The 70,865-nt window shown below is 49.2% G+C and overlaps 1 protein-coding gene across 3 annotated transcripts; it reads right to left on the bottom strand.

Annotated features, from left to right (window-relative positions):
- Positions 1 to 11,393: 11,393 nt before the first annotated feature.
- Positions 11,394 to 48,266, bottom strand: CSF2RA (colony stimulating factor 2 receptor subunit alpha). 3 transcript variants are annotated; one of them, XM_063721370.1, is made up of 13 exons: positions 48,165 to 48,261; positions 39,323 to 39,386; positions 32,471 to 32,572; positions 29,159 to 29,301; positions 26,341 to 26,464; positions 26,091 to 26,220; positions 24,297 to 24,469; positions 22,799 to 22,932; positions 20,854 to 20,883; positions 16,519 to 16,654; positions 13,825 to 13,921; positions 11,637 to 11,718; positions 11,394 to 11,536 (listed from the first exon to the last, which is right to left on the bottom strand). In XM_063721370.1, exons 1-13 carry the CDS (start codon positions 48,255 to 48,257, stop codon positions 11,453 to 11,455), a joined length of 1,392 nt encoding a protein of 463 aa, XP_063577440.1. In that variant the 5' UTR covers positions 48,258 to 48,261; the 3' UTR covers positions 11,394 to 11,452. The 3 variants fall into 3 exon arrangements, with proteins under 3 accessions (XP_063577440.1, XP_054400245.1, XP_054400246.1); XM_054544270.1 differs by lacking the exons at positions 11,394 to 11,536; positions 11,637 to 11,718; positions 13,825 to 13,921; positions 39,323 to 39,386 and having other exon boundaries at positions 16,282 to 16,654; positions 48,165 to 48,266; XM_054544271.2 differs by lacking the exons at positions 11,394 to 11,536; positions 11,637 to 11,718; positions 13,825 to 13,921; positions 16,519 to 16,654; positions 20,854 to 20,883 and adding an exon at positions 21,574 to 22,394.
- Between the last annotated feature and the right edge of the window lie 22,599 nt (positions 48,267 to 70,865).

Here is a 70,865-nt window from a genome sequence, read left to right as displayed (position 1 = left end):
CAGTGCAAAGGTGCCATCTCAGCTCACTGCAAGCTCCACCTCCTGGGTTCAAGCGATTCTCCTGCGTCAGCCTCCCAAGTAGCTGGGATTACAGGTACCTGCCACAACACCTGTCTTTTTTTTTTTTTTTTTTTTTTTTTTTGTATTTTTAGTAGAGACGAGGTTTTGCCGTGTTAGCCAGGCTGGTTTTGAACTTCTGACCTCAAGTGATCTGCCTGGTTGGCCTTGCAAAGTGCTGGGATTACAGGCATGAGCTACCGTGCCTGGCCACAGCTCCTCTCTGTCACCCAGATTGGAGTGCAATGGCGTGATCTTGGCTCACTGCAACCTCTGCCTTCCGGGTTCAAGCGATTCTCCTGCCTCAGCCTCTGGAGTAGCTGGGACTACAGGCGCCCACTACCACACCCAGCGTTTTGTTTTGTTTTTTTTTTTTTTTTGTATTTGTAGTAGAGACGGGATTTCACCACGTTGGCCAGGCTGGTTTTGAACTCCTAAACTCAAGTGATCCACCTGCCTTGGCCAGGCCAAGTGCTGGGATTATAGGCATGGCCACCGCGCCTGGCCTCTGCTGTCTCTTTGACACTGGAGGCCTCTGCTTCTGAGCTAAGTGGGGCCCGAGGTCTCTGAAACCCACAGGTTCCTACCCAGTAATGTGGTGCTCCCTTGGGGAGGTGGACCTGCTTCCTGGGGCGCCCTGTGGGGGTCTCCTGCTCTCACTTCTTGTGGGCCCAGGGCATTCCACGCTTCTTCCTTGCTGTGTTTTAGACGCTTCTCCCCGCCAAGAGCCTGGCCCCATCTCTTCCCCAAGCTTTGACTTGTGAATCGAAAGGTCAGGTGTAGAAGGTTCTGTAAGTCTGCCTCTGCACCATCGTCAAATCTCCCCTGACACTCGGAAGCCAGGGGCTGGCTGGGGTTTGCAGGAGGGACGTGGAACGCCCATGAGGGAGGAAAGAGCTGCCATCTCATCGTCAGATCCATCCCAAGCTCAGCTCTCTCTCGGCTCCAAGCCCTGAAGTCCCCTGTAGGCCCTAGACCACCTGTCAGCCACCATCTCAGTTGATGTTTAAGCATCTGTGGCGATTGAATTACTCACTGCTAGTGGGAGGCAAAATAATGTCCCATAAATATGTCCACATCCTAATCCCGTGTGGCAGACAGAATAATGGCCCCAAAGATGTCCACGTCCTAATTCCCTATGTGGGAGACAGTATAATGGCCCCAAAGATGTCCACATCCTAATCCCCCATATGATACACAGAATAATGGCCCAAAGATGTCCACGTCCTAATCCCTATGTAGGAGACAGAATAATGGCCCCAAAGATGTCCACGTCGTAATTCCCATGTGTTACACAGAATAACAGCCCCCAGCATGTTCTCACCTGGATGAGCATCCTGTCGACACATTACAGAATGCTCTCTATGGAAGGAGGACTTTTATTCCAGGGATATTGCCATGGAGAGATGATTCTGGAGTGTCCCTGTGGGCCTGACATGTAATTATAATTGTCCTTATATAAGGAACAGGTGCGGTGGTTCACACCGGTAATCCCAGCACTTTGAGAGGTTGAGGCAGGTGGATCACCTGTGGTCAGGTCAACATGGTGAAACCCCACCTCTACTAAAAATACAAAAATTAGCCAGGGGTGGTGGCAGGTGCCTGTCATCCCAGCTACTCGAGAGGCTGAGGCATGAGAATTGCCTGAACCTGGGAGGCAGAGGTTGCAGTGAGCTGAGATCGTGCCACTGCATTCCAGCCTGAGTGACAGAGCGAGACTCCATCTCAAATAATAATAATAATAATTGTCCTTATAAGAGAGAGGCAAGAGAGTTACAGTCCAGTGAGATATGAAGAGGCAAGAGCAGGCCTGAGTGACAGCAACCACCAATGAAGACAGTCAGCCTTTTCTAGACGTGGGAAATGGAGGGAAATGAATTTCCGTCTTGTCTTAGTCTGTTTTGTGTTGCTACAAAGGAATTCCCCAGGCTGGGTAATATATTTTAAAAAGAGGTTTATTTGGTTGGAGGCGGTGGCTCACGCCTGTCATCCCATCACGTTGAGAGGCCGAGGGGGGTGGATCACGAGGTCAGGAGTTGGAGACCAGCCTGACCAACATGGTGAAACCCTGTCTCTACTAAAATACAAAACAAAACAAAAAAAATTAGCTGGGCGTGGTGGCTGGTGCCTGTATTCCCAGCCACTTGGGAGGTTGAGGCAGGGAAATTGCTTGAACCGGGGAGGCGGAGGTTGCAGTGAGCCAAGATTGCACCACTGCACTCCAGCCTGGGTGACAGAGCAAGACTCTGCCTCAAAAAAAAAAAAAAAAAAAAGGTTTATTTGGCTGATGATTCTGCAGACTGTACGGGAGTCATGCCTTCAGCATCTGCTGCTGGTGAGAACCTCAGCAACTTCCCCTCCTGGTGGCAGAGGAAGGGGAGCTGGTGTTACATATTGAGAGAGGTGGCAAGAGGAAGGGAAGGAGGTACCAGCCTCTTTTTCTTTTTACTTTTTTTTTTTGGAGACAGAGTCTAACTCTGTTGCCCAGGCTGGAGTGCAATGGCGTGATCTTGGCTGACTGCAACCTCCGCCTCCTGGGTTCAAGCAATTCTGCTGCCTCAGCCTCCTGAGTAGCTGGGACCACAGGTGCACCTGCCGCCACACCCGGCTAATTTTTTGTATTTTAGTAGAAACGGGGTTTCACCATGTTGCCCAGGCTGGTCTTGAACTCATGAGCTTAGGCAATCCGCCCGCCTCGGCCTCCCAAAGTGCTAGGATTACAGGCGTGAGCCACCGCGCCCGGCCACCAGCCTCTTTTTCACAACCAGCTCTTTCAGGAACAAATAGAGAAAGAACTCACTCATTACTACAAGAAAGGCACTGCCCCGCTTGATTCAAACACCTCCTGCGAGGTCCCACCTCCAACCTGGAGAACCAAATTTCAAACTGAGATTTGCAAGGGACAAACAACCAAACTATATCATCACTTTGTCCTCCAGAAGAAACCAGACCTGCTAAAAACTGGATTTTTAACCCAGGGAGGCCTGGCACTGTACAATAAGAAATTAATTTTTTTTTTTTGGGATGGAGTCTCGCTATGTCATCCAGGCTGGAGTGCGGTGGTGTGATCTCGGTTCACTGCAACCTCCGCCTCCTGGGTTCACGCCATTCTCCTGCCTCAGCCTCCCGAGTAGCTGGGACTACAGGCACAAGCCACCATTCCCCAGCTAATTTTTGCCTTTTTTGTAGAGATAAGGTCTCGCTATGATGCCCAGACTACTCTCAAACTCCTGTCTCAAGCAATCCTCCTACTTTGGCCTCCCAAAGTGTTAGGATTACAGGCATGAGCCACGGCGCCCAGACAAATATTATGCTTTTAGTATTATTTTATTTATTATTATTATTTGTTTTGAGATGCAATCTTGCTCTGTTACCCAGGTTGGCGTGCAATGGCGCGATCTTGGCTCACTGCAACCTCTGCCTCCTGGGTTCAAGCGATTCTCCTGTCTCAGCCTCCCGAGTAGCTGGGATGACAGGAGTCCACCACCATGCCTGGGTGTAAATTTCTGCATTTTTAGTAGAGATGGGGTTTCACCATGTTGGCCAGGCTGGTCTTGAACTCCTGACCTCAGGTGATCTGCCCGCCTTGGCCTCCCAAAGTGCTGGGATTACAGGCATGAGCCACCGCGCCTGGCCCCAAATATCATGTTTTTAAATAAAAACATAAAAAATGATATAAAGGCTCACAGCATCATCAACAAGAAAACAGTTCCCCAGTGTCGTGGAGGCGGAGATGTCCATGCCCTTCCTACACCCTCTGGGTCTCAGGTAATTTCCTTCACAGTCAAGACCTCTTCTCGGTAGCCTTTCCCTTCCTCTGGGGTGAATTCCTCCCAGATGATCTGAGAAAAAGAAGGAGGATTCAGGCGGTCAGATCTTCACAAGCTCAGCCTGGGACTCAGTGGGCTGTATTTATTTTCTTTTTCTCCCTCGAGACGGAGTCTCACTCTGTTGTCCAGGCTGGAGTGCTCTGGTGTGATCTCAGCTCACTGCAACTTCGGCCTCCCAGGTTCAAGCGATTCTCCTGCCTCAGCCTCTGGAGTAGCTGGGATTACAGGTGCCCGCCACCACAAATTTGACTGATTAGATGAGGCCCACCCTTCTCCTTTAGATCTTCAACTGATTAGAGGAGGCCCACTCTTCCCCATTTAGACCTTCGACTGATTAGATGAGGCCCACCTTTCCCCTATATACCTTTGACTGACTAGATGAGGCCCACCGTTCCCCCTTTAGACCTTCGACTGATTAGATGAGGCCCACCCTTCCCCCTTTAGACTTTTGACTGATTAGATGAGGCCCACCCTTCCCTCTTTAGACCTTTGACTGACTAGATGAGGCCCACCGTTCCCCCTTTAGACCTTCGACTGATTAGATGAGGCCCACCCTTCCCCCTTTAGACTTTTGACTGATTCCCGTATATACCTTCGACTGATTAGATGAGGCCCACTCTTCCCCCTTTAGACTTTTGAATGATTAGATGAGGTCTACCCTTCCCCTTTAGACCTTCGACTGATTAGACGAGACCCACCCTTCCCCCTTTAGACTTTTGACTGATTAGGTGAGGCCCACTTTTCCCCTATATACCTTCGACTGATTAGATGAGGCCCACCCTTCCCCTATATACCTTCGACTGATTAAATGAGGCCCACCCTTCCCCCTTTAGACTTTTGACTGATTAGATGAGGCCCACCCTTCCCCCTATATACCGACTGATTAGATGAGGTCCACCCTTCCCCCTTTAGACCTTCGACTGATTAGACGAGGCCCACTTTTTCCCCTTTAGACTTTTGACTGATTAGATGAGGCCCACCCTTCCCCCTATATACCTTCGACTGATTAGACGAGGCCCACCCTTCCCGTATATACCTTCAACTGATTAGATGAGGCCCACCCTTCCCCCTTTAGACTTTTGACTGATTAGATGAGGCCCACTCTTCCTCCTTTAGACCTTCGACTGATTAGAGGAGACCCACCCTTCCCCCTTTAGACTTTTGACTGATTAGATGAGGCCCACCTTTCCCCTATATACCTTCGACTGATTAGATGAGGCCCAGCCTCCCCCCTTTAGACTTTTGACTGATTAGATGAGGCCCACTCTTCCTCCTTTAGACCTTCGACTGATTAGAGGAGACCCACCCTTCCCCCTTTAGACTTTTGACTGATTAGATGAGGCCCACCTTTCCCCTATATACCTTCGACTGATTAGATGAGGCCCAGCCTCCCCCCTTTAGACCTTCGACTGATTAGATGAGGCCCACCCTTCCCCCTTTAGACTTTCGACTGATTAGATGAGGCCCACCCTTCCCCCTTTAGACTTTTGACTGATTCCCGTATATACCTTCGACTGATTAGATGAGGCCCACCTTTCCCGTATATACCTTCAACTGATTAGATGAGGCCCACCCTTCTTCCTTTAGACCTTCGACTGATTAGATGAGGCCCATCCTTCCCCCTTTAGACCTTCGACTGATTAGATGAGGCCCATCCTTCCCCCTTTAGACTTTTGACTGATTAGATGAGGCCCACCTTTCCCCTATGTACCTTCAACTGATTAGACAAAGCCCACCCTTCCCGTATATACCTTCAACTGATTAGACGAGGCCCACCCTTCCCCCTTTAGACCTTCGACTGATTAGAGGAGACCCACCCTTCCCCCTTTAGACTTTTGACTGATTAAATGAGGCCCACCTTTCCCCTATATACCTTCGACTGATTAGATGAGGCCCACCCTTCCCCCTTTAGACTTTTGACTGATTAAATGAGGCCCACCTTTCCCCTATATACCTTCGACTGATTAGATGAGGCCCACCCTCCCCCCTTTAGACCTTCGACTGATTAAATGAGGCCCACCCTTCCCCTTTAGACCTTCGACTGATTAGATGAGGCCCACCCTTCCCTCTTTAGACCTTTGACTGACTAGATGAGGCCCACCGTTCCCCCTTTAGACCTTCGACTGATTAGATGAGGCCCACCCTTCCCCCTTTAGACTTTTGACTGATTCCCGTATATACCTTCTACTGATTAGACGAGGCCCTCCCTTCCCGTATATACCTTCAACTGATTAGCTGAGGCCCACCCTTCCCCCTTTAGACCTTCGACTGATTAGATGAGGCCCACCCTTCCCTCTTTAGACCTTTGACTGACTAGATGAGGCCCACCCTTCCTCCTATATACCTTCGACTGATTAGATGAGGCCCACCCTTCCCCCTTTAGCCATCAGCGGCTACATTTTGTATTTTCAGTAGAGATGGGGTTTCACCATGTTGGCCAGGCTGGTCTCAAACTCTTGACTTTGAGGTGATCCACTCGCTTTGGCCTCACAAACTGCTGGGATGACAGGCGTGAGCCACTGCGCCTGGCCAGGGGTTTTTCCTGGGGTAAAGATCTGAGACAGATCCACCCATGCGGCCTCATAGTTGACGATGAACAGGGTGGCTTTTGGAAGAGCTTGTGAGCGTGAAACCCGGGCAGGGTACAGCAGGTGCTAAGCCCCTGGGGCCAACGGAGCTCGGAGAAGGGAAGGTTGAAGCCTGAAGCCATCATCCTGGCACCTCGATGTGGGGGACCCCTGGGGGTCAGTGGAAAGCAGGGGCCAAGGAGGAGGCTGGCGTGGGGGTAGAAGGTAACGGAATGACAGATGGCCGGGTCTAGGACGGGGGTGTGCAAGTGGCAACCGGGAGGATGTTACCTATGTGGCAGGGAAGAGGGCACTCGGGGCAACCCTGGGCTGGAACTGGAGTTCCCCATGGGAGGAATACACAGCCCCTGAGCTGGAGAGAGGTGGGTGGGAGAAGGCCACCCACGGGGTCTTGGGATGTGGGTCATGCAGATCTCTCACTCTTAGTCACCCTCTCTGGGGTCTTGCTGTTGAGCCTCTCTCTCGGTCTCTCTGCCTCTTTTCTCTGTCTCCCTCTCTGTCTCTCTTTCCTCCCCCTCTCACCTTCCTTCCACCCCCATCTCTGGGTCTCTATCTCCGTCTTCCTGCGTGTCTACCTCTTTCGGGTTGAGTCTCTCTGTTTCTCTTTCATCTCTTGGTCCCTGTCTCAGATACCTGGCACCAATGATGTCTCGGATACCCAGCACCAATGACGTGTCCCTGTGACTAGGCTACAGTCCCCAGTTATTGAATCAAACCATGACTCGGGCTGCTACAAAGGTGCTTTGTAGATGTCAAGTTCACAATCAGCTGATTTCCAGGAAAAGAGATTGGACTGGAGAATGTGGGTGGGTCTTATGTAATCAGTCGAAGGGTCTAAAGGGGGTGGGCCTCATCTAATCAGTTGAAGGTCTAAAGGGGAAGGGGGGAAGGCTGGGCTTCATCTAATGAATTGAAGGTCTAAACGGGAAGGGTGGGTCTCATCTAATCAGTCAAAGGTCTAAAGGGAGAAGGGTAGGCCTCATCTAATCAGTCAAAGGTCTAAAAAGGGAAAGGTGGGCTTCATCTAATCAGTCAAAGGTCTAAACGGAGAAGGGTAGGCCTCATCTAATCAGTCAAAGGTCTAAAAAGGGAAAGGTGGGCTTCATCTAATCAGTCAAAGGACTAAACGGAGAAGGGTAGGCCTCATCTAATCAGTCAAAGGTCTAAAAAGGGAAAGGTGGGCTTCATCTAATCAGTTGAAGGTCTAAAGGGGAAGGATGGGCCCCATCTAATCAGTCGAAGGTATAAAAGGGAGGGTGGGCCTCATCTAATCAGTTGAAGGTCCAAAGGAGAACCGTGGGCCTCATCTAATCAGTCGAAGGCATAAAGGAGAATGGTGGGCTTCATCTAATCAGTCAAAGGTCTAAACGGGGAGAGTGAGCCTCATTTAATCAGTTGAAAGTCTAAAGGGTAAGGGTGGGCCTTATCTAATTAATCACCTGAAGGTCTAAAGGGGAATGGTGGGCTTCATCTAATCAGTCGAAGGTGTAAATGGGGAGAGTGGAAAGTCTAAAGAGGAAGAGTGGGCCTTATCTAATTAATAAGTTGAAGGTCTAAAGGGGAAGGCTGGACTTCATCTAATCAGTTGAAGATCTAAAGGGGAGGGTGGGCCTCATCTAATCAGTCAAAGGTATAAAGGGGAATGGTGGGCTTCATCTAATCAGTCGAAGGTGTAAATGGGGAGAGTGGGCCTCATCTAATCAGTTGAAAGTCTAAAGAGGAAGAGTGGGCCTTATCTAATTAATAAGTTGAAGGTCTAAAGGGGAAGGCTGGACTTCATCTAATCAGTTGAAGATCTAAAGGGGAGGGTGGGCCTCATCTAATCAGTCAAAGGTATAAAGGGGAATGGTGGGCTTCATCTAATCAGTCGAAGGTGTAAATGGGGAGAGTGGGCCTCATCTAATCAGTTGAAAGTCTAAAGAGGAAGAGTGGGCCTTATCTAATTAATAAGTTGAAGGTCTAAAGGGGAAGGCTGGACTTCATCTAATCAGTTGAAGATCTAAAGGGGAGGGTGGGCCTCATCTAATCAGTCAAAGGTATAAAGGGGAATGGTGGGCTTCATCTAATCAGTCAAACGTCTAAACGGGGAGAGTGGGCCTCATCTAATCAGTTGAAAGTCTAAAGGATAAGGGTGAGCCTAATAAGTTGAAGCTATAAAGGGGAAGGCTGGGCTTCATCTAATCAGTTGAAGGTCTAAAGGGGAAGGATGGGTCTCATCTAATCAGTCAAAGGTCTAAAGGGGGAAGGGTGGACGTTAGCTAATCAGTCAAAGGTTTAAAGGGGAATGGTGGGCTTCATCTAATCAGTCGAAGGTCTAAACTAGGAGAGTGGGCCTCATCTAATGAGTTAAAAGTCTAAAGGGTAAGGGTAGGCCTTATCTAATTAATAAGCTGATGGTCTAAAGGGGAAGGGTGGGCCTCATATAATCAGTCAAAGGTGTAAAGGGGGAAAAGGGGGAAGAGCGGGCCTCATCTAATCAGTTGAAAGTATAAAGGGGAATGGTGGGCTTCATCTAATTAGTCGAAGGTCTAAACGGGGAGAGTGGGCGTCATCTAATCAGTTGAAAGTCTAATGGGTAAGGGTGGGCCTTATCTAGTTAATAAGTTGAAGGTGTAAAGGGGAAGGCTGGGCTTCATCTAATCAGTTGAAGATCTAAAGGGGAATGGTGGGTCTCATCTAATTAGTTGAAGGTCTAAAGGGGAAGGCTGGGCTTCATCTAATAAGTTGAAGGTGTAAAGGGGAAGGCTGGGCTTCATCTAATCAGTTGAAGATCTAAAGGGGAATGGTGGGTCTCATCTAATTAGTTGAAGGTCTAAAGGGGAAGGCTGGGCTTCATCTAATAAGTTGAAGGTGTAAAGGGGAAGGCTGGGCTTCATCTAATCAGTTGAAGGTCTAAAGGGGAAGGCTGCGCTTCATCTAATCAGTCAAAGGTCTAAAGGGGGAAGGGTGGGCCTCATCTAATCATTGAAAAGCCTAAAAGTGGCTGGGTGCAGTGGCTCACGCATGTAATCCCAGCACTCTGGGAGGCCAAGGTGGGTGGAGCACCTGAGGTCAGAAGTTCAAGACCAGCCTGGCCATGGCGAAACCCCGTCTCTAGTAAAAATACAAAAAATTAGCTGGGCGTGGTGGTGTGTGCCTGTAATCCCAGCTACTCCGGAGGCTGAGACAGGAGAATCACTCGAACCTGGGAGGTGGAGGTTGCAGTGAGCCAAGATTGCGCCATTGCACTCCAGCCTGGGCAACAAGAGTGAAACTCCATCTCAAAAAAAAAAAATTATAAAGGGGAAGGGTGGGCCTCATCTAATCAGTCGAAGGTCTAACATGGGAAGGGTGGGCCTCATCTAATCAGTCGAAGGTCTAACGTGGGAAGGGTGGGCCTCATCTAATCAGTCAAAGGTCTAAAGGATAAAAGCTGAGGTTCCCCGGACAAGAGTTTTATTTCCTTTTTAAAAATTTCATCTCCTACTCTGAGAATGCAGGACGGTTCTGCCTCTGGGATGCAGCATCAGCCCTGGCCTGACTTTGCAGCCTGCCAGCCTACTGCAACATAAGACATAGTCCCTGAGCTGGAGAGAGGTGGGTGGGAGAGGAGCGCCAATGGGGTCTCGGGGTGCAGGTCAATGATTCCTCGCCCTTGTTCACCGTCTCTGGGCTCTCGCTGAGACTAAATCCCACTCCTGTGTCTTCCCTGTCTCTCTTGGCGTCTCTGTGTCTCTCTTCTCTGCCTCCCTCTCTGTCTCTTTCCTCCCTCTCTGTCTCTTTCCTCCCTCTCTCTCTCTCTCCCCTCTCCGTGTCCACCTATGTCTCTCTCTCTCTCTGTTTCTCCCTCTGTCTCTCTGTCTTTTTCTCTTTGTCCCTGTCTCTATCTCTCCTTCTCCGTCTCTCTCTCTTTTTCTGTCTCTGTCTTTCTCTGTGTCTCTGTCTTTGTCTCTCTCCCCTCTCTGTGCCTCTGTTCTTCTCTGTCTCTCTCTTCTCCCTGCTGCGGTGTTTACTTTTGTTTTGTTTTTGATATATAGAGTTTTGCTCTTGTTGCCCAGGCTGGAGTGCAATGGCGCGATCTCGGCTCACCACAACCTCCGCCTCCTGGGTTCAAGTGATTCTCCTGCCTCAGCCTCCAGAGTAGGTGGGATTACAGGCGAGTGCCACCACGCCCGGCTAATTTTTGTAATTTTAGTAGAGACAAGGTTTCTCCATGTTGGTCAGGCTGGTCTCGAACTCCCAACCTCAAGTGATCCACCCGCCTCAGCCTCCCAAAGTGCTAGGATGACAGGTGTGAGCCACTGCGCCCGGCCCCCGCCTGGGTCTTTGTGTTTGTTGTTTGTCTCTGTTTCTCCATCTCTGTCTCTCTGATTGTCTTTTTCTCTTCGTATGTCTCTGTCTTCCTCTCTGTGTGTCTCTCTCTCTCTTTCCCTCTCCCTTTTCTCCCTCCCTCTCTCTGTTTCTCTGTCTGTGTGTCTGCCTTTGTTTCTCTGTCAGTCTGTCTGCCTCTGTTTCCCTCTCTCTGGTGTCTTCTTCTCATTCTCTTCTATGTTCCTCTCTCTCTCCTCCTTCTCCTCCATCTTTCTCCACCTCTGTCTCTTGTCTCTTGTCTCTTTATTTCTGCCTCTCCTCTCTACCTTCTTTTTCCTTTTGAGGTGGAATCTCACTCTGTCACCCAGGCTGGAGTGCGGTGGCACGATCTCGGCTCACTGCAACCTCCGCCCCCTGGGTTCAAGCCATTCTCCTGTCCCAGCCTCCCGAGTAACTGGGATTACAGGTGCCTGCCACCACGCCCGGCTAATTTTTTGTATTTTTAGCAGAGATGGGGTTACACCATGTTGGTCAGGCTAGTCTCGAACTTCTGACCTCAGGTGATCCGCCTGCCTCGAACTCCCAAAGTGCTGGGATGACAGGCGTGAGCCACCGTGCCTGGCCCTCTCTACCATCTTCTCCTCCTTTTTTTGACCACCACCCTGCCTCAGTTTCTCCTAATGGAGCTTACAGAGACGACCCCGACCCGGGAGAAGGCCCAGGAGTGGGATACAGATTCCAGCCACACCCGTGGCGACGCTGCGGTCGCAGCTTGTGGGGAAGCAAGACGGTCGACACTCAGAGGCCGTGTCCCACGCTCCCCACTCCCCACTTTCCATCCCAGGTCACTGCTCCGCCAACCCCTACCTACCTCGTCTTCCACCTCATGATTATCATTCAGTTTGTCTTTGATCTGTGGAACTGGCGGGAACAGTCGCTGTATCCTAAGGAACCTGAGACACAGAGAAAAAGTGTGAGGAGAACGAACCCCAGGTCACCAGAGTTCCTTCTATCAGCGCCCTGTGCTGAGGGATGCTGCGTGCGGGGTGTCTGTGCTCAACTACACAAAACAACTTCACTAAGAATCACCAAGTGACAAAAACCTTAAGGAACTAGGCCGGGCGCAGTGGCTCACGCCTGTCATCCCAGCACTTTTGGAGGATGAGGTGGGCAGATCACTTGATGTCTGGAGTTCGAGACCAGCCTGGCCAACGTGGTGTAACCCCATCTCTACTAAAAATACAAAAATTAGCTGAGTATCGTGGTGCATGCTTGTAATCCCAGCTATTCAGGAGGCTGAGGCAGGAGAATTGCTTGAACCCGGGAGGTGGAGGTTGCAGTGAGCCGAGATTGCATCATTGCACTCCAGCCTGGGCGACAGAGCAAGACTCCATCTCAAAAAAAAAAAAAAAAAAAAATCACCAAATGACGAAAATCTTAAACTAGGCCAGTCGTGGCAGCTGACGCCTGTAATCCCAGCACTTTGGGAGGCTGAGGCGGGTGGATCACTTGAGGTCAAGAGTTCGAGACCAGCCTGGCCAACATGGTGAAACCCCGTCTCTACTAAAAATACAAAAATTAGCTGAGTATCGTGGTGCATGCTTATAATCCCAGCTATTCGGGAGGCTGAGGCAGGAGAATTGCTTGAACCCAGGAGGTGGAGGTTGCAGTGAGCCGAGATTGCACCACTGCACTCCATCCTGGGCGACAGAGTGAGACTCCATCTCAAAAAATAAAAGAATCACCAAATGATGAAAATCTGAAGGAACTAGGCCAGTCTTGGTGGCTCACGCCTGTAATCCCAACACTTTGGGAGGCCGAGGTGGGTGGATCACTTGAGGTCAAGAGTTTGAGACCAGCCTGGCCAACATGGAGAAACCCCAACTCTCCTAAAAATACAAAAATTAGGTGAGCATCGTGGTGCATGCCTGTCATCCCAGCTACTCAGGAGGCTGAGGCAGGAGAATTGCTTGAACCCGGGAGGTGGAGGTTGCAGTGAGCCGAGATTGCACCACTGCACTCCAGCCTGGGAGACAGAGTGAGACTCCATCTCAAAAAAACAAAAAACAAAAAACAAAACAAAAAAAAAACGGAGAAAACAGGAGATCCTACAGGAATACACAGTGATGCTCACAGGGAATCTTTCTAGACTCTTCCCTTAGCCCCTCAGGCACAGGGATGGGAATGGAACAGGCAGTCAGCTGTGGGCAGCTTCAGGGAGTCTGAGGTCACTGGTGTTGAAGGGCTGAGCTCCAGAAGGGGAAACGCCTGCCTTGATCCCAGCAGCCTTGAAGAGCGTGGTTTCTGGGTTGGAGGTGTTTTTTGTTTGTTTGTTTTGAGATGGAGTCTCGCCCTGTCGCCCAGGCTGGAGTGCAGTGGTGCAATCTCAGCTCGCTGCAAGCTCTGCCTCCTGAGTTCAAGCCATTCTCCTACTTCAGCCTGATGAGTAGCTGGGATTACAGGAACGCGCCACCACGCCCGGCTAATTTTGCAGTTTTAGTAGAGACAGGGTTTCCCCATGTTGGTCAGGCTGGTCTCAAACTCCAGACCTCAGGTGATCCTCCCACCTCAGCCTCCCAAAGTGCTGGGATTACAGGCATGAGCCACCGCGCCCGGCCGGGGTCTGTTTTTAAAGTAAAATTTATTTATGTATTTACTTACTTACTTTGAGACAGAGTTTCGCTCTTGGTGCCCAGGCTGGAGTGCGACAGCCTGATCTCGGCTCACCACAACCTCCGCCTCCCAGGTTCAAGCGATTCTCCTGCCTCAGCCTCCCGAGTAGCTGGGATGACAAGTGCACGCCACCACACCCGGCTAATTTTGTATTTTTAATAGAGACGAGGTTTCTCCACGTTGGCCAGGCTGGTCTCGAACTCCCGACCTCAGGTGATCCTCCCGCCTCGGCCTCCCAAAGTGCTGGGATGACAGGCATGAGCCACCATGCCCGGCCAAGGCTGTGTTTCTCTTTCTCAGAGACAGAGACAGAGACTTTGGAGAAAGCGCTTTCCTCCCGGCCTGCCCTGTTTGCCTGGGGGAGGCTGAGGTGTTTCACAGATTACCTTTTAAAGAGGAAGCCGAGGACGATGCCACAGACAAGGGTTCCCACGATCAGGAGCACATAAATGTACACAGAGCTGAGGTTTCGGTTGTCAGAGCCTAGAGAGACACACAGGTTTGCGTCTGCGGTGAATCGTTGATGGACATGTGAAAGGAAATTAAATCTCTTTGGGTGTCCAAACGCATTTAGCCAAAGGGAACAGTCAAGCTGAAAACTGGGTCCAGCAAACCTGCCTCCCTCTTTTTGGTTCCTAAGTAAGATGGCTCTGAGATGAAAGGCGACCTGCCTGCTCCATGTTTTACCAACAAGGAAATTTGTGGTGAGCTGTTAAAACTAATCCACCACGGGCCGGACGCGGTGGCTCACGCCTGTCATCCCAGCACTTTGGGAGGCTGAGGAAGACAGATCACTTGAGGTCAGGAGTTCGAGACCAGCCTGGGCAACATGGTGAAACCCCGTCTCTACTAAAAATACAAAAATTGGGCCAGGCACGGTGGCACACTCCTGTTATCCCAGCACTTTGCGAAGCTGAGGCAGGTGCATCATCTGAGGTCAGGAGTTAGAGACCAGCCTCACTAACATGGTGAAACCCCGTCTCTACTAAAAAAAATACAAAATTAGCCAGGCGTGGTGGCGTGCACCTGTAATCCTATCTACTTGGGAGTCTGAGGCAGGAGAATCACTTGAACCCGAGAGGCGGAGGTTGCAGTGAGCCGAGATCGTGCCGTTGCACTCCAGCCTGGGTGACAGAGCGAAACTCCATCTCAAAATAAATAAATAAATAAAAATACAAATACAAAAACTGGCCAAACGTGATGCATGCCTGTAATCCCATCTACTCGGGAGGCTGAGGCAGGAGAATCGCTTGAGCCCGGGAGGCGGAGGTTGCAGTGAGCCGAGATCGTGCCGTTGCACTCCAGCCTGGTGACAGAGCGAGACTCCGTCTCAAAAAACAAAAAATAAACAAACAAAAAAAAATTTCTTACAGGTGCAGTCACCCTGACCCACCGGACACAAATGCACCTCTAATCATCCCTGTACCCCATTTTGTCTGTGTGATCTGGGAGGTGGAGGTGCACCACTGCACTCCAGCTCACATTTTTTCCTCTGTCCCCTTTGTTTAGGTGAAAACCGCGTATTCTCAATGTCCTGCCCCTTCCCCTTTTCAATTTGGAGCCCTCAAAATCATCTTCAGAGAAAAGCATAGACCTGTCTCCTGGGGGGCCCAGACCTGGCTTTGAAGAGAGCTTCCCCGGCCAGGCACGGCGGCTCACGCCTGTCATCCCAGCACCTTCAGAGGGCGACGCGGGCGGATCACCTGAGGTTGGGAGTTCGAGACCAGCCTGACCAACATGGAGAAACCCCGTCTCTACTAAAATACAAAATTAGCCGGGTGTGGTGGCAGGTGCCTGTAATCGCAGCTACTCGGGAGACTGAGGCAGGAGAATCACTTGAACCTGGGAGGCGGAGGTTGTGGTGAGCAGAGATGGCGCCATTGCACTCCAGCCTGGGCAACAAGAGCGAAACGCCATCTCAAAAAAAAAAGAGGGAGAGAGCTTCCCCTTGGCCAGGGAGCCGGAATGGTGATGGTTTGACTGGACGAAGACTGACTAATTATTTCCCAGTGGAGCAGAGGGAGGTGGGGCTTTAGGAGGGCTATCAGTGGGGTCCTTCTCTGGCTATTAAGGGATTCTAGCTCATCCATCCTGAAAAAAACACCAGCAAAGCAATGTTGCATGACCCCGTATGAGTATGAGACCACCTCCTTCTACTTTTTTTTTTTTTTTTTTTTTTTTTTTGAGACAGAGTCTCGCTCTGTTGCCCGGGCTGGAGTGCAGTGGTGCGATCTCAGCTCACTGCAACCTCCGCCTCCCGGGTTCAAAAGATTCTCCTGCCCTCAGCCTCCTGAGTAGCTGAGATTACACCTGGATTACCAGGTGTATGTGCCACCACACCTGGCTAGTTTTTTTTTTTTATTATTATTTTTGAGACGGAATCTTGTTCTGTCACCCAGGCTGGAGTGCAGTGGTGTGATCCCAGCTCACTGCAACCTCCGCCTCCCGGGTTCAAGTCATTCTCCTGCCCTCAACCTCCTGAGTAGCTGGGATTACAGGCATGTGCCACCACACCTGGATAGTTTTTGCTTTTGTTTTTGTTTTTTTTTTTTTGAAATGGAGTCTTGCTCTGTCACCCAGGCTGGAGTGCAGTGGTGTGATCCCAGCTCACTGCAACCTCCGCCTCCCGGGTTCAAGTGATTCTCCTGCCTCAGCCTCCCGAGTAGCTGGGATTACGGGCACCTGCCACCACGCTGGGCTAATTTTGTATTTTTAGTAGAGATGGGGTTTCACCATGTTGGCCAGGCTAGTCTCAAACTCCTGACCTCAGGTGATCCGCCTGCCTCGGCCTCCCAAATTGCTGGGATTACAGGCCTGAACCGCCGCGCCCGGCCCTTCTCTGGTTATTAACGGAAACTAGCTCATCCGTCCTGAAAAAACATCAGCAAAGCAATGTTGCGTGACCAAGTACGAGACCACCTCCTTCTTTTGAGCCTCAGCAATAAACTCAGAGCCTGATACTGCTCCCAGCAACGTTCTCAACTCAATCTCAGCGCCCAGGACAGAGCACCTGACCTCTGTGCCTGCTCCAAGGTGGCAGCAGATGGCACAAACATCCCTTACCTCCGCCCAACGCTTACCAAATTCAGCAGCTTCACTCCACGAACTCCAATTCAGGATGCGGACGTCTGCAGCTCTGATCTTCACACTATGTTTTGCTCTGGGCTCAGCGCTTGGAAAGCTGTATCTATTTTCCAAATCACCAGAAACATCAATCTTTGGAGGAAAAAAGAAAAGTTAGAGATAGACGTCCTCTGCATGGAGGAAAAGGTTGTCTTTTTTCATTCTTTTGTCTTTTAATTTTTTTTCTCCTTTTTTTTTTTTTCTTTTTTTTCTACCACTCTGAATGCACTTGGTCTGATCGGGTCTTGGAAGCTAAGCAGAGTCAAGCCTCGTTAGTATTTGGATGGGAGACAAATTGAGAAAATTTGGGTGATGTAGGCTTTAAATTATTTTATTTTATTTATTTATTTATTTATTTATTTATTTATTATTGAGACAGAGTCTTGCTCTGTCGCCCAGGCTGGAGTGCAGTGGTGCAATCTCGGCTCACTGCAAGCTCCGCCTCCCGGGTTCACACCGTTCTCCTGCATCAGCCTCCCGAGTAGCTGGGACTACAGTCACCCGCCACCACGCCCAGATAATTTTTTTTGTATTTTTAGTGGAGACGGGTTTCACCCGTGTTAGCCAGGATGGTCTCGAACTCCTGACCTCGTGATCCGCCCACCTCAGCCTCCGAAAGTGCTGGGATTACAGGCATGAGCCACCACGCCCGGCCTCTTTTATTTTATTTTATTTTATTTTATTTTATTTGAGACACATTCACTCTGTCTCCCAGGCTGGAGTGCACTGGCATGATCTGGGCTCACCGCAACCTCCGCCTGCTGGGTTCAAGCGATTCTCCTGCCTCAGCCTCCCGCGTAGCTGGGATTACACGTGCCCGCCAGCGTGCATGGGTAATTTTTGTATTTTTAGTAGAGACAGGGTTTCTGCACGTTGGCCAGGCTGGTCTTGAACTCCTGACCTCAAGTGATTTGCCCACCTCAGCCTCTCAAGGTGCTGGGATGACAGGTGTAAGCCATCGTGCCTGGCTAAAATTTTATTTTTTGAAACAGAAATTGTTGGCCATGTGTGGTGGCGGGCGCCTGTAGTCCCAGCTACCAGGGAGGCTGAGGCAGGAGAATCGCTTGAACTTGGGAGGTGGAGGTTGCAGTGAGCTGAGATCGCACCACTGCGCTCCAGCCTGGGGGACAGAGCGAGACTCCATCTAAAAATAAATACATACATAAATAAATGATTCAGGAGTAACAACTGATATTAACAGAGCTTCAGACGGATAGTTTAGCAAGGGATATTAAGATCCCCAAGTCTAGCATACGCGTCGGACAGAGGAGGCTACTGAGGGTCAGAGTCGCCAGGAGACTTGGTAAATATCCGGCAACAGTACTGACTCTAAAAGCATTTTAGAGGGAGACATAATCTCCTTAGACAGTCACTGGGATATATTTTTAACCCACTCAGAGGAAAGAGGAATAAAATGGGAAAATCAGTAGAACAGGCTGAGCGTAAATATTCCAACCATTGGGACATGAAGGTTGAGGCCAAGAGCAGACCCTGCCCAGTGAGAACTATGAGGGGGCCCTCATCTGTGTGAGATCTGCATCCTCCGGTTCAGGATCACACCCCACCGTGTCCAACCCTGGGCCACACTGGCACTAACAGTCCCGTAAACCAAGACTGTAGGGTTACACTGGGTTTGTGGAGACTGTAGGATGACGCCAGGGTTGTGTTCCACCAGGGGTCACGGGTACGGGACTGTACAGTTACACTAGGGGTCATGAGTAGGGGACTGTAGGGTTCCACCAGGGGTCACGGGTACGGGACTGTACAGTTACACTAGGGGTCATGAGTAGGGGACTGTAGGGTTCCACCAGGGGTCACGGGTACGGGACTGTACAGTTACACTAGGGGTCATGAGTAGGGGACTGTAGGGTTCCACCAGGGGTCACGGGTACGGGACTGTACAGTTACACTAGGAGTCGTGAGTAGGGGACTGTAGGGTTCCACCAGGGGTCACGGGTACGGGACTGTACAGTTACACTAGGGGTCGTGAGTAGGGGACTGTAGGGTTCCACCAGGGGTCACGGGTACGGGACTGTACAGTTACACTAGGGGTCGTGAGTAGGGGACTGTAGGGTTCCACCAGGGGTCACGGGTACGGGACTGTACAGTTACACTAGGGGTCGTGAGTAGGGGACTGTAGGGTTCCACCAGGGGTCACGGGTACAGGACTGTACAGTTACACTAGGGGTCATGAGTAGGGGACTGTAGGGTTCCACCAGAGGTCATGGGTAGGGGACTGTAGGGTTCCACTGGGGGTTGTGAATAGGGCACTGTAGGGTCACACTATGGCTCGTGAATAGGGGACTGTAGTGTTACTCCAGGGGTCATGAGTAGGAGACTGTAGAGGTCATGAGTAGGCGACTGTAGGGTTATGCTAGGGTTGTGAATAGGGAACTGTAGGGTTCTGCTAGGGGTCATGGGTAGGAGACTGTAGGCATCGTGAGTAGGGGACTGTAGGGTTCCGCCAAAGGTCATGAGTAGGGCACTGTAGGGTTATGCCGGGGATTACGAGTAGGGGACTGTAGGGTCATGCTAGGGCTCGTGAATAGGGGACTGTAGGATTACTCCAGGGGTCACGAGTAGAGGACTTTAGGGTTCTGCCAGGGTTGTGAATAGGGAATTGTAGGGTTCTGCCAGGGGTCATGGGTAGGGAACCGTACGGTTACGCTCGGTTTGGTGAGTAGGAGACTGTAGGGTCATGAGTAGGGGACTGTAGGGTTCCGCCAGGGTGGTGAATAGGGAACTGTAGGGTTCCGCCAGGGGTCATGGGTAGGGGACTGTAAGGGTCGTGAGTAGGGGACTATAGAGTTATGCCAGGGGTCATGGGTAAGGAACTGTACGGTTACACTAGGTGTGGTGAGTAGGGGACTGTAGGGTTACGCCAGGGGTCATGAGTAGGGGACTGTACGGTTATGCTAGGGGTCATGAGTAGGGGACTGTAGAGGTCGTGAGTAGGAGACTGTAGGGTTACTCCAGGGGTCATGACGAGGGGACTGTAGGGTTACACTAGGTGTGGTGAGTAGGGGACTGTAGGGTGACACTAGGTCTGGTGAATAGGGGACTGTAGGGTTATGCTGGAGGTCATCAGTAGGGGACTGTAGGGTGACACAAGGTGTGGTGAGTAGCAGACTGTAGGGTTATGCTGAGAGTCGTCAGTAGGGGACTGTAGGGGTCGTGAGTAGGGGACTGTAGGGTGACACTAGGGGTGGTGAGTAGCAGACGGTAGGGTTATGCTGAGGGTCGTCAGTAGGGGACTGTAGGTGTGGTGAGTAGGGGACTGTAGGGTGACACTAGGTGTGGTGAGTAGGGGACTGTAGGGTTATGCTGAGGGTCGTCAGTAGGGGACTGTAGGTGTGGTGAGTAGGGGACTGTAGGGTTACACTAGGGGTGGTGAGTAGGGGACTGTAGGGTGACACTAGGTGTGGTGAGTAGGGGACTGTAGGGTTATGCTGAGGGTCGTCAGTAGGGGACTGTAGGTGTGGTGAGTAGGGGACTGTAGGGTTACACTAGGGGTGGTGAGTAGGGGACTGTAGGGTGACACTAGGTGTGGTGAGTAGGGGACTGTAGGGTTATGCTGAGAGTCGTCAGTAGGGGACTGTAGGTGTGGTGAGTAGGGGACTGTAGGGTTACACTAGGTGTGGTGAGTAGGGGACTGTAGGGTGACACTAGGGGTGGTGAGTAGGGGACTGTAGGTGTGGTGAGTAGGGGACTGTAGGGTTACACTAGGGGTGGTGAGTAGGGGACTGTAGGGTGACACTAGGGGTGGTGAGTAGGGGACTGTAGGTGTGGTGAGTAGGGGACTGTAGGGTTACACTAGGGGTGGTGAGTAGGGGACTGTAGGTGTGGTGAGTAGGGGACTGTAGGGTTACACTAGGGGTGGTGAGTAGGGGACTGTAGGGTTACACTAGGGGTGGTGAGTAGGGGACTGTAGGGTTACACTAGGGGTGGTGAGTAGGGGACTGTAGGTGTGGTGAGTAGGGGACTGTAGGGTTACACTAGGGGTGGTGAGTAGGGGACTGTAGGGTTACACTAGGGGTGGTGAGTAGGGGACTGTAGGGTTACACTAGGGGTGGTGAGTAGGGGACTGTAGGTGTGGTGAGTAGGGGACTGTAGGGTTACACTAGGGGTGGTGAGTAGGGGACTGTAGGGTTACACTAGGGGTGGTGAGTAGGGGACTGTAGGGTTACACTAGGGGTGGTGAGTAGGGGACTGTAGGGTTATGCTAGATGTGGTGAGTACGGCACTGCAGGGTTATGCTGAGGGTCGTCAGTGGGGTCTGTGGTTTCACTTACCAGTAGGTTTTCCGTGCCAGGCTGGGTATTCTAGAAACAAAACAAAACACAATACAAGGCTCACTGTTTCCATTTCTAAAACACTTTAGATGGTTCACACAGTGTCTCCCCTGGTGTGGGCACCGAATGGGAAAGAGTCCCTGAGGAGTGGCGGGCAGGTCTCCCTCCACAAACCCCGAATCTACAAGACAGGTGGGATGAGGAGCTGCAAACACAGAAGTCTTCCTGGCCAGATATCTTCCTGTAACCCATCCAGAAAGCTCCCACTGGCCTTGGGGCAGGGTATTCTCCTGTCTCCGGGTAGACCTGGGGCAGGCTCTCGTTGTCTACACTGGGTCCAGGTGGTTGTGGGACAAGATCTCCTCTTGTCTACACCGGATCGAGGTGGACGTGAGGCAGTCTCTCATCACGTCTACACTGGGTCCAGGTGGTTGTGGGACAAGATCTCCTCTTGTCTACACCGGATCGAGGTGGAAGTGAGGCAGTCTCTCATCACGTCTACACTGGGTCCAGGTGGTTGTGGGACAAGATCTCCTCTTGTCTACACCGGATCGAGGTGGACGTGAGGCAGTCTCTCATCACGTCTACACTGGGTCCAGGTGGTTGTGGGACAAGATCTCCTCTTGTCTACACCGGATCGAGGTGGACGTGAGGCAGTCTCTCATCACGTCTACACTGGGTCCAGGTGGTTGTGGGACAAGATCTCCTCCTGTCTACACCGGATCGAGGTGGACGTGAGGCAGTCTCTCATCACGTCTACACTGGGTCCAGGTGGTTGTGGGACAAGAGCTCCTCCTGTCTACACCGGATCGAGGTGGACGTGAGGCCGTCTCTCATCACGTCTACACTGGGTCCAGGTGGTTGTGGGACAAGATCTCCTCTTGTCTACACCGGATCGAGGTGGACGTGAGGCAGTCTCTCATCACGTCTACACTGGGTCCAGGTGGTTGTGGGACAAGATCTCCTCTTGTCTACACCGGATCGAGGTGGACGTGAGGCAGTCTCTCATCACGTCTACACTGGGTCCAGGTGGTTGTGGGACAAGATCTCCTCTTGTCTACACCGGATCGAGGTGGACGTGAGGCAGTCTCTCATCACGTCTACACTGGGTCCAGGTGGTTGTGGGACAAGATCTCCTCTTGTCTACACCGGATCGAGGTGGACGTGAGGCAGTCTCTCATCACGTCTACACTGGGTCCAGGTGGTTGTGGGACAAGATCTCCTCTTGTCTACACCGGATCGAGGTGGACGTGAGGCAGTCTCTCATCACGTCTACACTGGGTCCAGGTGGTTGTGGGACAAGATCTCCTCTTGTCTACACCGGATCGAGGTGGACGTGAGGCAGTCTCTCATCACGTCTACACTGGGTCCAGGTGGTTGTGGGACAAGAGCTCCTCCTGTCTACACCGGATCGAGGTGGACGTGAGGCCGTCTCTCATCACGTCTACACTGGGTCCAGGTGGTTGTGGGACAAGAGCTCCTCCTGTGTACATTGGGTCTCCGTGCAGGTGGGGCAGGGTCTCCGTCTCCTCCTGTCCACACTGGGTGTAGATGGAGGTGGGGTCGGGTCTCCTCCTAGCTACACTGGGTCCAGGTAGACATGGGGCAGGCTCTCCTTCTTGTCTACACTGCGTCCAGCTGGAGGTGGAGCGGACGCTTTCCCTTGCTTGTGGCATCGTCCCCCACACCTCCCGGTCCACTTCCTGGTCCCATGGGTGCAGGATCGTCCTTGTCCATCCTCCCTGCAACCTCATTCAAGGTGGCTTCACAGGCCACAGACCCTTCACCTCTTCCTCCGCTACCCAAAGTGCGTTCACCCCAGAGTCACCGCTCACCACCCAGCCATCCTTCCCCCAGGCCACTTCCCCGGGATCCCCAGGCTCCTGTGTGGGCGTGTCCCGTTCGCCTCCCTCCTGGTGCCCAACCCTGGGGAGCTCTCACCGACCTTTCTGTGGACGTCCAGCTGGTACTGAAAGTCCAGGTACGACAGCTTCTGGTAGGTCCTGGGTTGTTTCCACCGTACGATGCAGTGCGTCGTGTTGCAATGTACGGTGACATTGCCCGGAGGGTTGAATTGTTCTGTAATGAGGGCGCAGGACACACCCCTGAACCAGAAAGGTCCTGTCTACACTGCGTCCAGGTGGAGGTGGGGCAGGGTCTCCTGTCTACACTGGGTCCAGGTGGAGGTGGGGCAGTTACCATGTACAGGAGAGATACCCACTGGGGCAGGGGGTCCAGGGTGGGAGGTGGGGATGGGCTCGGTGGGCAGGAGTCACACTTCTGTGAGAGTCCTGAGCCTGAAGAGGCTGAGAACGTCCAACAGGATGAGGGAGTCCACTGGTGGGATGTGGTGGGCTTGGGAAGAGGAGAGCGTGTGGGCATATGGGACTGGCTCCAAAAGGCCAGCCAGGAGCGGGGCACTGGGACACAAAGAGGTGCTGGTGAGGAAGAAATGAAGAAAAAGAGGAAGGAAGGAGGAAAGGAGTGAAGAAAGAAGGAGAGGAAGAAGGAAGGAAGGAAGAAGGGAGGGAGAGAGGGAGGGAGGGAAGGAAGGAGGGAGGGAAGGAGGAAGGAAGGAAAGAAGGGAGGGAAGGAGTAAGGAAGGAAGGAAAGAAGGGAGGGAGGGAGGGAAGGAAGGAAGGAAGGAATAAAGGAAGAGAAGAAGAAAGAAGAAAGGCAGAAAGGCAGGGAGGAAGGAAACAGGGAAGGAGAGAAAGAGGGAGGTCAGGTGCGGTGGCTGATGCCTGTAATCCCAGCACTTTGGGAGGCTGAGGCAGGCGGATCATCTGAGGTCAGGAGTTCGAGACCAGCCCGGCCAAGATGGTGAAACCCCGTCTCTACTAAAAATACAAAAATCAGCCGAGCGTGGTGGGTGGCGGGCACCTATAATCCAAACTACTAAGGAGGCTGAGACAGGAGAATTGCTTGAAACTGGGACGCACAGGTTGCAGTGAGCTGAGATTGCACCACTGCACTCCAGCCTGGGCAACAGAGTGAGACTGTATCTCAAAAAAAGGAAAGTTAAATCGACTCAGTTCTAATTTGTTACAGCACCAAAGTTACACAGTTTTTTTGTTTGTTTGTTTGTTTTTGAGACACAGTCTTGCTCTGTCACTCAAGCTGGAGTGCAGTGGCACAATCTCACCTCACTGCAACGTCTACCTCCTGGGTTCAAGTGATTCTCCTCAGCCTCCCGAGTAGCTGGGATTACAGGCATGTGCCACCACGCCTGGCTAATTTTTGTATTTTTAGTAGAGATGGGGTTTCTCTATGTTGGCCAGGCTGGTCTTGAACACCCGATCTCAGGTGATCGGCCTGCCTCGGCCTCCCAAAGTGCTGAGATTACAGGTGTGAGTCACCACACCTGGCCTCAGTTACACAGATTTTAAGGCAAATTCCATTTCACCTATAAACAATAGGAAAATCATATGTGTTATTCTCACCTATTTTCTTTGTGTCCAAAAGTGAATCGAAGAATTGGATGCCAATTTCTCGGCTGGTTCCATTAACCAGGAAGTAATTGCGAGACGTTAATCCTGACAGGTTATCCAGGTGACATCCCACATGGGTTCCCGAGTCTTGCATGTAATAAGGACACCGGATCTCCCTCCTTCTCCTGAAAGATTAGAAAGTGCTCAGAGAGCAATCAGGAAAACAAAACAAAACACAAAAACACAAAAGAAAACAAAAACAAACACAAAACAAAACACAAAAACACAAAACAAAACAAAACAAAAACACAAAAACGCAAAACAAAACAAAAACAAACACAAAACAGAACAACAAAACAAAACAAAAACACAAAACAAAAACAAACACAAAACAAAACACAAAACACAAAAACACAAAACAAAAACGCCAAAACACGAAACAAAAAAACACAAAAACATATACCTAACGCTAGATGACGAGTTGGTGGGTGCAGCGCACCAGCATGGCACATGTATACATATGTAACTTACCTGCACATTGTGCACATGTACCCTAAAACCTAAAGTATAATAATAATAATAATAATACTAATAAAAGAAAAAAAAATAAAAATAAAAAAAATAAAAAAAAACACAAAAACACAAAACGAAACAAAAACACAAAACAAAGCAAAAAGAAACACAAAACAAAACACAAAAACACAAGACAAAACAAAAACAAACAAAACAAAACACAAAAACACAAAACAAAACAAAAACACAAAAACGCAAAACAAAAAAACAAACACAAAAGAGAACAACAAAACAAAACAAAAACAAACACAAAACAAAAACAAACACAAAACAAAACACAAAACACAAAAACACAAAACAAAAACACCAAAACACGAAACAAAAAAACACAAAAACACAAAATGAAACAAAAACAAACACAAAACGAAGCAAAAAGAAACACAAAACAAAACACAAAAACACAAAGCAAAACAAAAACACAAAAAGACAAAACAACACAAAAACATGAAACAAAAAAACAAAAGCACAAAAGAAAAACACAAAAACACAAAACAAAAAGAAACACACAAAACAAAAAGAAACATACAAAACAACAGAAAACAAAACAACAAAAAAACAAAACATGCCCGGTGCAGTGGCTCACGCCTGTAATCCCAGCACTTTGGGAGGCCGAGGTGGGCGGATCACTTGAGGTCAGGAGTTCGAGACCAGCCTGGCCAGCATGGTGAAACCCCGTCTCTACCAAAAACACAAAAATTAGACGAGTGTGATGGTGCGCATCTGTCGTCCCAGCTACTCGGGAGGCTGAGGCAGGAGAATCACTTGAACCCGGGAGGGAGGCGCAGGTTGCAGGGAGCTGAGATCACATCACTACACTCCAGCCTGGGTGACAGAGCAAGACTCTGTCTCTAAATACATATATGGGACGTGGTGTGGTGTCTCACGCCTGTCATTCCAGCACTTTGGGAGGCCAAGGAAGGCAGATCACTTCAGGTCAGGAGTTCGAGACCAACCTGGGCAACATGACAAAACCCCGTCTCTACTAAAAATACAAAATTTAGCTGGATGTGGTGGCGGGCGCCTGTAATCCCAGCTACCTGGGAAGCTGAGGCAGAAAAATTGCTTGAACCCAGGAGGTTGAGGTTGCAATGAGCCGAGATGGCACTGTTGCACTCCAGCCTGGGCAACAGAGCAAGACCATGTCTTAAAAAAAGAAAAAGAAAAAAAAAACAAGCATGATTTTTCTCCCATCCCTGCATTGCTCACAATTCTTCACATGAGGTGAACACTTACTTTGAGTTTTGTATGTACAAAAAATACTGGACGTCACGGGGGGCCGTCGGACCCCTCGCCCAGGTACAGTTCATGAAATCCACATTGTAGATGAAACAGGAGAAATTCTGAGCAGCGGTACCCTCCCTTCCTGGGAAGAGGCAGAAACAAAATAATTTTCACTCCGAAGCTCAACGGGATGTACTTTGATGCTGGCGGGATGGTGGTGGGGCTAGTGCTGTAAACGGATCCCTGAGCTGCTCTTGCTTACCTGAATTTAGATAAAGCAGTTTTTGTTGAAATCCTCTTTGGCTAGTATTCACGTGAACCTCAAAAGTGACTCCTCCATGCAGACAAATTTCACGAAATGTGCACGAACATTCATTGTTATTGAGCTGAAGAGTTGCAACCAGACAGAGCCGATTAGGAAACAACCTTCTGTCTCCTACACTCTTCAGGCTGGAGTGCGGTGGCGCGATCTCGGCTCACTGCAACCTCCGCCTTCCAGGTTCAAGCAATTCTCCTGCCTCAGCCTCCCGAGTAGCTCGCATTACAGACACCTGCCACCACACCCAGCTAATTTGTGTATTTGTAGTAGAGACAGGGTTTCACCATGTTGGCCAGGCTGGTCTCAAACTCCTGACCTCAGGTGATCCACCCGCCTCGCCCTCCCAAAGTGCTGGGATTACAGGCGTGAGCCACCACGCCCGGCCATGGTATTGGTTTTTACCTGGATTTGGCGACACCCACCTGCCTCCCTTTGTGAAATCATCCCCCTATGCTTCCTCCAAGGACTCTGAGTGGATACGCCGAATACCAGCTTACAGGTGAAAACTCAATCTTATACTCTAGCAGTGCTGAAAGTATCAGACTAGAGGCCAGGTGTAGTGACTCACGCCTGTAATCCTAGCACTTTGGGAGGCTGAGGCGGGTGGATCAGTTGAGGTCAGGAGTTCGAGACCAGCCTGACCAACATGGTGAAACCCCATCTCTACTAAAATACAAAATTAGCCAGGTGTGGTGGCGGGCGCCTGTAATCCCAGCTACTCAGGAGACTGAGGCAGGAGAATCTCTTGAACCCGAGAGGGACAGGTTGCAGTGAGCTGAGATCATGCCATTGCACTACAGCCTGGGCAACAGACAGAGACTCCACCCCCCCAAAAAAGGATCGGACACAGTGGCTCACACCTGTAATGCCAGCACTTTGGGAGGCTGAGGCGGGTGGATCACTTGAGGTCAGGAGTTCGAGACCAGCCCGGCCAACATGGTGAAAGCCCGTCTCTACTAAAAATACAAAATTAGCCAGGTGTGGTGGCGGGCACCTGTAATCCCAGCTACTTGGGAGGCTGAGACAGGAGAATCTCTTGAACCCGGGAGGCAGAGGTTGCAGTGAGCCGAGATTGTACCAGTGCACTCCAGCCTGGGCGACAGAGTGAGACTCCACCCCAAAAAATAAAGGTCAGACACGGTGGCTCACACCTGTAATCCCAGCACTTTGGGAGGCCAAGGGGGGCGGATCATGAGGTCAGGAGTTGAAGACCAGCCTGGCCAACATGGTGAAACCCCGTCTCTACTAAAAATACAAAAATTAGCCGGGCATGGTGGCGGGTGCCTGTAATCCCAGCTACTCGGGAGGCTGAGGCAGGAGACTCGCTTGAACCTGAGAGGTGGAGGTTGCAGTGAGCCAAGATCATACCAGTGCATTCCAGCCTGGGCAGCAAGAGCGAAACTCCATCTCAAAAAAAAAAAAAAAAAAAAATATGTCATCTGGGGTAACATAGCAAGACCACCCATCCACCCGTGTAACATCTATCTATAGAACTGACTACCAATCACCCAATCATCTATTATCACCTATCAGTCAATAAATCATCTATCACCTACCTATCGATCATATATTTCTCTCTTCCTCTCCTTCCTCCTTCTATTCTCTCTTTCTCTGTGTTTCTCCCTCCTTCCCTCCCCTCTCCCCGCTCTTCTGTCTCTGTCTCCTGTGTTCCGAAAACCCTGACCTTAATCCTTTGGGGGACCAGGACGGTGACACACTGACAACGTCACTGACACTTTACTTTTCTCCGTCCTGCTTCTACCACAGACCTAGGCATACATCCAACCGCATTTGCCAGGGTTTCTCTTCTCTTGGGGTAAAATATGCTCTTGCACTAAAATACCGTAAAATAGGCTCTGCCTCAGGGAATCAGGCTCTGGTACACCTTGCGGCCATGAGCCAACAGCACTTTCCCGGTCCCTGTGAGATTATGGCTCTGACATTTCTCCAAATACCACGCTTGTGTTGTGTCTGTGGCCGTCTCACTTTAATTTAATTTAATTTATTATTATTACTTTTTGAGACAGAGTTTTGCTCTTGTTGCCCAGGCTGGAGTGCAATGGCACCATCTCGGCTCACCGCAACCTCCGCCTCCTGAGTTCGAGTAATTCTCCTGCCTCAGCCTCCCGAGTAGCTGGGATTACAGGCACCTGCCACCACGCCCAGCTCACTGCAACCTCCACCTCCCGGGTTCAAGTGACTCTCCTGCCTCAGCCTCCCAAGTAGCTGGGATTACAGGCATACAGGACCACGCTAGGCTAATTTTTGTATTTTTAGTACAGACAGGGTTTCACCATGTTGGTCAGGCTGGTCTTGAACTCCTGACCTCAGGTGACCTACCTGCCTCGGCCTCCCAAAGTGCTGGGATGACAAACGTGAGCCACCACACCCGGCCTTATTTTATTTTATGACACGGAGTCTCGCTCTGTCGCCCAGGCTGGAGGGCAATGGCACGAGCTCGACTCACTGCAACTTCCACCTCCCGGGTTCGAGTGATTCTCTTGCCTCAGCCTCTCCAGTAGCTGGGATTACAGGCACCCACCAGCACACCTGGCTAATTTTTGTATTTTTAGTAGAGACGGGGTTTCACCATGTTGGTCAGGCTGGTCTCGAACTCCCGACCTCAAGTGATCCACCCGCCTCCGCCTCCCAAAGTGCCGGGATTACAGGCGTGAGCCACTGCGCCCGGCCGACCCTGTTGCTGTTAACTCAGCAAGGGTTGTGTAAAGGACAGGGGTTGAGCATGGGAAATTCATCTCACCCTGGGTTCCACGACTCTGTTCTTCTTGTCAGTTAAGAAACACCTGCTGAAGGTTGTGTTTTCTTGGCAGTCCCAGCTTAAATTCATCGTCCTGGAGTCAAACCTCACATTGAGACTAGAGGCTGGTACCACTGTTGGCGGATCTGCAAGGAACGGGCACTGGATTCAGAATTTCGTCTTTTCCTGTTTTCTTTTCCTTTTTTTTTTTTTTTTTTTGACACAGAGTCTGGCTCTGTCGCCCAGGCTGGAGTGCAATAGCGCGATCTTGGCTCACTGCAAGCTCCGCCACCTGGGTTCAAGTGATTCTTATGCCTCAGCCTCCTGAGTAGTTGGGATAACAGGCGCGCACCACCATGCCAGGCTAATTTTTGTATTTTTAGTAGAGATGGGGTTTCACCATGTTGGTCAGGCTGGTCTCGAACTCCTGACCTCAGGTGATCCACCCACCTTGGCCTCCCAAAGTGCTGGGATTACAGGCCTGAGCCACCACGCCCGTCCGGCCCTGTTTTCTCTCCTCTCACTCAGTTCTGGGAGGTGAAGTTCAGGGCTGGAGCCTGCTAACTTTCCTCTGTCACTCACGTGGTCCCAGGACGTCCCACATCCTCAGGTATCTGTTCCTCCCTTGTCCATCTTCCCTCCTTTTCACAGCCCCCTTGCTGTTTCCGAAAAAGGAGATTTCTACTGCAGAAATATTCAAAAATTATCTGAAGACTGGGGACAGTGGCTCACACCTCTAATCCCAGCAGCTTGGGAGGCTGAGGCAAAAAGCAGACTTGAGCCCACTAGGTTGAGATCTGTCTGGGCAACATAGCAAGATCGCATCTCTTAAAAAAAACAATTTTTAAAAAAAATTTAAATTAGGCAGGCGTGGTGGTGCACGTCTGTAGTCCCAGCTTGCTCCTTCTCCACATGGAGATGTTTACTGCAGAAATCATCAGAAACTGGCCAGGCGACGTGGCTCTCGCCTGTAATCCCAGTAGTTTTGGAGGCTGAGGTGGGTGGATCACCTGAAGTCAGGAGTTCGAGCCTGGCCAACATGGTGAAACCCCGTCTCTACTAAAGATACAAAAAAATTAGGTGGACATGGTGGCGGGTGCCTGTAATCCCAGCTACTCAGGAGGCTGAGGCAGGAGAATCGGTTGAACCTGGGAGGTGGAGGCTGCAGTGAGCCGAGATCGCACCAATGCACTCCAGCCTGGGAGACAGAGCAAGACTCCGTCTCAAAAAAAAAAAAAAAAAAAAAAAAAAAAAAAAAAAAATCAAAAACCAGTCTTGGCAACATAGCAAGATCTCATCTCTATAAAATTAAAAAAAAAAAATTAAATTAGCTTGGTGTGGTGGTGTATTTCTGTAGTCCCAGCTACTTGGGAGGCTGGAGTGGGATGATACTTGATCCCAGAAAGTTGAGGCTGCAGTGAGCCGAGATCACACCATGGCACTCCAGCCTGGGTGACAGAGTGAGACCCTGTCTCAAAAAAAAGAGAGAGAGAGAGAGAGAGAACACCGCTTGAATGAGAACAGGCAAATACTCTTTATCCAGAGTGATGTGGCTCTGAACACGCTTCCCAAATTATGGAACCTTGGCAGTTTAAAATAAAGCCGAAGGAATTTGAGAAAATTGCAGAAACAGAAAGCTGTCTTTGTCTGTCTTCCCTGAAACAGGTCACAAAAACCTGGAAATATTTTCCCGAAGCAGGCCCTGACATCTTCAGTCAAGAAGGTCCCTCCCGGAAATGCAAATCAAAACCACAATGAGCTGTCATTCCACACCAGTCACAATGGCTGTTATTAAGAAGTCCAAAAACAAGAGGCTGGGTGTCGTGGCTCACAGCTGTGATCCCAGCACTTTGGGAGGCCAAGGCGGGGGATCACCTGACGCCAGGAGTTTGCGACCAGCCTGGCCAACATGACAAAACCCGTCTCTATTAAAAATACAATAATTAGCTGGGCATGGTGGCAGGCACCTGTAATCCCAGCACTTTGGGAGGCCAAGGCAGGTGGATCACCTGAGGCCAGGAGTTTGAGACCAGCGTGGCCAACATGACAAAACCCTGTCTCTACTAAAAATACAAAAAATTAGCTGGGCCTCGTGGCAGGCACCTGTAATCCCAGCTACTTGGGAGGCTGAGGCAGGAGAATCGCTTGAACCCAGGAGGCTGAGTTTGCAGTGAGCTGAGATTGAGCCATTGCACTGCAGCCTGGGCAACAAGAGGGAGACTCTGAAAAGAAAGAAAAAGAAAGAAAGAAGGAAAGAAAGAAAGAAAGAGAAAGAAAGAAACAAAGAAGGAGAAAGAAAGAGAGAGAGAGGGAAGGAGGGAGGGAAGGAAGGAAAGAAAGAAACAATGGAAGGAAGAGAGAGAGAGGGAAGGAGGGAAGGAAAGAAGGAAGGAAAGAAAGAAAGGAAGAAAGGAAGGAAGGAAGGAAGGAAAGAAGGAAGGAAAGAAACAATGGAAGGAAGAAAGAGAGAGGGAAGGAGGGAAGGAAGGAAGAAAGAGAAAGAAAGAAAGGAGGGAGGGAGGGAAGGAAGGAAGGAAAGAAGGAAGGAAAGAAAGAAACAATGAGAGGAAGAAAGAGAGAGAGGGAAGGAGCGAAGGAAGGAAGGAAAGAAAGAAAGGAAGAAGGAAGGAAGGAAAGAAAGGAAGAAAGAAGGAAGGAAGGAAAGAAAGAAACAATGGAAGGAAGAAAGAGAGAGAGGGAAGGAGGGAAGGAAGGAAGAAAGAGAAAGAAAGGAGGGAGGGAGGGAAGGAAGGAAGGAAAGAAGGAAGGAAAGAAAGAAACAATGGGAGGAAGAAAGAGAGAGAGGGAAGGAGGGAAGGAAGGAAGAAAGAGAAAGGAAGAAAGAGAAAGAAAGAAGAAATGAATCAGGAGGGAGAGAAGGATGGAAGGAAGGAGAGAAGGAAGGATGGAAAGAGGGAGGGCAGGAGGAAGAGAAGGAAGCAAGGGAGGGAAGAAGGGAGGAAGGAAAAAGGAAGGAAGCAAAAGAAGGAAGGAAGGAAGAAACACTTTGGCTCCATGCAGACATGGGTCCTCATCCTGGCCCCATCACTACCTGGATGGTCGTTGGGTTAAACCGTGGAGGTATCTGAGCCTCCGTTTTCTCATCTCTAGAATGGGTGGATGGGAATTAATGGTAGAAAGGGAGGTGAGAACAAGAGGAGCTCTGAGCTTCTGGTGGGTTGGCTGGTGCTTATTGGGTCCCTCATAAACATGAGAGATGAAATGCAGATGGACCCAGGTATCCAAATAGGTCTCCAGATGCAGGACGCCTAAACAGGAGCTGTAGAGAAGGTTCAGCCAGGTTTCCATACTTACCCGATTTCTCTGGGATCAGGAGGAATGCTGGGTGTGGCAACTCACAGAGCAGAAGGCTTGTCACCAGGAGAAGCATGGTGCTGGTCAGAGGGAAGGGAAGAGCTGCACGAGAGAAAATGTCACACAGTGAGAAGGGTGCCTCTCCCAGGACATTCCTGGCAGGGGACCCTAGGGAGGTGATTTGGGGAAACAAACCCAGGATGGTGGTCAGCTGCGGACCTGGTCGAATGAGGGGTCATGGCCAGCTGGGGAAGGTCTGCAGGGCCATTATTGTGTCTCCCACATGGGGATTAGGACGTGGACATCTTTGGCATCTCAAGATGGTCAATCTAGAGTCAAGCTTCCGTGGTTCATGGGTCACGGCTCAGCTGACCTTCACGAGGGAACCCATAGCTGACACTAAAGGTGGGTTCTCACACATTTCGAGGAAATTGCAGTCACTTTTATTCATTTCTCATAGCTTTACTTTCTGTTAATAATTAGTGGATTTGGGGAAATAAAATAAGAAAGGATGGCTCAGGTTTTCATTTTCATAACTGGTTTTTTTGTTTTGTTTTGCTCTTTTGTAGTTTTTGTTTGTTTGTTTGTTTTTGAGACGAAGTCATGCTCTGTCGCCCAGGCTGGAGTGCAGTGGGGTGATCTCGGCTCACTGCAACCTCCACCCCCCAGGTTCACACCATTCTCCTGCCTCAGCTTCCCAAGTAGCTGGGACTACAGGCACCCGCCACCACACCCAGCTGATTTTTTTTTTTTGTATTTTTAGTAGAGACGGGGTTTCACCGTGTTAGCCAGGATGGTCTCGATCTCCTGACCTCGTGATCCACCTGCCTCGCCCGCCCAAAGTGCTGGGATTACAGGTGTGAGCCACTGCGCCCAGCCCTGCTCTTTTATACTTTTTAAAAAATCTTGACTTTTGCAACAGCTATAAAAGGCAAGTGAAAAAAAAAAAAAAAGGAAGAGGAAGAAAGAAAGGGTGAGTACATAAAACGACATGAATGAATTTTAAATACATATGACTAAGGGGAAAGAAGCCACTTTGAGATGGCTGCAGACTGAGTCATCCTAACACTTGGACAGTGTGAAGAAGACAAAATCATGGAAATAGTAAAAAGATCCGGAGTTGGTAGGCGCTGGGCAGAGGGAGGGATGAATACATGGACTTCAGAGGATTTTTAGGGCAGTGAAACTACTCTTACTTGATACTTCTTTATGCAAAAAAGGAAGAAGAAGAAGGAGGAGGAGGAGGAAGAGAAGGAGCAGGAGGAGAAGGAGGGGAAGGAGGAGAAAAGAAGCTACTCTATGATTCTACAAATGGTGGATCCATGTCAATATACTTTTATCCAAGCCCATAAGGAAGAAGAAGAAAAAGGAGGAGGAGAAGGAGGAAGAAGAAGAAAGAAGAAGGGGAAGGAGAAGAAGAAGAAAGAAGAGAAAAAGAAGGAGGAGGAGGAAGGGGGGTGGAGAAGGAGGAGGAAGAGGAGAAGGAGGAGGAGCTACAAACTCAACCAATTGTCAACCAGAAAATGTTTAAATTCATTTATAGCCCGGAAGCCCCCACTTTGAGTTGTCCCACCTTTATGAACCAAACTAATGTATTTCATTTTTTTCTTTTTTGAGACGGAGTCTCGCTCCGTCGCCCAGGCTGGAGTGCAGTGGTGCAATCTCGGCTCACTGCAACCTCAGCCTTCCGGGTTCAAGCGATTCTCCTGCTCCAGCCTCCCGAGTAGCTGGGATGACAGGCGCCCGCCATTATGCCAGGCTAATTTTGCATTTTTAGTAGAGACGCTGTTTTGCCATGTTGGCCAGGCTGGGCTCAAACTCCTGACCTCAGATGATCTGCCTGCCTCAGCTTCTCAAAGTGCTGGGATTACAGGTGTGAGCCACTGCACCCGGCCTTTGTAGCATCTTTAGTTCAAGCTTCTGCACCTGGTGGGAACCATCTGTCCACTCTGAGGTTCCTGCTCCAAACCTCCTCTCTGAAAGATTGCGTCTCTCGGCTGGGCGCAGTGGCTCATGCCTGTAATCCCAGCACTTTGGGAGGCCAAGGCAGGTGGATCGCCTGAGGTCAGGAGTTCGGGACCAGCCTGGCTAATATGGTGAAAACTCGTCTCTACTAAAAACACAAAAATTAGCCAGGTGGGGTGGTGGGTGCGTAATCCCAGCTACCCGGGAGGCTGAGGCAGGAGAATTGCTTGAACCCGGGAGGTGGAGGCTGCAGTGAGCCAAGATCGCACCACTGCCCTCCAGCCTGGGTGACAGAGCAAGATTGCAACTCAAAAAAAAAAAAAAAAGATTGTGTCTCTGAGACCGTTCCTCTGCAAGAGGAACCTCGCTTGCTAAGGGGAAGTAAAAGCATGTAGGCCACACCTGTTTCTTCTTCTCCTGCCCCCGCCCCCCCCTACTCATCTGTAGCCCACATGACATAGGGATGTGGCTGCTTTCCCCACTGGACTGCAGCACCCCGCTTCTTGGAGCCTGCTTCTGGGTCTTGCAGGTGTCTCTGGGCACTGGACAGACTCTCCTGTGGCACCGTAGAGATGCACGTTCTGTCTGGGTGGGCCTGACCTTGAGATTCAGATACAACTCCCCAGGTGGTGGTAACAGGTGTAGAAGTCCTGTTCCATGAGACTGGCCCCCTCTGCTGAGTCACTAAATGTTGAGATTCAGATACAACTCCCTGGGTGGTGGTAACAGGTGCAGAACTCTTGTTCCGCGAGACTGGCACCTCTGCTGAGTCACTAAATGTTTGGAATATTTGTGTACTTCTCTTGCACTACTTATTATTATTATTATTAATTATTATGATTATTTTGGAGATGGTCTTGCTCTGTCGCCCAGGCTGGAGTGCAACGGCACGATCTCGGCTCACTGCAACCTCCGCCTCCCGGGTTTAAGCCATCCTCCCGCCTCAGCCTCCCGAGTAGCTGGGATTACAGGCGCCCGCCACCACGCCCGGCTAATTTTTGTATTTTTAGTAGAGACAGGGTTTCACCATGTTGGCCAGGCTGGTCTCGAACTGCAGATCTCAAGTGATCCTCCTGCCTTGGCCTCCCAAACTGATGGGATGACAGGTGTGAGCCACTGTGCGTCCAGCCGTCCTGGTTGACTTATTTATTTATTTATTTTTTTGGACACAGAGTCTCTCTCTGTCACCCAGGCTGGAGTGCAGCGGCGCCATCTCGGCTCACTGCAGCCTCCGCCTCCCGGGTTCACACCATTCTCCTGCCTCAGCCTCCCGAGTAGCCGGGATTACAGACATGCGCCACCACGCCTGGCTAATTTTTGTATCAAACTCCGGATCTCAAGTGATCCTCCTGCCTTGGCCTCCCAAACTGATGAGATGACAGGTGTGAGCTACTGCGCGTCCGGCCCTCTTGGTTGACTTATTTATTTAATTTTTGGAGACGAAGTCTCACTCTGTCAACCAGGCTGGAGTACAGTGGCACCATCTCGGCTCACTGCAACCTCTACCTCCCAGGTTCAAGGGATTCTACTGCCTCAGCCTCCAAGTAGCTGGGACTACAGGCACGCACCACCACGCCTGGCTAATTTTTGTATTTTTAGCAGAGATGGGGTTTCACCATGTTGGCCAGGCTGGTCTCAAACTCCTGACCTCAGGTGATCTGCGCACCTCGACCTCCCAAAGTGCTGGGATGACAGGTGTGAGCCACTGCGCCCGGCCTCTGGAGTAGCTAGTCTTTCACTATTTTACTTTTGTAATAAACTTGCATTGGCTTTACACTGCCGACTCACCCTGAATTTTTTTTTTTTCTTTTTTTGAGATGGACTCGCTCTGTTGCCCAGGCTGGAGTGCAGTGGCACGATCTCTGCTCACTGCAAGCTCCGCCTCCCGGGTTCACACCATTCTCCTGCCTCAGCCTCCCGAGTAGCTGGGAATACAGGCGTCTGCCACCGCGCCTGGCTAATTTTTGTATTTTTAGTAGATAAGGGGTTTTACCACGTTGGCCAGGCTGGTCTCGAACTCCTGACCTCGTGATCCACCCGCCTCTGCCTCTCCCAAAGTGCTGGGATTACAGGTGTGAGCCACCGCGCCCGGCCGCCCTGAATTCTTTGTTGCGTGAGATCCAAGAACCCTCTCTCGGGGGCTGGATCCGAACCCCTTTCCTGTAACACAAGTACCTTTGGTTGGTGCTTTAAGGGAACCATAAGATGGGGCAAGAAGGGGTTATAACGAGAGACTTCTAAGCTTTCTGTCATTTCTTCACCTCCTTTCCCTGTCTTTTCAGCTACTGCATAAGCTTTTATTTATTTATTTATTTTTTTTTTTTTGAGACGGAGCCTCGCTCTGTCGCCCAGGCTGCAGTGCAGTGGCGCAATCTCAGCTGACTGCAACCTCCACCTCCCGGGTTCAAGCGATTCTCCTACCTCAGCCTCTTGAGTAGCTGAGATTACAGGCATGCGCCACCACGCCCAGCTAACTTTTGTATTTTTAGTAGAGATGGAGTTTCACCATGTTGGCCAGGATGGTCTCAATCTCCTGACCTCATGATCCACCTGCCTCGGCCTCCCAAAGGGCTGGGATTGCAGGCGTGACCCACCACACCTGTCTGCTATTGTGTAACCTTTCTAGGAGGCCAGGATATGCCTCCCCAGATAAGACTGTGGGAAATCAGTATATGCCACTCCAAAATACATTTCACCCCAAAATATATTTACTTGACATATTTTGAAATGGTCCTGCAAAACTGTCTCTTGGCTGGGCACAGAGGCTCACGCCTGTAATCCCAGCACTTGGAGAGGCTCAGGTGGGCGGCTCATGAGGTCAGGAGTTCAAGACCAGCCTGGACAATACAGTGGCATGCACCTATACTCCCAGCTACTCGGGAGGCTGAGGCAGGAGAATCACTGGAACCCGGGAGGTGGAGGTTGCCATGAGCCGAAATCACGCCACTGCACTCCAGCCAGGGCGACTGAGTGAGACTCGGTCTCCAAAAATTAAAAATAAACAAACAAACATAAAACCAAGCTGCTGGCTGGGTGAGGCGGCTCACGGCTGTAATCCCAGTATTTCTGGAAGCTGAGGCAGGCACATCATGTGAGGTCAGTAGTTCGAGACCAGCCTGGCCAACATGGTGAAACCCTGTGTCTACTGAAAAACAAAAACAAACAAACAAACAAACAAACAAAATTTAGCCAGGCGTGTTGGCGTACCTCTGTAATGCCAGCTACTTGGGAGGCTGAGGCAGGAGAATTGCTTCAACTCCGGAGGCAGAGGTTGCAGTGAGCTGAGATCGCTCCACTGCACTCCAGTCTGGGCGACAGAGTGAGACTCTGTCTCAAAAAATAAAACAAATAAAATAAAATAGCCGGACACGGTGGCTCACGCCTGTAATCCCAGCACTTTGGGAGGCTGAGGTGAGCAGATCACGTGAGGTCACGAGTTTGAGACCAGCCTGGCCAACATGGTGAAACCCCGTCGCTACTAAAAATACAAAAATCGGCCGGGCACGGTGGTTTACGCCTGTAATCCCAGCACTTTGGGAGGCTGAGGTGAGCAGATCACGTGAGGTCACGAGTTTGAGACCAGCCTGGCCAACATGGTGAAACCCCGTCGCTACTAAAAATACAAAAATCGGCCGGGCATGGTGGTTTACACCTGTAATCCCAGCACTTTGGGAGGCTGAGGTGGGTGGATCACAAGGTCAGGAGATCGAGACCATCCTGGCTAACACCGTGAAACCCCGTCTCTACTAAAAATACAAAAAATTAGCTGGGTGTGGTGGCAGGCGCCTGTAGTCCCAGCTACTCAGGAGGCTGAGGCAGGAGAATGGCATGAACCTGGGAGGTGGAGGTTGCAGTGAGCAGAGATGATGCCAATGCACTCCAGCCTGGGCGACAGAGCAAGACTCCGTCTCAAAAAAAAAAAAAAAAAAAAAAATTAGCTGGGCGTGGTGGTGGGCTCCTGTAGTCCCAGCTACTTGGGAGGCTGAGGCGGGAGAATCGCTTGAATCCGGGAGACAGAGGTTGCAGTGAGCTGAGATCGCACCACTGCACTCCAGCCTAACAGACTGAGCGAGGCTTCATCTCAAAATAAATAAATAAATAAATAAAATAAAGTAAAATAAGTAAACAAACAAAAACATATAAAACCAAGCTGCCGCTCAGCCAGCTTGGATACGTGTTCTCAGGATCTTTTTAGACTATTTTCTCTGGGCCTTCTTGCTCACTCATATTTGGCTCAGAATAAACCTCTTTAAATATTTTGCAGTGTTTAGCTGTTTTTTGTTGTTTTTTGTTTTTTGTTTTTTTTTTCCTGAGACAGACTGTCACTCTGTCACCCGGGCTGGAGTGCAATGGTGTGATCTTGGCTCACTGCAACCTCCGCCTCCTGGGTTCAAGCGATTCTCCTGCCTTGGCCTCCTGAGTAGCTGGGACTAGAGGCACCCGCCACTACGCCCAGCTAATTTTTGTATTTTTAGCAGAGATGTGGTTTCACCATGTTGGCCAGGCTGGTCTCGAACTCCTGACCTCATGATCCCCCACCTCAGCCTCCCAAAGTGCTGGGATTACAGGCTTGAGCCACCGCGCCTGGCCGGCTTTTTTTTTTTTTTTTTTTTTTTTGACAGGTTCATGCGTATCTTCTGCCTGGAAACTCTTCAGGAGGATGTGCCTTGTCACGCTGCTTCAGGAGGATGTGCAGCGTCTCAGAGGGAACGTGACATGTTAAATTTGTCATAGGTCAGACAGTTCCTCATTCAGAGTCTTCTGCCCTGAGTTCTCACTTCTATCCTCGTTCATCATTACGGAGCAAAACATTTCAGTTCTTTACACTTCACTTAAAAAAAAGAAAATCCCCAACCCCATTACCGACAGGCCAAAGGAAGCACGTACAGGGTTCTACGCAAACATCGCCGCTTCTCGGATCTGCTGTCTCCACGGATTTTCCTGCTGTAAACTGTGAAAGGTAAATAAGTCTCAGGACCCCAAAATCACGAAAGGTCGTAGTGGAAACTGTCTTAGGCAAATCTGCCTCCCATTTTATTTGTACATGAGGTACTACAAAGATTTTTAAAATTACATACTGGGGCCGGGCGCCGTGGCTGATGCCTATAATCCCAGCACTTTGGGAGGCCGAGGCTGGTGGATCACCTGAGGCCAGGAGTTTGAGACCAGCCTGACCAACGTGGAGAAACCCTTTCTCTGCTAAAAATACAAAAATTAGCTGGGCATGGTAGTGCATGCCTGTAATCCCAGCTACTCAGGAGGCTGAGGCAGTAGAATTGCTTGAACCTGGGAGGCGGAGGTTGCAGTGAGCTGAGATCGTGCCATTGCACTGCAGCCTGGGTGACAGAGAGAAACTCTATCACAAAAAACAAAACAAAACAAAACAAAAAAAGAACTACATATATCCCTCACAATTTGGCCACAAGGAAATCCTTGGAGACAAAGGACAAACAAATTTCAAAGTCTGATTGTTTCCTCTCCCCTACCTTTTTTTTTTTTTTTTTTTCTTAACAGAGTTTCGCTCTGTTGCCCAGGCTGGAGTGCAGTGGCGTGATCTCAGCTCACTGCAACCTCCACCTGCGAGATTTAAGTGATTCTCCTGCCTCAGCTTCCTGAGTAGCTGGGATTACAGGCACCCGCCACCACACCATACCTGGCTAATTTTTGTATTTTCAGTAGAGACAGGGTTTCACCATGTTGGCCAGGCTGGTCTCGAACTCCTGACCTCAGGTTATCCACCCGACTTGGACTCCCGAAGAGCTGGAATTACAGGGGTGAGCCACTGCGCCTGGCTCCTCTGCCCTACTGTTCATGTAAAAATGCAGATTTAGGGCCGGGCGCGGTGGCTCATGCCTGTCATCCCAGCACTTTGGGAGGCTGAGGCAGGTGGATCACTTGAGGTCAGAAGTTCAAGAACAGCCTGGCCAAGATGATGAAACCCCATCTCTACTAAAAATAGAAAAATTAGCTGGGCGTGGTGGTGAGCGCCTGTCATCCCAGTCACTCGGGAGCCTGAGGCAGGAGAATCGTTTGAACCCGGGAGGCAGAGGTTGCAGTGAGAGTCAGCTGAGATTGCACCATTGCACTCCAGCCTGGGTGACAGAGCAAGACTGGATCTCAAAAAAAGAAAAAAAAAGGCCGGGTGCAGTGGCTCAAGCCCGTCATCCCAGCACGTTGGGAGGCCGAGGCAGGTGGATCATTTGAGGCCAGGAGTTCGAGGCCAGCCTGGCTAACGTGGTGAAACCCCATCTCTACTAAAAATACAAAAATTAGCTGGGCGTGGTGGTGGGTGCCCGTAATCCCAGCTACTCGGGAGGCTGAGGCAGGAGAATCGCTTGAACCTGGGAGGCGGAGGTTGCAGTGAGAGTGAGCTGAGATCGCACCATTGCACTGCAGCCTGGGTGACAGAGCAAGACTGGATCCCCAGCACCCCCCCCAAAAAATGTATGAAAGCAAATTGTGCCCTGTGCTTCCAGAGCACCTGTCATCGCGATTTCCTGAGGCTCTGTCATGGGCAGGCGTCCTTAAGCTCGGCAAAATGAACTTTCTAAATGGACTGAGACCTGTCTCAGATACGTCTTTTTTGGTTTACAGGACGTTTTCCACTCATGGAAAATTATGCAACATCTTTGCGTTTTGTCTGTACCGCTTATACTTTTTTCTCTTCTTCTTTTTTGTTTACAGAATGAGTTTTCTTTCCCCTTTCTGGAAATTTTTGGCTGATCCTAAAATAGAGGCCGCCAAGCTTCCTTCTCAGATTCAAAGCAAGAATGATGGAGAGTGAGGGAAATCATGATATTTTACCCCAACACAGGGCTCCGTGGTATAACGAGGATTTTTAATGAAAAACCCTTTCATGCCAGGTGCGGTGACTCACGCCTGTCATCCCAGCACTTTGGGAGGCCGAGGCGGGTGGATCACGAGGTCAGGAGATCCAGACCATCCTGGATAACACAGTGAAACTCTATCTCTACTAAAAAAAAAATACAAAAAAAAAAAAAAAAAAAAGCTGGGCGTGGTGGCAGGCACCTGTAGTCCCAGCTACTAGGGAGACTGAGGCAGGAGAATCACTTGAACCTGGGAAGCGGAGGTTGCAGTGAGCCGAGATGGTGCCACTGCACTCCAGCCTGGAGACAGAGCAAGACTCTGTCTCAAAAAAACAAACAAACAAACAAACAAACAAACCCTTTGATGTCAACAAGCTCTGGAAAAGGTTTCCTTCTACCTCCGTAACAATAGGACGGAGCTTCCAAGGAGAACAGTTGTTCTTGTTTTATTTTTCCCCTGTCATCTCATTATCTGTTGTAGAAAAAAAAGACCAAGATCTTTTTTTTTTTTTGAGACAGAGTCTCGCTCTGTCGCCCAGGCTGGAGTGCAGTGGCACGATCTCAGCTCAATGCAACCTCCACCTCCCGGGTTCAAGCGATTCTCCCGCCCAAAGTGGTGAGAATGGAGATGAGAGCCGAGGCGCCCCGCCTACCAAGTTCTTACCTCACCTGAACAGACCGTTTTACAAGTAAAAAGCATGTCTCCAAGAATCGAGTATATTAAGTTCTCCAAAGAGAACTATTCACATGTTAATCTCTGTTCCGATTCAATTAGTGTAGATGAAAAGAGTCGGACTCTGTAAAATATATATATATGTGTGTGTGTGTATATATATGTATATATGTGTGTGTGTATATATGTATATATGTATATATGTGTGTGTGTATATATATGTATCTGTGTATATATATGTATATGTGTGTGTGTGTATATGTATATAAGTATATATGTGTGTGTGTATATATATGTATCTGTGTATATATATGTATATATGTGTGTGTATATACGTGTGTGTATATATATGTGTGTGTGTATATATGTGTGTGTGTATATATATGTGTGTGTGTATATATATATATATATATTTTTTTTTTTTTTTGAGACGGAATCTTGCTCTGTCGCCCAGGCTGGAGTGCAATGGTGTGATCTGGGCTCACTGCAACCTCTGCCTCCCGGTTTCAAGCAATTCTCCTGCCTCAGCCTCCTGAGTAGCTGGGATTACAGGCACCTGCCACCACGCCTGGCTAATTTTGTATTTTTAGTAGAGACGGGGTTTCTTTATATTGGTCAGGCTGGTCTCGAACTCCTGACCTCAGGTGATCCACCTGCCTCAGCCTCCCAAAGTGCTGGGATGACAGGCGTGAGCCACCGCGCCCGGCTGACAAATGTTTTCTATTCAGATCTTAGTTAATCTCTTAAGGATTGGGAGGTTCTGGAAGAAAAAGATCCAGCTATGTCCAGCTATGTTAATACAGATTCTTTTTTTTTTTTTTTTTTGAGACACAGATTCGCTCTGACAAGATGGCATGATCTCAGCTCACTGCAACTTCTGCTTCCTGGGTTCAAGTGATTCTCCTGCCTCAGCCTCCCAAGTAGCTGGGATTACAGGCGCGTGCCACCACGCCTGGCTAATTTTTTGTATTTTTTTGTTTGTTTGTTTTTACTAGAGACGGGTTTTCGCCATGTTGGCCAGGCTGGTCTCGAACTCCTGACCTCAAGTAATCCGCTAGCCTTGGTCTGCTGGGATTACAGGCGTGAGCCACCACCCCCAGCAGAAATTCTTTACAGATGCAAATTTTCCCCAACAAAGGACAGCTTTTGGGGGTCATTTCAAAATATGGCAAAGAAGGCTGGGCATGGTGGCTCACGCCTGTAATCCCAGCATTTTTGGGAGGTCGAAGCAGGTGAATCACCTGAGGTCAGGAGTGCGAGACCAGCCTGGCCATCACGGTGAAACCCCATCTCTACTAAAAAAATATATATATATATATATACAATTAGCTGGACACGATGGCTCATGCATATTATCTCAGCTATTTGGAAGGCTGAGAAGGCAGGAGAATTGCTTGAACCCGGAAGATGGAGGTTGCAGGGAGCCAAGATTGCACCAGTGCACTCCAGCCTTGGAAACAGAATGAGACCGTCTCAAAAGAAAACGAAAAAATACGGCTAAGAAACATGTTTTGGGGCAAAATATGTTGTTTTTTTCTCTTTGTCTTGTAATGTTTGCCAGAGTCAGCTTGGAAAGTAAATCACAATATACAGGGTTAAATAAATCCCATTTGATGAGAATTTATGGTTTGTAGGGCTTGCCTCCCCAGACCTCTTAGATAGGAATTTGGGCAAGATAAAAAAATGTCAGAGGCCAGGTGTGGTGGCTCATGCCTATAATCCTAGCACTTTGGGAGGCTGAGGCCTGTGGATCATTTGAGGTCAGGAGTTCGAGACCAGCCTGGCCAACATGGTGAAACGTTGTCTCTACTAAAAACACAAAAATTACTCAGGCAGTAGTGGTACACGCCTGTAATCTCAGCTACTCGGGAGGCTGAGGCAGGAGAATTGCTTGACCTTGGGAGGCGGAGGCTGTAGTGAGCTGAGATTATAACACTGCACTCCCGTCTGGGCGACAGAGTGAGACTCCATCTAAAATAAAAAAAAAGAAAGAAAAAGAAAAAGAAGAAGAAGCTGGGCGCAGTGGCTCATGCGTATAATCCCAGCACTTTGGGAGGCCGAGGCAGGCAGATCACGAGGTCAGGAGTTCGAGACCAGTGTGGCCAACATGGTGAAAGCCCCGTCTCTACTAAAAATACAAAGAAAATTAGCCGGGCATGGTGGCAGGTGCCTGTAGTCCCAGCTACTCAGGAGGCTGAGGCAGGAGAATCGCTTGAACCCAGGAGGTGGATGTTACAGTGAGCTGAGATTGCACCACTGCACTCCAGCCTGGGCGACAGAGTGAGATGCCATCTCAAAAAAAAAAAAAAAAAAAGAATAAAGAAAAAAATCAGAGTTCAGTCCTCAGTAGAAATTATATATTGCTCCTCAATAGAATTCCTCTTTCCCCCCAACCCTATAACCTTTTTTTTTTTGTACCAGGATCCGATCCGCTATCCTTTCTGTAGCCTCAATGTGGTGTACAAGCTTCTGAACCTCATTGTGGGGTGGAGTCCTCATTCTGAAGAATCTTGTGTATACACATTATATAAATGTGTAAATCTGGCTGGGTGCAGTGGTTCACGCCTGTAAGCCTAGCACATTGGGAGGCCGAGGCAGGCAGATCACCTGAGGTCAGGTGTTTGAGACCAGCCTGACCAGTATGGAACAACCCTGTCTCTACAAAAAATACAAAAATTAGGCAGGCATGGTAGCACATGCCTGTAATCCCAGCTACTGGAGAGGCTGAGGCAGGAGAATCAGTTGAACCTGGAAGGTGGAGGTTGCGGTGAGCTGAGATGGCGCCACTGCACTCCAGCCTGGGTGACAGAGCGAGACTCTGTCTCAAAAAAAAAAAAGAAAAAAGAAAAAAAAGTGTATGTCTTTTCCCTTATTAATCAATCTGCCTCATGTCTGTGATTTACAGCAAACCTATAGGGGACCATGAGCTTTCAGCCCTTGAGAAGAGCTTCTCGAGTTTAAACCAAAAATTTAAAGAGTGAAATCCTGCTGGGAATGGTGGTTCACGCCTGTAATCCCAGCCCTTTGGGAGGCCAAGGTGAGCGGATCATTTGAAGTCAGGAGTTCCAGAGCAGCCTGGCCATCATGGTGAAACACCATCTCTACTAAAAATGCAAAAATTAGCCAGGTGTGGTGGCGGGCACCTGTAATCCCAGCTACTCAGGAGGCTGAGGCAGGAGAATCACTTGAACCCAGGAGGCGGACGTTACAGTGAGCCAAGATCATGCCACTGCACTCCAGCCTGGGCAACAGAGCAAGACGCTGTCTCCAAAAAAATAATAATAATAAATAAATACAAAAATTAGCTGGGCATGGTGGCACGTGCCTATAATCCCAGCTACTCAGGAGGCTAATGCAGGAGAATTGCTTGAACTCGGGAGGTGGAGGTTGCAGTGAGCGGAGATTGCGCCACTGCACTCCAGCCTGGGCGACAGAAAAAGACATTGTCTCCAAAAAAAATAAATAAATAAATACAAAAATACAAAAATTAGCTGGGTGTGGTGGCACGTGCCTGTAATCCCAGCTACTCAGGAGGCTGAGGCAGGAGCATCGCTTGAACCCAGGAGGCGGAGGTTGCAGTCAGCAGAGATCGCACCACTGCACTCCAGCCTGGGCGACAGAGGAAGATGTTGTCTCAAAAAATAAATAAACAAACAAATAAATAAATAGATTAGCTGGGCTTGGTGGCGTGTGCCTGTAATCCCGGCTACTCAGGAGGCTGAGGCAGGAGAATCACTTGAACCCGGGAGGCGGAGGTTACAGTGAGCGGAGATGACATCACTGCACTCCAGCCTGGGTGACAGCGCGAGAGTCTCTCAACAAAAAGAGTGACATCTGATTTAGCACACCTATAAAACACCCAACAAGCTGTCCAAATCCAGACTCTTAGTACCCCAATCTGGGTGGCAACTAAGATGCTTCATTTCTGTCTTTTTAAAAATTTGTAATAATTTAATCTTCTTTTTATACACGAGGGATGGGGGATCTTACGATGTTGCCCAGGCTGGTCTGGAATTCCTGACCTCAAGCAATCCTCTCTCACCTCAGCCTTCCAAAATATTGGGATTACAGGCGTGTGCCACCATGCCCAGCCTTAAATGTTTTATTTATTTATTTATTATTTATTTATTTATTTACTTATTTTGAGATGGAGTCTCACTCTGTCACCCAGGCTGGAGTGCAATGGTGCGATCTCAGCTGACTGCAACCTCCGCCTCCCAGGTTCATGCGATTCTCCTTCCTCAGCCTCCCAAGTAGCTGGGATTACAGGTGCGTGCCACCACACCCCGGCTAATTTTGGGTATTTTTAGTAGAGACGGGGTTTCACCATGTTGGCCAGGCTGGTCTCGAACTCCTGACCTCAGGTGATCCGCCCGCCTCGGCCTCCCAAAGTGCTGGGATGACACCGTGCCCGGCTTAGGGGGTCTCCATCTTGAATAGGGGCTGGGAACAAGGAGACTGGGACAGGCCGGGCAGCATTCTCTGGAGGTCAGCCATTCCGCAAGATGTGTGAACAGATGAATACTGTTTACTAAATAGACCCAGGACTGAACAGACACAGGAACCTCCTGATGTGTTGATATCTTCAAAACAAAAGCCTTCCTAGTATAAGAATCCGTTTTGCTTTAAAGATGATAATATTGGGCCAGGTGCGGTGGGGCCCACACCTGTCATCCCACCACTTTGGGAGGCTGAGGCAGGAAGCCAGATTGAGTCTAGGAGTTCCAGACCAGCCTCGGAAACACAGTGAAACCCGCGTCCCTACAAAAATACAAATATTTGCCACGAATGGTGGCATTTGCCTTTCGCCTAGCTACTCGGGAGGCAGAGATGGGAGGATTGCTTCAGCCCAGAAATTCAAGACGGCAGTAAGCTGTGATTGCATCACTGTCCTCCAGCCTGGGTGACAGAACCAGATGCCCCCACCCCCCAAAAAAATATATATATATATAATATTGATTATTGCAAAAGATAGTCATGACAAAGATGAATCCTTTATCAGACACCCTTGTAGTGGAGCATCTCTCCCCGTGATTTTTTCTTTTAGTTATCTTTTTTTGGGGACAGAGTTTTGCTCTTGTTGCCCAGGCTGGAGTGCAGTGCTGCTATCTGGGCTCACTGCACCTCCACCTCGTGGGTTCAAGCGATTCTCCTGCCTCAGCCTCCCAAGTAGCTGGGATTATAGGCACACACTGCCACGCCTAGCTAATTTTTTGTATTTTTAATAAAGGTGTGGTTTTGCCATGTTGGCCAAGCTGATCTCGAACTCCTGAGCTCAGGTGATCCGTCCGCCTCAGCCTCCAAAAGTGTTGGGATTACAGGCATGAGCCAACGTGCCCGGCCCCCCTTTACTATCTTAATAAGCTTGCTTTCAGTTTGCAATGTGAACTTGCCTCCAATTCTTTCTTGCACAAGATCCCAGAACGCTTTCTTGGAGTCTGGATCAGGACCCCTTTCTAGTAACCAGTAACACCATCACACTCCCTCCCCATTTCAGTTATGCGTTCATCTCTTTTCATCTCTCTTTTTTTTTTTTGAGACATCAACGTCTGCCTCCCAGGTTCAAGCGATTCTCCTGCCTCAGCCTCCCGAGTAGCTGGGATTACAGGTGCCCGCCACCACCATGCCCAGCTAATTTTGTATTTTTAGTAGAGACGGGGTTTCTCCATGTTGGCCAGGCTGGTCTCGAACTCCTGACCTCAGGTGATCCACCCGCCTCAGGCTCCCAAAGTGCTGGGATGACAGGCGTGAGCCACCACGCCCGTCCGCGTTCATCTCTCGAAACGGCTTCCGGATGCCACAGATAGCTATCAATTCACGTAATAATTCCATGCTAGATACTATACCCCAATGCCCTGTAGCTTAGCAATGTACAGCCAATCATTAATCAATTGTTTTTTTCTGTAAACCAACGAGAATTCCCAGCAAACAGCTTCACAGAAGCCCCCTCCCTGTCCTCCAACAACACCTCCCTCTTTTTATTTTATTTAATTTTTTTTTTTATTTTGCCTTTAAAAACCTGCGTATAACAAAGGCAGAAGACAACTCATATCCAACGTTCCTTGGGTCTCAGTCTTCCGGGCCGCTGTCCCCACTTTGGCTTGAGTCAACGTTTGAAATCTTATGTTACGGTTCAGTCTCTTTCTTTCCGATCGACAGACACAGCAGAAACATGTACCCGGGTGACTCGACATGCTCGAAGACCACAGAACGAAAGAACTTAGCTTACCCCACGGCATCCGCTTCCTCTCCTTTCACTTGCTTTTCTTCTCTCGGAGACTCCCGCTTCTGAGTAGCTCCCTTCAGAGCTCCTCTGTCTCATCAGGCCCTCCCTGCTCCTCCCTCCCCTGCTTCCTCATTTCTTAGGATTGGGAAACCTGTAATTGCTCCGTGAGTTCATTGGCTCCTGACCTCGTCTCCAAAGAGTGGCCTGTGGAACAGCTCAAGTGTGAGTCCCACACACGTCTACACACACACTCCTGCACACACATGCGTGTCTGCACACACATCTGCACACACAGACCTGCACACACACATCCCCACACACCTGCACACAGGGCACATGGGCGTACACACACATCTGCACACAGCTACACACACATCTGCGCAAACAAGCACATTAGCACAGTCCTGCACACACACCTGCACACACATACATGTCTGCACACACACCTGCACACACAGAACTGCACACTCACACATCCCACACTCCTGCAAGCACATATGCATGTCTGCACACACAGACGTGCACACACATCCCCCACACACCTGCACACAGGGCACATGTGTGTACACACAGCTACACACACACATCTGCACACACACCTGCACATACGTCTGCACAAACAAGCACAATTACACACACACACTTGTCTACACATGCACATCTGCACACAAGCACATCTGCACAGAGACCTGCACACACACACATCACATGGGCGTACACACAACTACACACACATCTGCACACACACACCTGCACACAGTGCACATGTGCATACACATAATTACACATGCACATCTGCACACCTGCACACACACCTGCACACATATCTGCACACATACCTGCACACACGTCTGCACAAACACAATGGCACACACCTGCATGCACACTTGTCTATATATGCACATCTGTACACAAGCACATCTGCACAGAGACCTGTGCACACACATCCCCACACACCTGCACACAGTGCACATCTGCACACACATACCTGCACACATATCTGTGCACACACATGCATGCACACAGAGCACACGTGCATATACACAATGACACATGCGCATCTGCACACACATATGCACACACACACCTGCACACACATCTGTACACACACACACCTGCACACACATATGCATGTTTGCACACACAGACCTGCACACACACATCCCCACACACCTGGACACTGTGCACATGTGCATACACACAACTACACACACATCTGCACACTCCTCTGCACAAACAAGCATATTGGCACACACACACCTGCACACACACTTGCACACACAAAAATACAGATGCCTTTTGTGCCGTCTACAAAATCATAAGAAACACCAAGCAGGCCAGGGGTGGTGGCTCACTAAAAAAAAAAAAAATACAAAAATTAGCCGGGCGTGGTGACGAGTGCCTGTAATCCCAGCTACTCAGGAGGCTGAGGCAGGAGAATCCCTTGAACTCAGGAGGTGGAGGTTGCAGTGAGCCGAGATGGTGCCATTGCCCTCCAGCCTGGGCAACAAGAGCAAAACTCCGTCCCCAAAAAAAGAACCAAGCAGACTTGAGATGTGTTACGATACAAACAGTTGGCGCCTAAACAAAGCATAGGGCTTCATGCACATGCAATGGAAAATGACACCTAGATAACAACATCAGCAAAGGTGAAAGACGGCTGCACAGTCTACACCTCTACCGTCTTAGCCTCCCCGTTCCTGCAGGAGCTGTGTCTTAGTCCATTCATGTTGCTGTAAAGGAATACCTGAGGTTGGGTAATCGATAAAGAAGAGATCATTGGCTGGGTGCGGTGGCTCACCCCTGTAATCCCAGCACTTCGGGAGGCCGAGGCAGGCGGATCATGAGGTCAAGAGATCGAGACCATCCTGGCCAACATGGTGAAACCTCATCTCTACTAAAAATACAAAAATTAGTTGGGCGTGGTGGCGTGCACCTGTAGTCCCAGCTACTTGGGAAGCTGAGGCAGGAGAATCAATTGAACCAGGGAGGTGGAGCTTGCATTGAGCCGAGATGGCGCCACTGCACTCCAGCCTGGTGACAGAACAAGACTGTGTCTCAAAAAAAAAAAGAAAAACAGATTATAAATCATGCTGCTATAAAGACACATGCACACGTATGTTTATTGCAGCACTATTCACAATAGCAAAGACTTGGAACCAATCTAAATGTCCAACAACGATAGACTGGATTAAGAAAATGTGGCACATAGACACCATGGAATACTATGCAGCCATAAAAAATGATGAGTTCATGTCCTTTATAGGGACATGGATGAAACTGGAAACCATCATTCTCAGCAAACTATCGCAAGGACGAAAAACCAAACACCACATGATCTCACTCATAGGTGGGAATTGAACAATGAGAACATATGGACACAGGAAGGGGAACATCACACACCGGGGCCTGTTGTGGGGTGGAGGGAGGGGGGAGGGATAGCATTAGGAGATATACCTAATGCTAAATGACGAGTTAATGGGTGCAGCACACCAGCATGGCACATGTATACATATGTAACAAACCTGCACGTTGTGCACATGTACCCTAAAACTTAAAGTATAATAATAATAAAATTTTTAAAAAAAGAGATTATTTATTCGGCTCATGGGGGTTCTCCAGGTTGTCCAGGAAGCATGGTGTTTGGACCTGGTGTGGTGAGGACATCACGCTGCTTCCAGTCATGACAGAAAGTGAAAGGAAGACATTGTGTGTGGAGACCACATGGGCAGAAAGGAAGCAAGAGAGAGGGGTGGAGGTGCCAGGCTCTTTTCAACAACCAGCTCTCCTGGAAACTGAGAATGAGAACTCACTCATGACTATGGAGGCAGGACCAAGCCATTCATACGGGATTCACCCACATGGTTTAAACATCTCCCACCAGGCCCCACTACCACACTGGGGGTCAAATTTCAACATGCAACTTGGCAGGACCAAACAAACCGTACCCAAACCATAGCACGCTGCTTCGCTCCAGAATTGATGTAGAGAAGTTTGTCTTTCCAAGAGCTAAATCAGATGGCTCACCAAGGCTGCTGGAACTGGCCACGAAGCTGGATGTTCTTGTCAATGGCTCATACTTTGTTGCTGACATCGATGTAGAGAACTTTAACTTTCCAAGAGTTCAACCAGATGTCTTACCAAGGCTCCTTAAACTGCAAACCATAATGGGTCTGCTTGTCAATGGCTCCTACCCTGTTTCTGACTTTCACCATTCATGTAGAGAAGTTTGTCTTTCCAAGAGCCAAATCAGATGACTCACCAAGGCTGCTGGAACTGGGCACAATAATGGGACTTTTTGTCTTTAATGAATCATGCCTTCTTATTGACATCAATGCAAAGTTTATCTTACCAAGAGCTCAATCAGCTGGCTCACCAAGGCTGCTAGAAGTGGCATCATGGTGGATCTTCTTGTCAAATGCTCATATCTTCTGGTTGACATTGATGTAGAGAAGTTTATCTTCCCAAGAATTCAACCAGATGGCTCACCCAGGCTGCTGGAACTGGCACCATGGTGGATCTTCTTGTCAAAGGCTCATATTTTCTGGTTGACATTGATATAGAGAAGTTTATCTTCCCAATAATTCAGCCAGATGGCTCACCAAGGCTGCTGGAACTGGCATCATGGTGGATCTTCTTGTCAAAGGCTCATATCTTCTTGTTGAAATTGATATAGAGGTTTATCTTCCCAAGAATTCAGCCAGATGGCTCACCCAGGCTGCTGGAACTGGCACCATGGTGGATCTTTTTCTCAAAGGCTCATACCTTCTGGTTGACATTGATATAGAGAAGTTTATCTTCCCAAGAATTCAGCCAAATGGCTTACCAAGGCTGCTGGAACTGGCACCATGGTGGATCTTCTTGTCAAAGGCTCATATCTTCTGGTTGACATTGATATAGAGAAGTTTGTCGTCCCAAGAATTCAACCAGATGGCTCACCCAGGCTGCTGGAACTGGCATCATGGTGAATCTTCTTGTCAAATGCTCATATCTTCTGGTTGACATTGATGTAGAAAAGTTTATCTTCCCAAGAATTCAGCCAGATGGCTCACCCAGGCTGCTGGAACTGGCACCATGTTGGATCTTCTTGTCTAAGGCTCATATCTTCTTATTGACATTGATATAGAGAAGTTTATCTTCCCAAGAATTCAGCCAAATGGCTCACCAAGGCTGCTGGAACTGGCACCATGGTGGATCTTCTTGTCAAAGGCTCATATCTTCTGGTTGACATTGATATAGAGAAGTTTGTCATCCCAAGAATTCAACCAGATGGCTCACCCAGGCTGCTGGAACTGGCATCATGGTGGATCTTCTTGTCAAATGCTCATATCTTCTGGTTGACATTGATGTAGAGAAGTTTATCTTCCCAAGAATTCAGCCAGATGGCTCACTAAGGCTGCTGGAACTGGCACCATGGTGGATCTTCTCGTCAATGGCTCATATCTTCCTTTTGACACTGATGTAGAGAAGTTTATCTTGCCAAGAATTCAGCCAGATGGCTCACCCAGGCTGCTGGAACTGGCACCATGGTGGATCTTCTTCTCAAAGGCTCATACCTTCTGGTTGACATTGATGTAGAGAAGTTTATCTTCCCAAGAATTCAGCCAGATGGCTCACCCAGGCTGCTGGAACTGGCACCATGGTGGATCTTCTTGTCAAAGGCTCATATCTTCTGGTTGACATTGATATAGAGAAGTTTGTCGTCCCAAGAATTCAACCAGATGGCTCACCCAGGCTGCTGGAACTGGCACCATGGTGGATCTTCTCGTCAATGGCTCATATCTTCCTTTTGACATTGATGTAGAGAAGTTTGTCATCCCAAGAATTCAACCAGATGGCTCACCCAGGCTGCTGGAACTGGCATCATGGTGGATCTTCTTGTCAAATGCTCATATCTTCTGGTTGACATTGATGTAGAGAAGTTTATCTTCCCAAGAATTCAGCCAGATGGCTCACTAAGGCTGCTGGAACTGGCACCATGGTGGATCTTCTCGTCAATGGCTCATATCTTCCTTTTGACATGGATGTAGAGAAGTTTATCTTCTCAAAAGCTCAACCAGATGGCTCACCCAGGCTGCTGCAACTGGCCACGAAGGTGGATGTTGTTGTCAATGGCTCATACTTTGTTGCTGACATCGATGTAGAGAACTTTAACTTTCCAAGAGTTCAACCAGATGGCTTACCAGGGCTCCTCAAACTGCAAACTGTAGTGGGTCTGATTGTCAATGGCTCATACCCTGTTTCTGACTTTCACCATTCATGTAGAGAAGTTTGTCTTTCCAAGAGCCAAATCAGATGGCTCACCAAGGCTGCTGGAACTGGCCACGAAGGTGGATGTTCTTGTCAGTGGCTCATACTTTGTTGCTGATGTCGATGTAGAGAACTTTCCCATATTTTTTCTTTTCTTTTTTTTTTTGAGATGGAGTCTCAGTCTGTCCACAGGCTGGAGTGCAGTGGCGCAATCTCGGCTCACTGCAACCTCCACCTCCCGGGTTCACACGATTCTCCTACCTCAGCCTCCCGAGCAGCTGGGATTACAGGCACCTGCCACCACACCCAGCTAAGTTTTTGTATTTTTAGTAAAGACGGGATTTCACCGTGTCAGCCAGGCTGGTCTCAATCTCCTGACCTGGTCTCAAGCTCCTGACCTCAAGTGATCCTCCCGCCTCGGCCTCCCAAAGTGCTGGGATGACAGGCGTGAGCCACTGCGCCCGGCGATTTATTTTTCTTTCAAAAGGGACATCAGCTTTCCTGGAAGGGGCTAGAAGCAGGTGAAGGAGGAGGTGGGTTGGGGAGGAGGTGGGGTAGGGGAGCAGGGGAGCTGGGGAGAAGGTTGAGTTGGGGGAATGCAGAGATAAGAAATAAAAGCTCTGGGCTGGCCGCGGTGGCTCACGCCTGTCATCCCAGCACTTTGGGAGGCCGAGGCGGGAGGATTACCTGAGGTCAGAGGAGTTAGAGACCAGCATGGCCAACATGGTGAAACCCTGTCTACTAAAAATAGAAAAATTAACCAGGCATGGTGGCAGCCGCCTGTCATCCCAGCTATTCGGGGGGCTGATGCAGGAGAATCGCTTGAACCCGGGAGACAGAGGTTGCAGTGAGCTGAGATCGCGCCATTGCACTCCAGCCTGGGGGACAGGAGCGAGACTTTGTCTCAAAAAAAAAAAAAAAAGGAAAGGCTGGGTGCGGTGGCTCACGCCTGTAATCCCAGCACTTTGGGAGGCCAAGGCGGGTGGATCACGAGGTCAGGAGATCGAGACCATCCTGGCTAACACGGTGAAACCCCGTCTCTACTAAAAATAAAAAAAATTCTCCAGGCGTGGTGGCGGCGCCTGTAGTCCCAGCTACTTGGGAGGCTAAAGCACGAGAATCACTTGAACCCAGGAGGCGGAGGTTGCAGCCAGCCGAGATCGAGCCACTGCACTCCAGCCTGGGGGACAGAGTGAGACTCCATCTCAAAAAAAAAAAAGGAAAAGAAAAGAAAAGAAAGAAATAGAAGCCCTGCTCTCAGGGGAATGGGATTAAGGGGCAAGGAGAGGGGCCTTGGCTTCCCCAGGGAGAAACCATTCAGCTGTGGGGCGGGGTCTGCAGAGCACCTGCTCTCTTGGGGGTTGGAGGCATTGATGATGCTGCCGGAGAGCTTCTCATTCAGGCTGTACTTTTTTCTCTACATGACAGAAAGCGCCCCTCACAGGGGTCTCCCTGGGGCACTGTGATCAGAATGATCCTGTCTCGATATCTCCTTCCCAACTGGAAATTCTCCATGACAAAAAGCTCAAGCTTCTGGGCTGGGCTCACTGGCTCACGCCTGTAATCCCAGCACTTTGGGAGGTTGAGGCAGGCAGATCACGAGGTCAGGAGTTCAAGACCAGCCTGGCCAACATGGTGAAACACCATCTCTACTAAAAACACCAAAGAAATATTAGCCGGCCGTGATGGCAGGCGCCTGTAATCCCAGCTACTCAGGAGGCTGAGGCAGGAGAATCACCTGAACCCGGGAGGCAGATGTTGCAGTGAGCCGAGTTCAAGCCACTGCGCTCCAGCCTGGGCGACAAGAGTAAAACTCCATCTCAAAACATAAAACAAAACAAAACAAAACAAAACAAAAAAAGTCTCTTGCTGACTGGGCGCATTGACTCACGCCTGTAATCCCAGCACTTTGAGAGGCCGAGACGGGTGGATCAGTTGAGGTCAGGAGTTCGAGACCAGGCTGGCCAACATGGCGAAACCTGTCTCTACTAAAAATACAAAAACAAAAAAGAAAAATTAGCCGGGCGTGGGGGCAGGCGCCTGTACTCCTAGAAACTCAGGAGGCTGGGGCAGGAGAGTCCCTTGAACCTGGGAGGCAGAGGTTGCAGTGAGCCGAGATTGTGCCACTGCATTCCAGCCTGGGCAACAAGAGTGAAACTCCATCTGAAAACATAAAAACAAAACAAAACAAAAGAAAAACCTGTTTCTGACCGGGCGCAGTGGCTCATGCCTGTAATCCCAGCACTTTGGGAGGCCGAGAGGGGTGGATCACTTGAGGTCAGGAGTTCGAGACCAGGCTGGCCAACATGGCGAAACCCTGTCTCCAGTAAAAATACAGAAACAGAAAAAGAAAGAAAAATTAGCCAGGCGTGGTGGCAGGCACCTGTACTCACAGAAACTCGGGAGGCTGAGGCAGGAGAATCTCTTGAACCCGGGAGGCGGAGGTTGCAGTGAGCCGAGATCGTGCCACTGCACTGCAGCCTGGGTGACAAGAGTGAAACTCCGTCTCATAATAAAAACCAAAAACCAAAAAACCCTCATTCCTCTGGAGCCCACAGAACTTCCAGAACCAAAATCCCATGGCTCAGAGGGGTCGGTTTCTACTTCTCGAGAACTGAGGATTACCTGGAAGCTGTGAGTTGCAGGATTTCAAATCTCCCTTGTCTGGCAGCTTATCCTAAAGTTTAGTGGCTGAGAGACAGGTTCTGAGAACAGATGAGAACCAGGCTTTCCAAGAAACGGAGACTGGGTTTCTCACTCTGCATGTTCTTCTGCCCACACAAAGAATTCCCCACGTCTTATTATTCTCCCAGGTTTGGGCCAAAAACTCCCAAACTGATGTCCTTTTCAGAGGCCACTTATTAGCTACTGTTTTTTTTGTTTTGTTTTGTTTTTTGAGACGGACTCTCGCTCTGTTGCCCAGGCTGGAGTGCAATGGTGCAATCTCGGCTCACTGCAACCTCCGCCTCCCGGGTTCGAGCGTTTCTCCTGCCTCAGTAGCTGAGTAGCTGACATCACAGGTGTTTTGTTTTGTTTTTTGAGACGGACTCTCGCTCTGTTGCCCAGGCTGGAGTGCAATGGTGCAATCTCGGCTCACTGCAACCTCCGCCTCCTGGATTCGAGCGTTTCTCCTGCCTCAGTAGCTGAGTAGCTGGCATTACAGACGTGTACCACCATGCCCAGCTAATCTTTGTATTTTTAGTAGAGACGGGATTTCGCCACGTTGGCCAGGCTGGTCTTAAACTCCTGCCCTCAGGTGATCCACCCGCCTTGGCCTCCCAAAGTGCTGGGATGACAGACATGAGCCACTGTGCCTGGCCAACTAACGCTAACCCAAAATAAAATTTTAAGCCCCCCACAACCATCTGAGTGCACCCCTCCTGTCTGCCAAGGACGTTTTGGAGTTAACATTGAGGATGAAGCTCTGATTTTTTTTTTTTTTTTTTTTTTTTGAGACGGAGTCTCACTCTGTCGCCCAGGCTGGAGTGCAGTGGCGCAATCTCGGCTCACTGCAAGGTCTGCCTCCTAGGTTCATGCCATTCTCCTGCCTCAGCCTCCCGGGTAGCTGGGACTACAGGTGCCCGCCACCACGCCTGGCTAATTTTTAGTATTTTTAGTAGAGACAGGATTTCACCGTGTTAGCCAGGATGGTCTCGATCTCCTGACCTCGTGATCCGCCCTCTTCAGCCTCCCAAAGTGCTGGGATTACAGGCATGAGCCACCGCGCCTGATCACTCTGATTTTTTTTAACTTGCCCAGATTCCTATCTAAGATGTCTGGGGACTTATGCCCTACAAACCTTAAATTCTTATCCAATTTTTTTTTTTTTTTTTTGAGACGGAGTTTTGCTCTTGTTGCCCAGGCTGGAGTGCAGTAGTAGATCTCGGCTCAGTGCAACCTCCACCTCCAGGGTTCAAGCGATTCTCTTGCCTCAGCTTCCTGAGTAGCTGGGATTACAGGCATGCACCACCACGCCTAACTAATTTTGTATTTTTAGTAGGGACGGGGTTTCTCCAGGTTGGTCAGGCTGGTCTCGAACTCCTGATCTCAAGTGATTCGTCTGCCTCGGCCTCCCAAAGTGCTGGGTTTATGCCACCATGCCTGACACCCCCCCGCTCTTTTTTTTTGAGACAGAGTCTCGCTCTTTCGCTGGGCTGGAGTGCAATGGCACGATCTCGGCTCACTGCAACCTCAGCCTCCTGAGTTCAAGAAATTCTCCCGCCTCAGCCTCCTGAGGAGCTGGGATTACAGACGTGCGCCATTACACCCGGCTAATGTTTGTATTTTTAGTAGAGATGCGGTTTCGCCACGTTGTTGAGGCTGGTCTTGAACTACTGACCTGAGGTGATCCACCCGCCTTGGCCTCCCAAAGTGCTGAGATTACAGCTGTGAGCTACCGCATCTGGTCCAAACCAATGTGTTTCTTAAATGTATTTGATTGACGTCTCGTGCTTCCCTAAAATGTATAAAACTAGGCTGCGCCCGACCACCTTGGACACACGTTCTCAGAACCTCCTGAGGGCTGTATCACGGGCTATGGTCAGTCATATTTGACTCAGAATGAACGTCTTCAAATATTTCACAGACTTTGACTCTTTTTGTCGACAACATGAAAGACTGGTTGAGACCATGATGCAGAGAAGGTCGGACAAGCCTCATGATACCCCTTCAGCATTATTTTATTTTTATTTTATTATTTATTTTATTTTATTTTATTTTTTGAGATGGAGTCTTGCTCTGTCACCCAGGCTGGAGTGCAGGGGCACGATCTCGGCTCACTGCGAGCTCCGCCTCCCAGGTTCAAGCTATTCTCCTGCCTCAGCCTCCTGAGTAGGGGGACTGCAGGCACCCGCCATCACACCTGGCTAATTGTTTTTGTATTTTCAGTACAGACGGGGTTTCACCGTGTTAGCCAGGATGGTGTCGATCTCCTGGCCTCGTGATCCGCCCGCCTCGGCCTCCCAAAGTGCTGGGATTACAGGCGTGAGCCACCGCGCCCGGCCTAACACAGACCTTAAGTCTGAATAAGAAATATTTACAATCGGCTGGGTGCAGTGGCAAAAAAAGTCTGCTACCTGGAGGCCTGTTTCGTCTTTTTTTTTGAGACAAAGTCTGGCTCTGTCGCCCAGGCTGGAGTGCAGTGGTGAGGTCTCAGCTCACTGCAACCTCTGCCTCCCGGGTTCACGCCATTCTCCTGCCTCAGCCTCCCGAGTAGCTGGGACTACAGGCACCCGCCATCACGTCCAGCTAATGTTTTGGTATTTTTAGTAGAGACGGGGTTTCACCGTGTTGGCCAGGATGGTCTCGATCTCCTGACCTCATGATCCACCTGCCTCGGCCTCCCAAAGTGCTGGGATGACAGGTATGAGCCACCACGCCCGGCCTTAACTTTCAAATGTCCTTAGCTCAGGGAAGGGATCCATTCAGATGGTTAAGCAGGCATTCAAATTTTATTTGTGGTTTACATTAGTGATAACAGGAGCCTGTGGAGATGCTATAAACCTCTGTTTTTTCTCTTCTTTTCTGTTGTTTTTCTTTTTTTTTTTTCTGTTGTTGTTTTGTTTTTTTTTTGAGACAGGGTCTCACTCTGTCCCCCAGGCTGGAGTACAGTGGTGTGATCCCAACTCATTGCAATCTCTGCCTCCGGGTTCAAATGATTCTCATACCTCAGCCTCCTGAGTAGCTGGGATTACAGGCATGCAGCACCACACCCAGCTAATTTTTGTATTTTTAGTAGAGACGGGGCTGCACCCTGTTGGCCAGGCTGGTCTCGAACTCCTACCTCACGTGATCCGCCTGTCTTGGCCTCGCAAAGTGCTGGGATGACAGGCTGGGATCACCGTGCCCAGGCAATTTTATAAAAACACTTATTTGTACACACGAGGTCTCGCTATGTTGCCTAGACTGGCTCGAACTCCTGGGCCCAAGTGATCTGTCTGCAGAAAAACCACACAGTGATAGATGATCTTGGCACATTCTTTTTTTTGAGACTGAGTCTCGCTCTGTCACCCAGGTTGGAGGGCAGTGGTTTGATCTCAGCTCACTGCAACCTCCACCTCCCAGGTTCAAGTGATTCTCCTGCGTCAGCCTCCCGAGTAGCTGGGACTACAGGCGCCCACCACCACGCCTGGCTAATTTTTGTAGTTTTAGTAGAGACGGGGTTTCACCATGTTGGCCAGGCTGGTCTCAATCTCTTGACCTCGTGATCCACCCGCCTCGGGCTCCCAAAGTGCTGGGATGACAGGCGTGAGCCACCGCGCCAGGCGTGACACTGTTCGTTTTTAAGCTTAGGTTTAACACAGTCTGGACAGCTGTGTAGAAACAGAATGGGTGGAAAAGGGCCAGATCTAAGGCTCATGGATGAGTGAGGAAATCCAGCCAGGCCTGTCTTTCTAGATTCTTCTTGGTGTCTCTGAACAGAGCTCCTTTCTTCTGGGTGTGGGGCAGAAGAAAAGAACGGAATTCCCGTTCCTCTCTGGAATGGAAATCTTAGGATCTTCAGACAAACAAGGGAGGTGAGGGAATTTCTTTACGGCCAGTTTTTACACAGATAAGGGGAGGGAAAATTAGAGTCCTATATTTATTTATTTCTTTATTTATTTACTTATTTCAGACGGAGTCTCGATCTCTGCTCACTGCAAGCTCCGCCTCCCGGGTTCACACCATTCTCCTGCCTCAGCCTCCCAAGTAGCTGGGACTACAGGTGCCCGCCACCACGCCCGGCTAATTTTTTGTATTTTTAGTAGAGACGGGGTTTCACCGTGTTAGTGAGGATGGACTCGATCTCTTGACCTTGTGATTCGCCCATCTCGGCCTCCCAAAGTGCTGGGATTACAGGCGTGAGCCACCGCACCCGGCCTATTTATTTTATTTTATTTTATTTTTTAGGTGGAATCTCGCTCTGTTGCCCAGGCTGGAGTGCAATGGCGTGATCTCAGCTCACTGCAACCTCTGCCTCACGGGTTCAAATGATTCCCCTGCCTCAGCCTCCCGAGTAGCTGGGATTACAGGTGCCCGCCACCACACCTGGCTAATTTTTGTATTATTAGTAGAGACAGGGTTTCTCCATGTTGGCCAGGCTGGTCTCGAACTCCCAACCTTGGGTGATTCACCCTCCTCGGCCTCCCAAAGTGCTGGGATGACAGGCATGAGCCACCGCGCCCGGCTTTATGACCAGTTTTTACACAGAAAAGTGGAGGGAAAATTAGAGTATTTTATTTTATTTTATTTCATTTCATTTCATTTATTTTATTTTATTTTATTATTTTACTTTATTTTATTTTATTTTATTAATTTTTGAGGTGGAGTCTCACTCTGTCGCCCAGGCTGGTGTGCAGCGGCATGATATCAGCTCACTGCAACCTCTGCCTCCCGGGTTCAAGCAATTCTCCTGCCTCAGCCTTCCAAGTAGCTGGGATTACAGACGTGCGCCACCACGCCCGGCTAATTTTTGTATTTTTAGTAGAGACACGGTTTCACTATGTTGGCCAGGCTGGTCTCCAACTCCTGACCTCAGGTGATCTGCCCTCCTCGGCCTCCCAAAGTGCTGGGATTACAGGCTTGAGCCACTGCGCCCGGCCTAACACAGATCTTAAGTCTGAATAAGAAATATTTACAATCGGCTGGGTGCAGTGGCAAAAAAAAAAATAAATTAGCCGGGCATGGTGGCACCTGTAATCCCAGCTACTTGGGAGGCTGCGGCAGAAGAAGCACATGAACCTGGGAAGCAGAGGTTGCGGTGAGCCGAGATCACGCTACTTCACTCCAGCCTGGACAATAGAGCAACACTCTGTCTAAAAAAAAAAAAAAAAAAAAGGAGAAACATTTACAATCTCTTCTCTCTGAAGCCTGCTCCCTGGAGGCGTCATCTGCTTGATAAAACCTTGGTCCCCAAACCCTATACCATTATAACCCAGACATTCTTTTCTATTGATAATAATTCTCGGCCGGGGACAATGGCTCACGCCTGTAATCCAAGCACTTTGGGAGGCCGAGGAGGGTGGATCACCTGAGGTCAGGAGTTCCAGAGCAGCCTGACCAACATGGAGAAACCCCGTCTCTACTAAAAATACAAAATTAGCTGAGCGTGGTGGCGCCTGTAATCCCAGCTACTCCGGAGGCTGAGGCAGGAGAATCGTTTGAACCCGGGAGGCGGAGGTTGCAGTGAGCTGAGATCACGCCACCGCACTCTAGCCTGGACAAGAGTGAAACTCCGTCTCAAAACAACAACAAAAAATTGTTTCAAACAATTACCAATCACAAAATGTTTAAATCTACCCATAACCTGGGAGCTTTCGCTGTGAGATTCCCCATTTTTCTGGACTGAACCAATGTGTATCTTAAATGTGTTTAATTCATGTCTCACGTCTCCCTAAAATGTTTAGAAGACACCCGGCCTGGTGTGGCTCTCGTCTGTCATCCCAGCACTTTTGGGAGGCCGAGGCGGGCGGAGTGCCTGAGCTCAGGAGTTGGACACCACCCTGGGTAAAGTGGTAAAACCCTATCTCTACTAAAAATACAAAAAATTAGCTGGGCATGGTGGTGCGTGCCTGTAATCCCAGTAACTCAAGAGGCTGGGGCAGGAGAATCCCTTGAACCCGAGAGGCGGAGGTTGCAGTGAGCCGAGACCGTGCCACTGCACTCCAGCCTGGAAACAGAGCGAGACTGTCTCAAAAAAAAAAAAAAAAAGAAAGAAAAAGAAAAAAAGACAGACTCTCACTCTGTCCCCCAGGCTGGAGTGAAGTGTCCTGATCTCAGCTGACTGCATCCTCCACCTCCTGGGTTCAAGTGATTCTCATACCTCAGCCTGCCACGTAGCTGGGGTTACAGGCGTGCACCACTGTGCCTGGTAATTTTTGTATTTTTAGTAGAGACGGGATTTCACCATGTTGGCCAGGCTGGTGTCGAACTCCTGGCCTCAAGTGATCCTCCCGCCTCGGCCTCCCAAAGTGCTGGGATTATAGGTGTGAGCCAGCGCACCCAGTCCATTTGTTTAGAATTTAAAGAGTAGGTTGTTGTAATTATCTCCACTCTTTTTTTTTTCTTTTTTCTTTTTTCTTTTTTTTTGACACAGAGTCTTGTTCTGTCGCCCAGGCTGGAGTGCAGTGGCACAATCTCTCCTCACCACCACCTCCGCCTCCTGGGTTGAAGCCTTCTCCTTCCTCAGCCTACCGAGTAGCTGGGACTACAGGTGCCCGACACCACACCTAGCTAATTTCTTATATCTTCACTAGAGACAGGGTTTCACCATGTTGGCCAGGCTGGTCTTGGAACTCCTGGCCTCACCCACTCTTTATTATTTTATTTTATTTATTTTTTTATTTTTTTGAGACAGAGTCTTGCTCTGTCAACCAGGCTGGACTGCAGTAGTGAGATCACAGCTCACTGCAACCTTGAACTCCCAAGCTCAAGCAATCCCCCCATCTCAGCTTCCAGAGAAGCTGGGACCACAGACACGCAACATCAAGTCCAGCTGTGAAATATTTTCTTATTTCCTTATTTTGAAATAGGGTCTTTGCATTTGGCCAGGCGCGGTGGCTCACGCCTGTAATCCCAGCACTTTGGGAGGCTGAGACGGGTGGATCACAAGGTCAAGAGATCGAGAGCATCCTGGCCAACATGGTGAAACCCCGTCTCTATTAAAAATACAAAAATTAGCTGGGCCTGGTGGCGTGCACCTGTAATCCCAGCTACTTGGGAGGCTGAGGCAGGAGAATCGCTTGAATCCAGGAGGCGGAGGTTGCAGTGAGCCAAGATCGCGCCAGTGCACCCCAGCCTGGTGACACAGTGAGACTCTGTCTCAAAAAAAGAAAAAAGCCGGGCGCGGTTGCTCACGCCTGTAATCCTTGCACTTTGGGAGGCCGAGGCGGGCGGATCACAAGGTCAGGAGATCGAGACCATCCTGGCTAACACGGTGAAACCCCGTCTCTACTAAAAATACAAAAAAAAAATTAGCTGGGCGCGGTGGGGGGCGCCTGTAGTCCCAGCTACTCAGCAGGCTGAGGCAGGAGAATTGCTTGAACCCGGGAGGCGGAGGTTGCAGTGAGCCGAGATCGCGCCGCTGCACTCCAGCCTGGTGACAGAGTGAGACTCTGTCTCAAAAAAAGAAGAAAAAAAAAAAAAATAGGGTCTTTGCAGGTGTAATGAGTAAAAGATCTTGAGATAAGATCATCCTAGGTTTAGGGTGGATTCTCAATCCAATACCAGGTATCCCTATAAGAGACAGAAGTGCAGACACAGACACAGAGGAGGAGACCACTTGGAGATGGTGGCAGAGACTGGAGTGATGTGGCCACAAGCCCAGGGACGCCTGGAGCCCCCAGGAGCTGGGAGAGGCAGGAAGGATCCTCCCCTAGAGCCTCTAGAAGGTACAAAACAATATTGCAATGAGTTGAATGATGATCCACAAAAGATAGATTCATGTGCTAACCCCCAAGAACCTGCGAATAGGACCTCATTTGGAAATAGGGTCTTTGCAAATACAATTAAGTGAAGGATCTCAAAATGAAATCCATCTTGGATTGACGGTGGGTCCAAATTCCAATGGTAGGTTTTTTTCTAAGAGACGGAAGAGGAGACACAGACACAGAGGATGAGGCCACACAGAGACAGAGGCAGAGACTGGAGTGATGTGGCCACAAGACCAGGGATGCCTGGAGCCCCCAGGAGCTGGGAGAGGCAGGAAGGATCCTCCCCTAGAGCCTCTGGAAGGAGCACAGCCCTGAGACACCTTGATCTCAGACTTCTGGTCTCCAGGACTGGTAGAGGATAAATCTCTTTTCTTGGAAACCTCCCAATCTGTTTTAATTTATTGTCACAGCCTTAAGAAACTAACACAGTTGGCGGGGTGTGGTGGCGCACGCCTGTAAACCCAGCACTTTGGGAGGCTGAGGTGGGCGGATCCCCTGAGGTCAGGAGTTTGAGACCAGCCTGGCCAACACGGTGAAACCCTGTCTCTACTAAAAATACAAAAATTAGCCAGGCGTGGTGGCGGGCACCTGTAATTCCACCTACTCGGGAGGCTGAGGCAGGAGAATCGCTTGAACCCTGGAGGCGGAGGTTGTAGTGAGCCAAGATCGTGCCATTGCACTCCAGCCTGGGCAACAAGAGTGAAGCTCTGTCTCAATAATAATAATAAGAAATAAGAAAAAAAAAGAAATTAACACAGTTGCATTTTTCCATGTTTTTCTTGATTGTTTCAGATGGGAGGGTAAAGTGCGTTTCCATGATTCCATCTTGGCTGAACATAGACTTCTCTGTCCCTACTTTTATCACCGTCCCACAGCCCACCATGGACGTGTAGCTGTAATACCTGTCATCCCACCTACTCAGGAGGCTGAGGCAGGTGAATCGCTTGAACCCTGGAGGCGGAGGTTGCGGTCAGCCGAGATCATGCCACTGCACTCCAACCTGGCAACAGAGCAAGATTCTCTCTAAAAAAAAAAAAATTGAGATGGTGATAGAGTTTGTATGTTTGTACCCTCCAAATCTCATGTTGAAATGGGATCCCCAATGTTGGGGGGTGGGGTCTGGTGGTAGGTGTTTGGGTCATGGGGTGAATCCCTAGTAAATAGCTTGGTGCAGTCCCCAAGGTAATGAGACAGTAAATGAGCTCTCCTTTGTGAGTTTGTGTGAGAGCTTGTTCTTTTACCATCCTGGCTAACACAGTGAAACTAAAAATACACAAAATTAGCCAGGCATGGTGGTGGGCGCCTGTAGTCCCAGCTACTCGGGAGGCTGAGGCAGGAGAATGGCGTGAACCTGGGAGGCGGAGGTTGCAGTGAGCCGAGATCGCACCACTGCACTCCAGCCTGGGCAAGAGAGTGAGACTCCATCTCAAAAAAAAAAAAAAAAAAAAAAGACCCTGGCTTCTCTCTTGCTTCCTTTCTCACCATGTAATTCCTTCTACCCCTTTGCCTTGCACCATGACTGGAAACCCTCCGCCTCCAGTTCTTAGTTCTCTGCTTCCCTCATAGGTCACCTTCAGATGACCTTGAGCATTTGTTTATTTATACTTCCCTGCCTTTCCAGAAACAATGGTCCCGTGAATCTTTAACCTCCAGTGCTAAGGCCAGAACGTGGCTCTGAGGGATGTGTTCAAAGGACCGAGCTCTGAGATTCATCCCAGCACCTGTAAGCGGCTTTCTGTAGGTTCCTGTCCTGGTCTGTGAACATGGGGATGGTGACATCTTTTGCTTCATGAAGACATGGCCCAGAGAATGTCACTGTTTGAACAGACGTAGCCTTGTCTGTGCCATCTCTTTGTTCCTTGCTGGGAAGCCCCAGTTCTTTGCCTTCTGCCATGACTGGAAACCCTCCGCCTCCAGTTCTCAGTTCTCCGCTTCCCTTGTATGTCACCTTCAGATGGCCTTGAGCATTTGTTTATTTATACTTCCCTGCCTTTCCAGAAACAATGGTCCCGTGAATCTTTAACCCCCAGTGCTAAGGCCAGAACGTGGCCCTGAGGGATGTGTTCAAAGGACCGAGCTCTGAGATTCATCCCAGCACCTGTAAGTGGCTTCCTGTAGGTGCCTGTCCTGGTCTGTGAACATGGGGATGGTGATATCTTTTGCTTCATGAACACATGGCCCAGAGAATGTCACTGCTTGAACAGATGTAGCCTTGTCTGCACCATCTCCTTGTTCCTTGCTGGGAAGCTCCAGTTCTTTGCCTTCTGCCATGACTGGAAACCCTCCACCTCCAGTTCTTAGTTCTCTGCTTCCCTCACAGGTCACCTTCAGAAGACCTTGAGCATTTGTTTATTTATACTTCCCTGCCTTTCCAGAAACAATGGTCCTGTGCATCTTTAACCTCCAGTGCTAAGGCCAGAACGTGGCCCTGAGGGATGTGTTCAAAGGACCAAGCTCTGAGATTCATCCCAGCACCTGTAAGCGGCTTCCTGTAGGTTCCTGTCCTGGTCTGTGAACATCGGGATGGTGATATCTTTTGCTTGATGAACACATGGCCCAGAGAATGTCACTGTTTGAACAGACGTAGCCTTGTCTGTGCCATCTCCTTGTTCCTTGCTGGGAAGCCCCAGTTCTCTCTTTAGAATGAGGGGTGTGGGCCAGGCAGGGACTTTCTGAGCTGAAGTTTCCTCTTAGCTGAAAACAACTGTGGTTCCTGGTCTCCTTCACCTCCCTTTTCTCAGGGGCAGGGATGGGTGCCAGGAGAGGGGGTGGTATGAGGTAAATCTCAGAGACAGAATTTAGATGGTGGGTTGGGTGAGTTGGCTCACACCTATAATCCCAGCAGTTTGGGAGGCCAAACAAGGGCATTTAATAAATCTACACATTGGCCATGCACAGTGGCTCACACCTGTAATCCCAGAAGTCTGGGAGGCCGAGGCAGGCAGATCACTTGAGGTCAGGCGTTCGAGAGCAGCCTGGCCATCATGGTGAAACTCCATCTCTAACAAAAATACAAAAAAATTAGCCGGGCATGGTGGCAGGCGGCTGTAATCCCAGCTACTCAGGAGGCTAAGGCAGGAGAATCGATTGAACCTGGGAGGCAGAGGTTGCAGTGAGCTGAGATCGTGCCATTGCACTCCAGCCTGGGCAACAAGAGTGAAACTCTATCTCAAAAAATAAATAAAATAAAATAAAAATAATAAAATAAATTCACATGTTGTGATTTTCTTGGAAAATGTTGATGCTATTGGGAAGGAGAGAAGTCTGAGGACTCAGATAAGCCTGTTCTGCCTCTGAAGCAGCTCGGCGTTGTAATAAGTAAAGGCACCAGTGGCAGCAGGCTCAGGGTGTTGTCTGCTGAAGCAGCCTCAAAGAGTTTTCCTGTGTGGGGTGGTGGGAAGGTTGGCAGGTAGACCAGAAGGCAAATTAAGATAAGCATCAACTGCTGGTGACTCCGGCCTTTGGAACAAAGAGATGGAAAACTACAACTCCAGGCCAGGAGTGGTGGCTCATGCCTGTAATCCCAGCACTTTGTTTATTATTATTATTATTATTATTATTATTATTATTATTATTATTTTGAGAGGGAGTCTTCCTCTGTCACCAGGCCTGAGTGCAATGGTGCGATCTCGGCTCACTGCAACCTCTGCCTCCCGGGTTCATGCCATTCTCCTGCCTCAGCCTCCTGAGTAGCTGGGATTACAGGCGTGCATCACCACGCCTGTGGCCACTTTTTGTATTTTCAGTAGAGACGGGGTTTCACCATGTTGGCCAGGATGGTCTCGAACTCCTGACCTCGTGATCCGCCCGCCTCGACCTTCGAAAGTGCTGGGATTACAGGCGTGAGCCACCATGTCTGGCATCTATGTATCTATCTATCTATCAATTAGCTATCGTATCTATCTATCATCTACCAATTATCTGTTCTATCATCTATCAATTATCTATCATCTGTCTACATATCACCTACCATCCATCATCTCTATAATGATCACTTATTATATCAATTAATCTTCTATTCCATCTATTATCTGTTTCTCTTTGTATCTACTCTCTCTATATAGATGATATCTATATAGATATCTATTACCTATCATAATCACTTATATCTATCATCTAAGTTTTAATCTATGTATTTATCTATCATCTGTCTACCTATCATCTATCATATCTATAATGATCACTTATTATATCAATCGTCTATTCCATCTATTATCTATGTCTCTCTCCATCTTTGTATTTACTCCCTCTATATATCTATATAGATACCTATGTATCACCTATCATAATCATTTATTATATCTATCATCTAAGTTTTATTTTATCTATCTATATTTCTATCATCTGTCTATCATCTGTCTACCTATCACCTATCATCTATCATATCTATAATGATCACTTATTATATCAATCGATCTTCTATTCCATGTATTATCTATGTCTCTATCTTTGTATTTACTCCCTCTATATATCTATATAAATATCTATCACCTATCATAATCATTCATTATATCTATCATCTAAGTTTTATTTTATCTATCTATATGTCTATTGATCTATCATCTGTCTACCTATCACTTATCATCTATCATATCTACAATGATCACTTATTATATCTGTCCATCTTCTCTTCCATCTATTATCTATCTATCTACTCTATATATCATCTATCATCTTTCTATCATCTATCATATCTGTAATGATCACTTATTATATCTGTCCATCTTCTCTTCCATCTATTATCTATCTACTGTATCATCTATCTATCTATCTATCATCTTTCTACCTATCACCTATCATCTATCATATCTGTAATGATCACTTATATCTGTCCATCTTCTCTTCCATCTATTATGTATCTTTCTATCTACTCTATCATCTATCTATGTATCTATCTATGTATCTATCTATGTATCTATCTATCTATCTATCTACCTATGTATCATCTATCTATAACAGTGGTTTACAGGCCAGGGAGAATTCTACCCTCAGGGGAAACTTGGCAATGTCTAGAGACAATCACAAGGGAATGACAATCTGTGGACATCCTTGGTGTCAGTCCTGGGAAGTTTGCTCCTGGCCCCCGGTGTGTGGATCCCAGGAAGGCTGCTCAATGCCCTCCAGTGCCCAGGACGGCCCCACCACAGAGAATCCTCCCGCTCCAAATGTCAGCAGTGCCGAGGTTGAGAACGCCCCATCCTGCATGTTGGGGACAATATCAGTTTTCTTTTTCTTTTTTTCTTGAGATGGAGTCTCGCTCTGTCGCCCAGGCTGGAGTGCAATGGCATGATCTCGACTCACTGCAACCTCTGTCTCTCGGGTTCAAGCGATTCTCCTGCCTCAGCCTCCCAAGTAGCTGGGATTACAGGCGCCCGCCACCACGCCCGGCTAATTTTTTGTATTTTTAGTAGAGATGGGGTTTCACCGTGTTGGCCAGGCTGGTCTCGAACTCCTGACCTCGTGATCAGCCCACCTCGGCCTCCCAAAGTGCTGGGATGACAGGTGTGAGCCACCGAGCTGGCCTCAGTTTGCTTTTTCTGCTGATACTGGCTCACTTTCCCTGTGGCCACACGTTCTTCTGTCCACAGACCATCCCTCCAGCCACAAAAGGAAGGAGGGTGTGACCCCAACCCCTTATCTAGCAACAGAAGGAGCTGTGTCCCGGCAGCTCCTCAGAAGCCGGAAATCTGCAAGCTTTCTGGGGAGGGTGGGGCCCAGCGCGTTGTAACATCTTTTTCCGGAACAGGAAGCACAGACTATCAGGCCTGTTTCCAAATCATCCGAGTTGCAATTTCTCAACTTCCTGACGACGGAGTGGAGTCGTGACCCTTCCCTGGGAGAGAGAGTGTGGGGGCCACATCTCCCCCACGGCGGGCGGCGCTCAGGTGCCACCTGGTGTGTGGTCCGGGGAAGAAGACGCTGGTGGCAATGGATTTTTTTTTTTTTTTTTCAGACAAAGTCTCACTCTGTCTCCCAGGCTGGAGTGCAAAAAGTCACCATTTTGTATTTATTTATTTAGAGACCGAGTTTCACTCTTGTTGCCCAAGCTGGAGTGCAGTGGCACGATCTCGGCTCCCCGCAACCTCCGCCTCCCGGGTTCAAGCGATTCTCCTGCCTCAGCCTCCCAAGTAGCTGGGATTACAGGCACCTGTCACCACGCCCAGCTAATTTTGTATTTTTAGTAGAGACGGGGTTTCTCCATGTTGGTCAGGCTGGTCTTGAACTCCCGACATCAGGTGATCCGCCCGCCTCGTCCTCCCAAAGTCCTGGGATGACAGGTGTGAGGCACCGCGCCCGGCCTTTATTTATTTATATATTTTTAGAAAAAGTCACATTTATTTATTTATTTATATTTTTTGAGACAGAGTCTCCCTCTGTCTCCCAGGCTGCAGTGCAAAAAAGGTACCATTTTTGTTTTTATTTATTTATTTATATTTTTGAGACAGAGCCTCCCTGTGTCTCCCAGGCTGCAGTGCAAAAAAGGTACCGTTTTTATTTATTTATTTATTTATTCATATTTTTTGAGACAGCCTCCCTCTGTCTCCCAGGTTGGAGTGCAAAAATGTTACCATTTTTGTTTTTATTTACTTATTTATATTTTTTGAGACAGAGTCTCCCTCTGTCTCCCAGGCTAGAGTGCAAAAAAGTTACCATTTTGGTTTTTATTTTTATTTATGTATTTATGTATTTATTTATTTATTTCTAGATGGAGTTTCGCTCTTGTTGCCCAGGCTGGAGTGCAATGGCACGATCTCGGCCCACCGCAACCTCTGCCTCCCAGGTTCAAGCGATTACACCTCGCCTGGCCTATTTATTATTTATTTATTTACTTATTTATTTTTGAGACAGAGTCTTGCTGTGTCTCCCAGGCTGGAGTGCAAAGAAGTTACTGTTTTTATCTATTTATGTATTTATTTATTTATATTTTTTGACACGGAGTCTCACTCTGTCTCCCAGGATGAAGTGCAAAGAAGTTACTGTTTTATTTATTTATTTATTTATTTATTTGTATTTTTTGAGAGGGAGCCTCGCTCTGTCTCCCAGG

The sequence above is a fragment of the Pongo abelii genome, chromosome X (assembly GCF_028885655.2).
Source record: "Pongo abelii isolate AG06213 chromosome X, NHGRI_mPonAbe1-v2.0_pri, whole genome shotgun sequence".
NCBI lineage: Eukaryota > Metazoa > Chordata > Mammalia > Primates > Hominidae > Pongo > Pongo abelii.
This window is presented reverse-complemented; position numbering and strand designations above follow the sequence as displayed.

Excerpts from the sequence above, each read along its gene's own strand:
- CSF2RA (XM_063721370.1), bottom strand. The coding sequence starts at position 48,257 with ATGAGACAGAGGAGCTCTGAAGGGAGCTACTCAGAAGCGGGAGTCTCC. Across the intron at positions 39,387-48,164 it reads GAGGAAGCGGATGCCGTGGG|TTTACAGCAGGAAAATCCGT; the intron begins GTAAGCTAAGTT and ends TACCTTTCACAG. Across the intron at positions 26,465-29,158 it reads ACAGAGTCGTGGAACCCAGG|CTCAATAACAATGAATGTTC; the intron begins GTGAGATGAATT and ends GCAACTCTTCAG.